This window comes from Musca domestica, unplaced genomic scaffold, assembly GCF_030504385.1.
Source record: "Musca domestica strain aabys unplaced genomic scaffold, Musca_domestica.polishedcontigs.V.1.1 14, whole genome shotgun sequence".
NCBI classification, from domain to species: Eukaryota; Metazoa; Arthropoda; class Insecta; order Diptera; family Muscidae; genus Musca; species Musca domestica.
Window position 1 is genome coordinate 9,570,214 of NW_026712192.1, and position 72,089 is coordinate 9,642,302.

Here is a 72,089-nt window from a genome sequence, read left to right on the forward strand (position 1 = left end):
TCATGCTTAAAAAAGTGATCACAAATAATAGCTAGAAACGCCGAAAACTCAATATTTAAGGAGTTATGGCCATTTTAAAGTTTTCGATAATTCATGCTTAAAAAAGTGATCACAAATAATAGCTAAAAACGCCGAAAACTCAATATTTAAGGAGTTATGGCCATTTTAAAGTTTTCGATAATTCATGCTTAAAAAAGTGATCACAAATAATAGCTAAAAACGCGGAAAACTCAATATTTAAGGAGTTATGGCCATTTTAAAGTTTTCGATAATTCATGCTTAAAAAGAGATCACAAATAATAGCTAAAAACGCCGAAAACTCAATATTTAAGGAGTTATGGCCATTTTAAAGTTTTCGATAATTCATGCTTAAAAAAGTGATCACAAATAATAGCTAAAAACGCCGAAAACTCAATATTTAAGGAGTTATGGCCATTTTAAAGTTTTCGATAATTCATGCTTAAAAAGTGATCACAAATAATAGCTAAAAACGCCCGAAAACTCAATATTTAAGGAGTTATGGCCATTTTAAAGTTTTCGATAATTCATGCTTAAAAAAGTGATCACAAATAATAGCTAGAAACGCCGAAAACTCAATATTTAAGGAGTTATGGCCATTTTAAAGTTTTAGATAATAAGGAGTTATGGCCATTTTAAAGTTTTCGATAATTCATGCTTAAAAAAGTGATCACAAATAATAGCTAAAACGCCGAAAACTCAATATTTAAGGAGTTATGGCCATTTTAAAGTTTTCGATAATTCATGCTTAAAAAAGTGATCACAAATAATAGCTAAAAACGCCGAAAACTCAATATTTAAGGAGTTATGGCCATTTTAAAGTTTCGATAATTCATGCTTAAAAAGTGATCACAAATAATAGCTAGAAACGCCGAAAACTCAATATTTAAGGAGTTATGGCCATTTTAAAGTTTTCGATAATTCATGCTTAAAAAAGTGATCACAAATAATAGCTAGAAACGCCGAAAACTCAATATTTAAGGAGTTATGGCCATTTTAAAGTTTTCGATAATGCATGTCCAAATAACTGATCACAAATAATAGCTAGAAACGCCGAAAACTCAATATTTAAGGAGTTATGGCCATTTTAAAGTTTTCGATAATTCATGCTTAAAAAAGTGATCACAAATAATAGCTAAAACGCCGAAAACTCAATATTTAAGGAGTTATGGCCATTTTAAAGTTTTCGATAATTCATGCTTAAAAAGTGATCACAAATAATAGCTAAAAACGCCGAAAACTCAATATTTAAGGAGTTATGGCCATTTTAAAGTTTTCGATAATTCATGCTTAAAAAAGTGATCACAAATAATAGCTAGAAACGCCGAAAACTCAATATTTAAGGAGTTATGGCCATTTTAAGTTTTCGATAATTCATGCTTAAAAAAGTGATCACAAATAATAGCTAAAAACGCCGAAAACTCAATATTTAAGGAGTTATGGCCATTTTAAAGTTTTCGATAATTCATGCTTAAAAAAGTGATCACAAATAATAGCTAGAAGCGCCGAAAACTCAATATTTAAGGAGTTATGGCCATTTTAAAGTTTTCGATAATTCATGCTTAAAAAAGTGATCACAAATAATAGCTAGAAACGCCGAAAACTCAATATTTAAGGAGTTATGGCCATTTTAAAGTTTTCGATAATTCATGCTTAAAAAGTGATCACAAATAATAGCTAGAAACGCCGAAAACTCAATATTTAAGGAGTTATGGCCATTTTAAGTTTTCGATAATTCATGCTTAAAAAAGTGATCACAAATAATAGCTAAAACGCCGAAAACTCAATATTTAAGGAGTTATGGCCATTTTAAAGTTTTCGATAATTCATGCTTAAAAAGTGATCACAAATAATAGCTAGAAGCGCCGAAAACTCAATATTTAAGGAGTTATGGCCATTTTAAAGTTTTCGATAATTCATGCTTAAAAAAGTGATCACAAATAATAGCTAGAAAGCGCCGAAAACTCAATATTTAAGAAGTTATGACCATATTTAAAGTTTTCGAATAATTCATGCTTAAAAAGTGATCACAAATAATAGCTAAAAACGCCGAAAACTCAATATTTAAGGAGTTATGGCCATTTTAAAGTTTTCGATAATTCATGCTTAAAAAGGTGATCACAAATAATAGCTAAAACGCCTGAAAACTCAATATTTAAGGAGTGATGGCCATTTTAAAGTTTTCGATAATTCATGCTTAAAAAGTGATCACAAATAATAGCTAAAACGGCCGAAAACTCAATATTTAAGGAGTTATGGCCATTTTAAAGTTTTCGATAATTCATGCTTAAAAAGTAATCACAAATAATAGCTAAAAACGCCGAAAACTCAATATTTAAGGAGTTATGGCCATTTTAAAGTTTTCGATAATTCATGCTTAAAAAAGTGATCACAAATAATAGCTAAAAACGCCGAAAACTCAATATTTAAGGAGTTATGGCCATTTTAAAGTTTTCGATAATTCATGCTTAAAAAGTGATCACAAATAATAGCTAAAAACGCGGAAAACTCAATATTTAAGGAGTTATGACCATTTTAAAGTTTTCGATAATTCATGCTTAAAAAGTGATCACAAATAATGGCTAAAACCGCCGAAAACTCAATATTTAAGGAGTTATGACCATTTTAAAGTTTTCGATAATTCATGCTTAAAAAAGTGATCACAAATAATAGCTAAAAACGCCGAAAACTCAATATTTAAGGAGTTATGGCCATTTTAAAGTTTTCGATAATTCATGTCCTAATAACTGATCACAAATAAACTAAAAACGCCGAAAACTCAACATTTAAGGAGTTATTACCATTTTAAAGTTTGCAATGATTCATGCTTAAAAAGTGATCACAAATAATAGCTAAAAACGCCGAAAACTCAATATTTAAGGAGTTATGGCCATTTTAAAGTTTTCGATAATTTATACTTAAAAAAGTGATCACAAATAATAGCTAAAAACGCCGAAAACTCAATATTTAAGGAGTTATGGCCATTGTAAAGTTTTCGACAATTCATGCTTAAAAAATGATCACAAATAATAGCTAAAAACGCCGGAAACTCAATATTTAAGGAGTTATGGCCATTTTAAAGTTTTCGATAATTCATGCTTAAAAAAGTGATCACAAATACTAGCGAAAAACGGCGAAAACTCAATATTTAAGGAGTTATGACCATTTTAAAGTTTTCGATAATTCATGCTTAAAAAAGTGATCACAAATAATAGCTAAAACGCCGAAAACTCATTATTTAAGGAGTTATGACCATTTTAAAGTTTGCAATAATTCATGCTTAAAAAAGTGATCACAAATAATAGCTAAAAACGCCGAAAACTCAATATTTAAGGAGTTATGGCCATTTTAAAGTTTTCGATAATTTATGCTTAAAAAAGTGATCACAAATAATAGCTAAAAACGCCGAAAACTCAATACTTAAGGAGTGATGGCCATTTTAAAGTTTTCGATAATTTATGCTTAAAAAAGTGATCACAAATAATAGCTAAAAACGCCGAAAACTCAATATTTAAGGAGTGATGGCCATTTTAAAGTTTTCGATAATTCATGCTTAAAAAAGTGATCACAAATAATAGCTAAAAACGCCAAAAACTCAATATTTAAGGAGTTATGACCATTTTAAAGTTTTCGATAATTCATGTCCTAATAACTGATCACAAATAAAACTAAAAACGCCGAAAACTCAACATTTAAGGAGTTATTACCATTTTAAAGTTTGCAATGATTCATGCTTAAAAAAGTGATCACAAATAATAGCTAAAAACGCCGAAAACTCAATATTTAAGGAGTTATGGCCATTTTAAAGTTTTCGATAATTTATACTTAAAAAAGTGATCACAAATAATAGCTAAAAACGCCGAAAACTCAATATTTAAGGAGATATGGCCATTGTAAAGTTTTCGACAATTCATGCTTAAAAAATGATCACAAATAATAGCTAAAAACGCCGGAAACTCAATATTTAAGGAGTTATGGCCATTTTAAAGTTTTCGATAATTCGTGCTTAAAAAAGTGATCACAAATAATAGCTAAAAACGCCGAAAACTCAATATTTAAGGAGTTGTGACCATTTTAAAGTTTTCGATTATTCATGCTTAAAAAAGTGATCACAAATAATAGCTAAAAACGCCAAAAACTCAATATTTAAGGAGTTATGGCCATTTTAAAGTTTTCGATAATTCATGCTTAAAAAAGTGATCACAAATAATAGCTAAAAACGCCGAAAACTCAATATTTAAGGAGTTATGACCATTTTAAATTTTCGATAATTCATGCTTAAAAAAGTGATCACAAATAATAGCTAAAAACGCCGAAAAGTCAATATTTAAGGAGTTATGACCATATTAAAGTTTGCAATAATTCATGCTTAAAAAGTGATCACAAATAATAGCTAAAAACGCCGAAAACTCAATATTTAAGGAGTTATGGTCATTTTAAAGTTTTCGATAATCCATGTCCAAATAACTGATCACAAATAATAGCTAAAAACGCCGAAAACTCAATATTAAGGAGTTATGGCCATTTTAAAGTTTTCGATAATTCGTGCTTAAAAAGTGATCACAAATAATAGCTAAAAACGCCGAAAACTCAATATTTAAGGAGTTATGGCCATTTTAAAGTTTTCGATAATTCATGCTTAAAAAGTGATCACAAATAATAGCTAAAAACGCCAAAAACTCAATATTTAAGGAGTTATGGCCATTTTAAAGTTTTCGATAATTCATGCTTAAAAAAGTGATCACAAATAATAGCTAAAAACGCCGAAAACTCAATATTTAAGTAGTGATGGCCATTTTAAAGTTTTCGATAATTCATGCTTAAAAAAGTGATCACAAATAATAGCTAGAAACGCCGAAAACTCAATATTTAAGGAGTTATGGCCATTTTAAAGTTTCCGATATTAAAAAAGTGATCACAAATAATAGCTAGAAACGCCGAAAACTCAATATTTAAGGAGTTATGGCCATTTTAAAGTTTTCGATAATTCGTGCTTAAAAAAGTGATCACAAATAATAGCTAAAAACGCCGAAAACTCAATATTTAAGGAGTTGTGACCATTTTAAAGTTTTCGATTATTCATGCTTAAAAAGTGATCACAAATAATAGCTAAAAACGCCAAAAACTCAATATTTAAGGAGTTATGGCCATTTTAAAGTTTTCGATAATTCATGCTTAAAAAAGTGATCACAAATAATAGCTAAAAACGCCGAAAACTCAATATTTAAGGAGTTATGACCATTTTAAATTTTCGATAATTCATGCTTAAAAAAGTGATCACAAATAATAGCTAAAAACGCCGAAAAGTCAATATTTAAGGAGTTATGACCATATTAAAGTTTGCAATAATTCATGCTTAAAAAGTGATCACAAATAATAGCTAAAAACGCCGAAAACTCAATATTTAAGGAGTTATGGTCATTTTAAAGTTTTCGATAATCCATGTCCAAATAACTGATCACAAATAATAGCTAAAAACGCCGAAAACTCAATATTAAGGAGTTATGGCCATTTTAAAGTTTTCGATAATTCGTGCTTAAAAAAGTGATCACAAATAATAGCTAAAACGCCGAAAACTCAATATTTAAGGAGTTATGGCCATTTTAAAGTTTTCGATAATTCATGCTTAAAAAGTGATCACAAATAATAGCTAAAAACGCCAAAAACTCAATATTTAAGGAGTTATGGCCATTTTAAAGTTTTCGATAATTCATGCTTAAAAAAGTGATCACAAATAATAGCTAAAAACGCCAAAAACTCAATATTTAAGGAGTTATGGCCATTTTAAAGTTTTCGATAATTCATGCTTAAAAAAGTGATCACAAATAATAGCTTAAAACGCCGAAAACTCAATATTTAAGGAGTTATAGTCATTTTAAAGTGATCACAAATAATAGCTAAAAACGCCGAAAACTCAATATTTAAGGAGTTATGGTCATTTTAAAGTTTTCGATAATCCATGTCCAAATAACTGATCACAAATAATAGCAAAAAAACGCCGGAAACTCAATATTTAAGGAGTTATGGCCATTTTAAAGTTTTCGATAATTCGTGCTTAAAAAAGTGATCACAAATAATAGCTAAAAACGCCGAAAACTCAATATTTAAGGAGTTATGGCCATATTAAAGTTTTCGTTATTTCATGCATAAAAAAGTGATCACAAATAATAGCTAAAAACGCCGAAAACTCAATATTTAAGGAGTTATGACCATTTTAAAGTTTGCAATGATTCATGCTTAAAAAAGTGATCACAAATAATAGCTAAAAACGCCGAAAACTCAATATTTAAGGAGTTGTGACCATTTTAAAGTTTTCGATTATTCATGCTTAAAAAAGTGATCACAAATAATAGCTAAAAACGCCAAAAACTCAATATTTAAGGAGTTATGGTCATTTTAAAGTTTTCGATAATCCATGTCCAAATAACTGATCACAAATAATAGCAAAAAACGCCGGAAACTCAATATTTAAGGAGTTATGGCCATTTTAAAGTTTTCGATAATTCGTGCTTAAAAAAGTGATCACAAATAATAGCTAAAAACGCCGAAAACTCAATATTTAAGGAGTTATGGCCATATTAAAGTTTTCGTTATTTCATGCATAAAAAAGTGATCACAAATAATAGCTAGAAACGCCGAAAACTCAATATTTAAGGAGTTATGGCCATTTTAAAGTTTTCGATAATTCGTGCTTAAAAAAGTGATCACAAATAATAGCTAAAAACGCCGAAAACTCAATATTTAAGGAGTTGTGACCATTTTAAAGTTTTCGATTATTCATGCTTAAAAAAGTGATCACAAATAATAGCTAAAAACGCCAAAAACTCAATATTTAAGGAGTTATGGCCATTTTAAAGTTTTCGATAATTCATGCTTAAAAAAGTGATCACAAATAATAGCTAAAAACGCCGAAAACTCAATATTTAAGGAGTTATGACCATTTTAAATTTTCGATAATTCATGCTTAAAAAAGTGATCACAAATAATAGCTAAAAACGCCGAAAAGTCAATATTTAAGGAGTTATGACCATATTAAAGTTTGCAATAATTCATGCTTAAAAAAGTGATCACAAATAATAGCTAAAAACGCCGAAAACTCAATATTTAAGGAGTTATGGTCATTTTAAAGTTTTCGATAATCCATGTCCAAATAACTGATCACAAATAATAGCTAAAAACGCCGAAAACTCAATATTAAGGAGTTATGGCCATTTTAAAGTTTTCGATAATTCGTGCTTAAAAAAGTGATCACAAATAATAGCTAAAAACGCCGAAAACTCAATATTTAAGGAGTTATGGCCATTTTAAAGTTTTCGATAATTCATGCTTAAAAAGTGATCACAAATAATAGCTAAAACGCCAAAAACTCAATATTTAAGGAGTTATGGCCATTTTAAAGTTTTCGATAATTCATGCTTAAAAAAGTGATCACAAATAATAGCTAAAAACGCCAAAAACTCAATATTTAAGGAGTTATGGCCATTTTAAAGTTTTCGATAATTCATGCTTAAAAAAGTGATCACAAATAATAGCTTAAAACGCCGAAAACTCAATATTTAAGGAGTTATAGTCATTTTAAAGTGATCACAAATAATAGCTAAAAACGCCGAAAACTCAATATTTAAGGAGTTATGGTCATTTTAAAGTTTTCGATAATCCATGTCCAAATAACTGATCACAAATAATAGCAAAAAACGCCGGAAACTCAATATTTAAGGAGTTATGGCCATTTTAAAGTTTTCGATAATTCGTGCTTAAAAAAGTGATCACAAATAATAGCTAAAAACGCCGAAAACTCAATATTTAAGGAGTTATGGCCATATTAAAGTTTTCGTTATTTCATGCATAAAAAAGTGATCACAAATAATAGCTAAAAACGCCGAAAACTCAATATTTAAGGAGTTATGACCATTTTAAAGTTTGCAATGATTCATGCTTAAAAAAGTGATCACAAATAATAGCTAAAAACGCCGAAAACTCAATATTTAAGCAGTTATAGTCATTTTAAAGTTTTCGATAATTCATGCCCAAATAACTGATCACAAATAATAGCTAAAAACGCCGAAAACTCAATATTTAAGGAGTTATGGTCATTTTAAAGTTTTCGATAATTCATGCTTAAAAAAGTGATCACAAATAATGGCTAAAACCGCCGAAAACTCAATATTTAAGGAGTTATGGCCATTTTAAAGTTTTCGGAAATTCATGCTTAAAAAAGTGATCACAAATAATAGCTAAATACACCGAAAACTCAATATTTAAGGAGTTATGGCCATTTTAAAGTTTTCGATAATTCATGCCCAAATAACTGATCACAAATAATAGCTAAAAACGCCGAAGACTCAATATTTAAGGAGTTATGGTCATTTTAAAGTTTTCGATAATTCATGCTTAAAAAAGTGATCACAAATAATAGCTAAAAACGCCGGAAACTCAATATTTAAGGAGTTATGACCATTTTAAAGTTTTCAATAATTCATGCTTAAAAAAGTGATCACAAATAATAGCTAAAAACGCCGAAAACTCAATATTTAAGGAGTTATGACCATTTTAAAGTTTCATGCTTAAAAAAGTGATCACAAATAATGGCTAAAACCGCCGAAAACTCAATATTTAAGGAGTTATGGCCATTTTAAAGTTTTCGGAAATTCATGCTTAAAAAGTGATCACAAATAATAGCTAAATACACCGAAAACTCAATATTTAAGGAGTTATGGCCATTTTAAAGTTTTCGATAATTCATGCCCAAATAACTGATCACAAATAATAGCTAAAAACGCCGGAAACTCAATATTTAAGGAGTTATGACCATTTTAAAGTTTTCAATAATTCATGCTTAAAAAAGTGATCACAAATAATAGCTAAAAACGCCGGAAACTCAATATTTAAGGAGTTATGACCATTTTAAAGTTTTCAATAATTCATGCTTAAAAAAGTGATCACAAATAATAGCTAAAAACGCCGAAAACTCAATATTTAAGGAGTTATGGCCATTTTAAAGTTTTCGATAATTCATGCTTAAAAAAGTGATCACAAATAATACCTAAAAAAGCCGAAAACTCAATATTTAAGGAGTTATAGTCATTTTAAAGTTTTCGATAATTCATGCCCAAATAACTGATCACTGAACTGATGATTTCAATAATTCATGTCCTAATAACTGATCACAAATAATAGATAAATACGCCGAAAACTCAATATTTAAGGATTTATGGTCATTTTAAAGTTTTCGATAATCCATGTCCAAATAACTGATCACAAATAATAGCTAAAAACGCCGAAAACTCAATATTTAAGGAGTTATGGCGAAAACTCAATATTTAAGGAGTTATGGCCATTTTAAAGTTTTCGGTAATTCATGCTTAAAAAAGTGATCACAAATAATACCTAAAAAAGCCGATAACTCAATATTTAAGGAGTTATAGTCATTTTAAAGTTTTCGATAATTCATGCCCAAATAACTGATCACTGAACTGATGATTTCAATAATTCATGTCCTAATAACTGATCACAAATAATAGATAAATACGCCGAAAACTCAATATTTAAGGATTTATGGTCATTTTAAAGTTTTCGATAATCCATGTCCAAATAACTGATCACAAATAATAGCTAAAAACGCCGAAAACTCAATATTTAAGGAGTTATAGTCATTTTAAAGTTTTCGATAATTCATGCTTAAAAAAGTGATCACAAATAATGGCTAAAGCCGCCGAAAACTCAATATTTAAGGAGTTATGGCCATTTTAAAGTTTTCGAAAATTCATGCTTAAAAAAGTGATCACAAATAATAGCTAAATACACCGAAAACTCAATATTTAAGGAGTTATGACCATATTAAAGTTTGCAATAATTCATGCTTAAAAAAGTGATCACAAATAATAGCTAAAAACGCCGGAAACTCAATATTTAAGGAGTTATGACCATTTTAAAGTTTTCAATAATTCATGCTTAAAAAAGTGATCACAAATAATAGCTAAAAACGCCGAAAACTCAATATTTAAGGAGTTAGGGCCATTTTAAAGTTTTCGATAATTCATGCTTAAAAAAGTAATGACAAATAATAGCTAAAAACGCCGAAAACTCAATATTTAAGGAGTTATGGCCATTTTAAAGTTTTCGATAATTCATGCTTAAAAAAGTGATCACAAATGTCCAAATAACTGATCACAAATAATAGCTAAAAACGCCGAAAACTCAATATTTAAGGAGTTATGGTCATTTTAAAGTTTTCGATAATTCATGCTTAAAAAAGTGATTACAAATAATAGCTAAATACGCCGAAAACTCAATATTTAAGGAGTTATAGTCATTTTAAAGTTTTCGGTAATTCATGCTTAAAAAAGTGATCACAAATAATAGCTAAAAACGCCGAAAACTCAATATTTAAGGAGTTATGGCCATATTAAAGTTTTCGATAATTCATGCTTAAAAAAGTGATCACAAATAATGGCTAAAACCGCCGAAAACTCAATATTTAAGGAGTTATGGTCATTTTAAAGTTTTCGATAATTCATCCTTAAAAAAGTGATTACAAATAATAGCTAAAAACGCCGAAAACTCAATATTTAAGGAGTTATAGTCATTTTAAAGTTTTCGATAATTCATGCCCAAATAACTGATCACAAATAATAGCTAAAAACGCCGAAAACTCAATATTTAAGGAGTTATGGTCATTTTAAAGTTTTCGATAATTCATGCTTAAAAAAGTGATCACAAATAATGGCTAAAACCGCCGAAAACTCATATTTAAGGAGTTATGACCATATTAAAAGTTGCAATAATTCATGCTTAAAAAAGTTCATGCTCAATATTTAAGGAGTTATGGCCATTTTAAAGTTTTCGGTAATTCATGCTTAAAAAGTGATCACAAATAATACCTAAAAAAAGCCGAAAACTCAATATTTAAGGAGTTATAGTCATTTTAAAGTTTTCGATAATTCATGCCCAAATAACTGATCACTGAACTGATGATTTCAATAATTCATGTCCTAATAACTGATCACAAATAATAGATAAATACGCCGAAAACTCAATATTTAAGGATTTATGGTCATTTTAAAGTTTTCGATAATCCATGTCCAAATAACTGATCACAAATAAAAGCTAAAAACGCCGAAAACTCAATATTTAAGGAGTTATGGTCATTTTAAAGTTTTCGATAATTCATGCTTAAAAAAGTGATTACAAATAATAGCTAAAAACGCCGAAAACTCAATATTTAAGGAGTTATGGCCATATTAAAGTTTTCGATAATTCATGCTTAAAAAAGTGATCACAAATAATGGCTAAAACCGCCGAAAACTCAATATTTAAGGAGTTATAGTCATTTTAAAGTTTTCGATAATTCATGCCCAAATAACTGATCACAAATAATAGCTAAAAACGCCAAAAACTCAATATTTAAGGAGTTATGACCATTTTAAAGTTTTCGATAATTCATGCTTAAAAAAGTGATCACAAATAATAGCTAAAAACGCCGAAAACTCAATATTTAAGGAGTTATGGCCATTTTAAAGTTTTCGATAATTAATGCTTAAAAAAGTGATCACAAATAATAGCTAAAAACGACGAAAACTCAATATTAAAGGAGTTATGACCATTTTAAAGTTTTCGATAATTCATGCTTAAAAAAGTCATCACAAATAATAGCTAAAAACGCCGAAAACTCAATATTTAAGGAGTTATGACCATTTTAGAGTTTTCGATAATTCATGCTTAAAAAAGTGATCACAAATAATAGCTAAAAGCCCCGAAAACTCAATATTTAAGGAGTTATGGCCATTTTAAAATTTTCGATAATTCATGCTTAAAAAAGTGATCACAAATAATAGCTAAAAACGACGAAAACTCAATATTAAAGGAGTTATGACCATTTTAAAGTTTTCGATAATTCATGCTTAAAAAAGTCATCACAAATAATAGCTAAAAACGACGAAAATTCAATATTTAAGGAGTTATGACCATTTCAAAGTTTTCGATAATTCATGCTTAAAAAAGTGATCACAAATAATAGCTAAAAAAGCCGAAAACTCAATATTTAAGGAGTTATGGCCATTTTAAAGTTTTCGATAATTCATGCTTAAAAAAGTGATCACAAATAATAGCTAAAAAAGCCGAAAACTCAATATTTAAGTAGTTGTAGTCAGTTTAAAGTTTTCGATAATTCATGCCCAAATAACTGATCACTGAACTGATGAATAATTCATGTCCTAATAACTGATCACAAATAATAGATAAATACGCCGAAAACTCAATATTTAAGGATTTATGGTCATTTTAAAGTTTTCGATAATCCATGTCCAAATAACTGATCACAAATAATAGCTAAAAACGCCGAAAACTCAATATTTAAGGAGTTATGGTCATTTTAAAGTTTTCGATAATTCATGTCCAAATAACTGATCTCAAATAATAGCTAAAAACGCCGAAAACTCAATATTTAAGGAGTTATGACCATTTTAAAGTTTACGATAATTCATGCTTAAAAAAGTGATCACAAATAATAGCTAAAAACGGCGAAAACTCAATATTTAAGGAGTTATGGTCATTTTAAAGTTTTCGATAATTCATGCTTAAAAAAGTGATCACAAATAATAGCTAAAAACGCCGAAAACTCAATATTTAAGGAGTTATGGTCATTTTAAAGTTTTCGATAATTCATGTCCAAATAACTGATCTCAAATAATAGCTAAAAACGCCGAAAACTCAATATTTAAGTAGTTATGACCATTTTAAAGTTTACGATAATTCATGCTTAAAAAAGTGATCACAAATAACAGCTAAAAACGGCGAAAACTCAATATTTAAGGAGTTATGGTCATTTTAGAGTTTTCGATAATTCATGTCCAAATAACTGATCTCAAATAATAGCTAAAAACGCAGAAAACTCAATATTTAAGGAGTTATGACCATTTTAAAGTTTTCGATAATTCATGCTTAAAAAAGTGATCACAAATAATAGCTAAGAACGCCGAAAACTCAATATTTAAGGAGTTATGGTCATTTTAAAGTTTTCGATAATTCATGCTTAAAAAAGTGATCACATATAATAGCTAAAAACGCCGAAAACTCAATATTTAAGAAGTTATGGCCATTTTAAAGTTTTCGATAATTCACGCTTAAAAAGGTGATCACAAATAATTGCTAAAAACGCCGAAAACTCAATATTTAAGGAGTTATGGTCATTTTAATTTAAGGAGTTATGGTTAAAAACGGCGAAAACTCAATATTTAAGGAGTTATGGCCATTTTAAAGTTTTCGATAATTCATGCTTAAAAAAGTGATCACAAATAATAGCTAAAAACGCCGAAAACTCAATATTTAAGGAGTTATGGCCATTTTAAAGTTTTCAATAATGTCCAAATAACTGATCACAAATAATAGCTAAAAACGCCGAAAACTCAATATTTAAGGAGTGATGGCCATTTTAAAGTTTTCGATAATTCATGCTTAAAAACGTGATCACAAATAATAGCTAAAAACGCCGAAAACTCAATATTTAAGGAGTTATAGTCATTTTAAAGTTTTCGATAATTCATGGCCAAATAACTGATCACAAATAATAGCTAAAAACGCCGAAAACTCAATATTTAAGGAGTTATGGTCATTTTAAATTTTTCGATAATTCATGCTTAAAAAAGTGATCACAAATAATGGCTAAAACCGCCGAAAACACAATATTTAAGGAGTTATGGCCATTTTAAAGTTTTCGAAAATTCATGCTTAAAAAAGTGATCACAAATAATAGCTAAATACGCCGAAAACTCAATATTTAAGGAGTTATAGTCATTTTAAAGTTTTCGGTAATTCATGCTTAAAAAAGTGATCACAAATAATAGCTAAAAACGCCGAAAACTCAATATTTAAGGAGTTATGGCCATATTAAAGTTTTCGATAATTCATGCTTAAAAAAGTGATCACAAATAATGGCTAAAACCGCCGAAAACTCAATATTTAAGGATAATTCATGCTTAAAAAAGTGATCACAAATAATAGCTAAAAACGACGAAAACTCAATATTTAAGGAGTTATGACCATTTTAAAGTTTTCGATAATTCATGCTTAAACAAGTGATCACAAATAATAGCTAAAAACGCCGAAAACTCAATATTTAAGGATAATTCATGCTTAAAAAAGTGATCACAAATAATAGCTAAAAACGACGAAAACTCAATATTTAAGAGTTATGACCATTTTAAAGTTTTCGATAATTCATGCTTAAAAAAGTGATCACAAATAATAGCTAAAAACAACGAAAACTCAATATTTAAGGAGTTATGACCATTTCAAAGTTTTCGATAATTTGTGCTTAAAAAAGTGATCACAATTAATAGCTAAAAACAACGAAAACTCAATAGTTAAGGAGTTATGACCATTTTAAAGTTTTCAATAATTCATGTCCAAATAACTGATCACAAATAATAGCTAAAAACGCCGAAAACTCAATATTTAAGGAGTTATGGTCATTTTGAGGTTTTCGATAATTCGTGCTTAAAAAAGTGATCACAAATAATAGCTAAAAACGCCGAAAACTCAATATTTAAGGAGTTATGGCCATTTTAAAGTTTTCGATAATTCGTGCTTAAAAAAGTGATCACAAATAATAGCTAAAAACAACGAAAACTCAATATTTAAGGAGTTATGACCATTTTAAAGTTTTCGATAATTCATGCTTAAAAAAGTGATCACAAATAATAGCTAAAAACAACAAAAACTCAATATTTAAGGAGTTATATCCATTTTCAAGTTTTCGATAATTCATGCTTAAAAAAGTGATCACAAATAATAGCTAAAAACGACGAAAACTCAATATTAAAGGAGTTATGACCATTTTAAAGTTTTCGATAATTCATGCTTAAAAAAGTCATCACAAATAATAGCTAAAAGCCCCGAAAACTCAATATTTAAGGAGTTATGGCCATTTTAAAATTTTCGATAATTCATGCTTAAAAAAGTGATCACAAATAATAGCTAAAAACGCCGAAAACTCAATATTTAAGCATAATTCATGCTTAAAAAAGTGATCACAAATAATAGCTAAAAACGACGAAAACTCAATATTTAAGAGTTATGACCATTTTAAAGTTTTCGATAATTCATGCTTAAAAAAGTGATCACAAATAATAGCTAAAAACAACGAAAACTCAATAGTTAAGGAGTTATGACCATTTTAAAGTTTTCGATAATCCATGTCCAAATAACTGATCACAAATAATAGCTAAAAACACCGAAAACTCAGTATTTAAGGAGTTATGACCATTTTAAAGTTTTCAATAATTCATGTCCAAATAACTGATCACAAATAATAGCTAAATACGCCGAAAATTCAATATTTCAGGAGTTATGACCATTTTAAAGTTTTCGATAATTCATGCTTAAATAAGTGATCACAAATAATAGCTAAAAACGACGAAAACTCAATATTTAAGGAGTTATGGTCATTTTACAGTTTTCGATAATTCATGCTTAAAAAGTAATCACAAATAATAGCTAAAAACGCGGAAAACTCAATATTTAAGGAGTTATGGCCATTTTGAAGTTTTCGATAATTCATGCCCAAATAACTAATCACAAATAGAAGCTTAGAACGCCGAAAACTCAATATTTAAGGAGTTATGGCCATTTTAAAGTTTTCGATAATTCATGCTTAAAAAAGTGATAACAAATAGTAGCTAAAAACTGATCACAAATAATAGCTGATGGGCACAACTTCCTGCCGAGCATCACGACACACGTAGATGTATTGAAAGCTAGAGGGATTGGAACTGGTAAAGCATCAACAGTTTCTATCGTATGGAATCTATCGTAAAGAATGTCATCAAAAGCTTCAAACCGGTTAAGGCAGCGAGATCCTTATTGAAAAACGGAGAAGTCATAAGCCGCAATACTAAAAAAACAGTAAGAAATGCTCAAAAGTCGGGCGGCGCCGACTATATGATACCATACACCACTATGCATATTTAGTAGAGCTCTCGTAAAAGAAAGGTTTATAATGGGAATTTCTGAGCTCTATGAGATATCTGGTACAAAATATGATTTTGATAGAGTGCATATTCTGAAAGTTAGAGACTTAAACCAAATCGGATGAAATATATATATAGAGCTACAGCTATATCTGTGCTGATTTTCACCAAGTTTTAAATGTTAACTTCTAGAATGGATTCGCTCGGAAGTGCAACTTTTCACTCACTTTGGACTGAAATTAGTCATTTGGTGCACAAGAATCCGAAAATCGGACGAAGATATATAGGGAAGCTATATCCAAATCTGATCCGATCTTGATAGAATTTGAATCATGTATTGCTAGGCTGAATCTAATATCTGGTACCAAATATCAACTTTATTGCGTGTATATTACGAATATAAGGGACTTAAACACCAAAATCGGATGAAACTTATATATGGAAGCTATAGCTATATCTGAACCGATTTCCAACAAATTTGAAGTACTTTTTTCTGTACTAAATTTGGTCGGAAGTGCCAAAATTCTCACCATTTGTACTGATATTAGCCATTTGGTGCACAAGAAACCTCAAGTCGCATGAAGATATATATGGGAGCTATATTCAAATCTGAACCGAACTTGATAAAATATGATCTATAAATTGCTAGGCTGTATCTGATATCTGGTGCTTAATAAATGGGACCTATACCAATATCTGAACCGATTTTCACCAAATTTGAAGCAAATGCTTTTAGGCTGAATTCGGTCGGATGTAGCAAAATTCACTCCATTTGGACTTATATAAGCCATTTGGTGCAAAGGAAACCTAAAATCGGATAAAGATATATATGGGAGCTATACTAAATTTGGACAGATTTTCACCAATTTCAATAGGGTTCGTCCTTGGGCCAAACAAATGTTGTTTGGAAAATTTCATCTAAATCGGATAATAAATGCGACCTGCATTTTGTTTACAAAAATACACGGACAGACGAACGGTCGTACGGACATGCATAAATCGACTCAAAATGTGATCCTATGCTTATCACAAAAAGGAACTATGGGTCTATCTCGATTCCTTTCCCATGTTACAAACAAATGCACAAAGACATAATACCCTTACCACTATGTGGTGTAGGGTATAAAAACGTTTTAATCAATGAAATCCGGTAATGTGTGAATGAAATCCGACAAGATATTTATACCCTACATCACAAGGTGGTAAGGGTATTATGTCTTTGTGCATTTGTTTGTAACAGGCAAAAGGATCCGTCCGTCTGTCCGTCCGTCCGTCTATCCATGTGTTGTGGTAAACAAATCATAGTTCCATTTATTGCCCTATCCAGATGAAAATTTGCACAAATCATTTGTTTGGCCCAAGGACGAACCCTAGTGAAATCGGTCAAAATTTAGATATAGCTCCCATATATATTGTTCATCCGATTTGTTATTTTTGTCCTCCGCAGCCGTAATATGCACTCTGTAACAACAATATTTGGGGAAATATAGCAAATACAGCTCAGAAATACACTTGCTAAATTTTATCGAGATCGGTTCAGATTTGGATATAGTTCCCACATATAACTTCGTCCGATTTACCTTTTATTGTGCACCAAATGGGATGAAATTTGGCACTTACGACCGAATTGAGTATAGAAGCTAGTATGTCAAATTTGGTGAAGATCGGTTCAGATATAGCTCCCATATATATTGTTAATCCGATTTGTTGTATTTGTTACCCACAGCCGTAATATGCACTCCGTTACAACGATATTCAATGAAATATATCAAATACAGCTCAGAAATATCTTTGGAAAATTTTACCGAGATCGGTTCGGTTGTGGATATAGCTACCATATATATATATTTATCCGATTTCAAATTAATTGTGCACCAAATGTGCAATACAGGTTCGAATTTAAAAGATACAAATGCATCGGCATCTTTTGTCCTTTGAACTTAAAATTATAATCATAGCGTGTATAATTGAATTCTCCCATAAAAACTTTGAATTGTTATGTGGAGCTCTACTAAATTAGCAAAGTGGTGTAGGGTATCATAAAGTCGGCCCCACCCGACTTTAAGACTTTATTTACTGTTTTGATTCGATGTTATTTTAGCAAAGTAGAATATTATATTAAAATGTTCATATCTGAAAGGGATTTGGTCTGCGATAAATAAGTGGCCATAATAATGGTGTAGGGTATCTCATGGTCGACTCCATCTGTCTGTAGCCCTTAATTATTTGTCTATCATTCAGTTAAGTTCAATAAATGCTATTCATTTAAATAAACAAATAATTGGTTCCAATTTTCCAGTATTGCGAACTAACCAAATACTCAATGTTCGGCCCTCTTACGAAAGGGCAATTCATTTTGAGTTTCGATTGTCTCTTGCTCATTCCCAAACCGTGAAAGAGAGATAACAGACGACACTTACTCGGCTTTGAATTTCATTGTATTAGTTTAGTTGTTACTCAACTATCGACGAGAACAGATCGTTTAAATAAATTGTCGGAAATTGTTTTCTCTGCCAGAATAAATAAATTGATATATTGTGCGCGGAAATGATGCTCCTAATAAGTCTATGGCTGATGGCAGCCGTTTGTGGTTTATTTTACATGTTTTTACGATGGAATTTCAACTATTGGCGGTATTCCGGTGTCAATGGGCCAAAGCCTGAAATCTACTTTGGAAACTTGCCCAGTGCTGTAACGAAAAAACGTCATGTTGTCTACGATATGTGTGATATTTATAAGTATGTCTGACAATGGAAAAGGGTGAATCAATTGCTATAGCAAACAAATAGTGATGACATACATATGAAGTGTGTTTTAGTGAGAACAGACATCGCCAATCAAAGAGATAGCGTTGAAAGACACCAAAGATAACTAAAATCAATAAATTTCACTTTCAATGTAGATTTTAATTAAGATTTATTCAAAGAACGTATTCTGACCAAGTCCCACCTTATCATTTTGAAATGATATCAACTGAAATATGTTTGATTGTTGAGATTTTGGCATTTGACTGACAAAATGATTTGAATCAAGTAACAATGCCTTTTTATTTGGCCGGGACGAACTTCTATACCATCCACCCCGTGAAAGAATAAAATAATTTTCAATTTTTTAAATTTTATAATATTGGAAAATTTTATTTTTGTTTTGGATAATATTCTGCATATCATCTCATTTTGTGTCGCTGATAAATGTCTTTAATTGGCGCTTGGAGCCCCTGTACGTATATTACATTAAATAGCTATACTAATAGGGTTCAATTGACACCATCAATTTTTTCAATTAACTATTTGTTTGTGTGTGTGAGTGTCTATAAAAAGGAATAGCGGTTGAATTAAGTTAACGCTTTAAACAATGTTCATTTAACATATTCCCAAAAAAACTCCCAAGGAATTTGTATACCCTACGTGGTGTAGGTAAGGGTATTATGTCTTTGTGCATAAATACTTTTGAGAATCTTCATAGAATTACTTTCTGAGTCGATTTATGCATGTCAGTCCGTGCCCATATATTTTTGTGAACAAAATGCAGGTCATAATTATTATCCGACTGAGATGAAATTTTCCAAAAAATATTTGTTTAGCCCAAGGACGAACCCTACTGAAAACGGTGAGAATCGGTTCTGATTTAGAGGTAGCTCCCATTTATATATTCAACCGATTTCGGGTTAATTGTGCACCAAATGGTCAATATCAGTCCAAATTTTGGAATATCCGACCAAATCCAGACTAGAAGCAAGTACATCAAATTTGGAGAAAATCGGTTCAGATATAGCTATAGCTCACATGTTTCATCCGATTGCTATTAAGTCCCGCCCATTCGTAATAAGCACTCCACAAGAATGATATTTGGTATCAAATATCAGATGCAGCTCAGAAAAAAAGTGCCTAAAATTTCGTCAAGATCGGTTCAGATTTGGATATAGTTCCCATATATATATTTAACCCATTTCACGTTAATTGTGCACCAAATGGCCAATATCAGTACAAATAATCTGAATTTTGGCACATCCGAACGAATTTAGTTTACAAAGAAGTCCGTCAAAGTTTGAGAAAATCGGTTCAGAAATAGCTATAGCTCTCATATATATCTTTCATACGATTTGGAGTTTTAAGTCCCTCACATGCGTAATATGAGGAGCGCATATAATATTTGGTATCAAATATCAGATGCAGCTCAGAAATAAGAGCCTAAAATTTAGTCCAGATCGGTTTAGATTTGCATATACCTTCGATATATATTTACCCAATTTCAGATTTATGGTGCACCAAATGGCTGAATTCATCCTTGAAATAAGTACTTCAAATTTTGGTGAAAATCGGTGCAGATATAGTTATAGATCCCATATATATGTTTCATCCGATTCGGTGTTATAGTCCCTCGCATGCGTAATATGCACTCCACAACAAGAATATTTGATACGGGACATCAGTTACTGCTCGAAAATAACTCTGCCAAATGTTATCGAGGTCGGGTCAGATTGTTATATACCTTCGATATACATTTTCATCCGATTTTACGGTTATTGTCCACAATATATGTCATATCAGCCCAAATTGGACAGATTTTTTAAGATTCAGCAAAAATTTTCAATTTAGTAAAACTCGGTGCGGTATATCTATTGCTTCAGTAAATATTTTTTTAAATGTAATTCTTATCGAAGTCATATCATGCACTATACAGTAATGCTATTTGGATATAGTTCAGATTTGGATATGGTTCCCAAATTTATCTTAAGCATTCAAATAAGGTTAATAGTTGCCATAACCTATTTTACATAAATTCCCACTATAAACTGTTTTTGTTACGGGAGCTCTCCTTAATACGCATAGGGGTGTAGGGTATAATATAGTCGGCCCGCTCGACTTTTGACCTTTCCTTACTGGACTTAATTGCTCTTTTTTATTTATACCATCGAACCGTTGCTCATTCTTTTCTGAAGTTGTGTGTTCAGTTTCTCTAATGGCTTTGGTTATTTTATACCCTCCACCCTTCTATGGAGGGTATATTAACTTTGTCATTCCGTTTCTAGCATCCCTATATATTCGCCGTAGACACCATAAAGTATATATATTCATAATTAGCATAAAATTCTAAGTCGATTTAACGATATTTGTCTGTCTATCCGTCCGCCTGTCTTTTGAAATCACGATACAGCCCACATTACTTGACATAGAGCTTCAAAATTTGACAGAACAAGTTGTATTGTGTCTAGGATGGTTGGTATTGAAAATGAAATATATCGTTCCACGTTTTGGTACAACCGCCATGTAAAGGTACATCCCGATATTCGGCATTTTGATGATTTTCGCCACATTTTGTTTACGGATTTGTCTAAAAATTGGTATTTGTAAGTCCACGTTTTTGTATTACCCCCATACAACGTTACCTCACGATATTAGATGTTTTGATGATTCTTGCCACATTTTTTCACGGATTTGTCTAAAAATTGGTACTTGTAGTTCGTAATGGGTTCTAACTCTGATGGAGCAACATTGTATGTATAGGTCCACTTTTGGTATAGCCGCCATATAACGGTACCTAAAAATTGGTATTTGTAGTTCATAATGGATTCTAGCCCAGTGGCCTAACATTGAATATTTGGTTCCACGTTTTTTTATAGCGTACATGTAACAATTCGGTATTTTGATAATCCACATTTGCCCACGAAATTTTTTCAAATTTTGCATTTTAGAAGATTTGGTAGATGACATTTCTTGAAATATAAAATTGTTTATAGAGGTTCCCGTTTTGGTAAGGCCCCATATAACGGCCCCTTTTTTTTGATAATTTTAACTGCACTATCCAAACGGTTTTACTGGTATATGAAGTTTCCCTCAGGATATCCACCATTTCAATGAAATTATTCAATTATTTATGTCAAATCTTGTATTAAACTTTAAAATGGTAGCTAATTGTGAATAAGGTTTTCCCATACCTCTCATATAGTGGTATCTCAAAATATTTGTAATTTTATTATTTAGGCCATATTTCTTACCGGAATTATTTAAAATATTGAATTTTTATTACTTCTTTATTTTCATATTTTTAAAAAAATCAAATTTTTCCTCTTTCCAGTACTTATAAATACTCGGACGATTTCGTTGGTATATTCAAAAATCGTACGCCACAATTATTTATATTAAATCCGGAGCTTGCAAGGCGAATTTATGTTCAAGATTTCAAGAATTTTCATGACAATGAAAGTTTTAATATGGTGAGTAGACTACAATTGCATAAGTTTATATAAAATGGTTTTTCACAAAAGCTCCTTTCGAACTGAGTCGATTTTGAAACTGTTACTTAACTCAATTTGACTCAGTACCTTTTTTCTTGGATATTTCTTTTAGATCGATGAGAAAACTGACTTTCTGTTTGCCAATAATCCATTCGTAACTGGTGGTGAAAAATGGAAACAACGTCGATCGGAAATAATTCCTGGTTTGACTTTAAGCCGAGTAAATATACATTGCGATGTTAAATGCAATGAAATACTTTAACAAATTTGTTTTGCAGATTAAATCAATGTTTCCAATAACTTTGGAAATATGCAAACGTATGACCAGCTACATAGAGCAGGAAATTAAACTTCCATCTGAAAATGGCATGGATGCAAAAGATGTAAGTAATGCGAATATTTTTAAAGTTTAGGAGATAATTTCTAAAGTTACATGGTTGTCATTCTGGGGGCTTTAGTAATTTGCATATGCTTCTTGTTACCTCAATGGAACTGGGATGTGAAATTACAAGGACATTTGTAGCAAATTCCGGCAATGTGCTAAATTTTTCGAAATTGAAGAGGGATTTTATACCCTCACCCATATGAATACACAGGCTATGTGATTTGATACGGCAAAAACGTGCCCCAACGAAGTAAAGGGTTTTGACACTAGGTCTCTTTGGACCTAGGTACAGAACATTTGTAGATGGTGTTCGTCCCACCATAACTCTCGAAGGGAGCATCTGATTTCACTCAATATTGGAAATATTATTATCAAAGTTAGTTTGAGTTCGGAGATGGACCATAACAGCCCACTCTTTCTGATACTTCCCTCACAACGGGTCAACATTTTGATCCGAAATGAGCATCCGATTCTTTTCAAACTTCACACATTGAAATACAATCGATATATTTTTATCAGACTTATAAATGGACATAGGCTGGGATTATAAATCTTTCGACAAAACCCGGATTTTTAACTTCTTTTTAAAGCAACATTGATGGCAGTTGTTATGGATCATAATGAAATTTGGTCTAGAGTATTTATACCCTACACCACAAGTGGTAAGAATATTCTGTCTATGTGCATTTGTTTGTACCAGGGAGAAGGAACCGAGATAGACCCATAAATACTTTTGAGAATCTTCAAAGAATCACTTTCTGAGTCGATTTATCCATGTCAGTCCGTCTGTCCACGTATTTTAGTGAACAAAATGCAGGTGGAATTTATTATCCGATTGAGATGAATTGCTTGGCCCAACAAGAAACCTATTGAAATTGGTGAGAATATGTTCAAATTTATATATAGCTCCCATATATATCTTCAACCGATTTGGGGTTAATTGTGCACCAAATGGCCAATATCAGCCCAAATGACCTGAATTTTGGCACATCCCCCCAAATTTAATCTAGAAGCAAGTACATCGAATTTAGTGAAAATCGGTTCCGATATAGCTATAGTTTCCATATATATGTTTCACCTGATTTGGTGTTCAAGTCCCTCACATGCGTAATAAGAACTTCACAACAATGATATTTGGTACCAGATATCAGATACAGCGCAAATACTTCTGCCAATATTTTTTTCAAGATCGGTTAGATTTGGATATAGGTCCCATATATATCTTCAACGGATTTCGGGTAAATAGTGCACCAAATGGCCAATATCAGTCCAAAATACCTGGATATTGTTACATCCGACCGAATTCAACCGACCGACAAATTATGAAAAGAGTAGGTAGCTATAGCTTCCGTATATAGTTTTCATCCGATTTGATGTTTAATTCCCTCAAATTCGTAATATCTATTCGACAACAATGATATTTGGCACCAGATATCTTATAGAGCTCGGAAATACCTTTGCCAAATTTTATCGAGATCGGCTAAGATTTGGACATAGCTCCTAAATATTCCTAACCCGATTTCAGATTTATTATTAAAATAATGGATTTATTGTTAATAGAGGGATAGGAACAAGGAGGGGCAGAGAAAGAGGGTGAGTCAGAGAGGGAGAGAGAGAAAAGGTCAATGAACCCTTGACATGGGGTCAATGACCTCTTGACCTGGGGTCACCTGGGGAAGGAAGTAGAGAGAGAAGGAGGAAGAGGGAGAGAGCGAGAGAAAAGGTCAAAGACCCCTTGACATATGGTCAATGACCTCTTGTCCTGGGGTCAATGACCTCTTGACCTGGGGAAAAAAGTAGATAGAGAGGAAGAAGAAGGGACAGAGAAAGATAGGTAGATGGAGAATGAGAGATGAAGATGGAGAGTGAGAGAAGAAGAGAGAGGGAGAGAGAGAAAAGGTCAATGACCTCTTCACCTGGGGTCAAAGACCTCTTGACCTGGGGTCAATGATCTCCTGAGGAAGAAGGAGCGACTGAGAAAGAGAGGAAGATGGATGGTAAGAGGGGAAGGGGGAGAGAGAGAGAGGGAGAAAATGTCAATGACCTCTTGAACTGGGGTCAATGACCTCTTGACCTGGGGTCATTGACCTTTTCTCACTCTTCCCCTCACTCTCTCTCCTCCTCTCTCTCAATGACCTGGGGTCAATGATCTCTTGAGGAAGAAGGAGGGACAGAGGAAGAGGGAGAGAAGAAGATAAAGGGAAGGGGGAGGGAGAGAAGATAGAGAGGGGGAGAGAGGAAAGAGAGAGAGAAAGAGAGAAAAGGTCAATGACCTCTTGACTTGGGGTCAATGACCTCTTGAAAGAGGGAGAGAGAGGAAGAAGAGAGAGAGGAAGAAGAGAAGGATAGAGAGAGGAAAAGGGAGAGAGGAAGAGGGAGAGAGGGAGAGATAGGAAGAGGGAGAGAGAGGAAGAGAGAGAGAAAAGGTCAATGACCCCAGGTCACGAGGTCATTGACCCCAGGTCAATGAGAGAGGGAAGAGGGAGAGAGAGGAAGAAGAAGAAGAGAGAGGTAGAGGGAGAGTGAGAGAGGAAGAGGGAGAGTGAGAGAGGAAGAGGGAGAGTGAGAGAGGAAGAGGGAGAGTGAGAGAGGAAGAGGCGGGGGGGGAGAAGAAGAGAGAGGGAGCGAGAGGAAGAAGAGAGGGAGCGAGAGGAAGAAGAGAGGGAGCGAGAGGAAGAAGAGAGGGAGCGAGAGGAAGAAGAGAGGGAGCGAGAGGAAGAAGAGAGGGAGCGAGAGGAAGAAGAGAGGGAGCGAGAGGAAGAAGAGAGGGAGCGAGAGGAAGAAGAGAGGGAGCGAGAGGAAGAAGAGAGGGAGCGAGAGGAAGAAGAGAGGGAGCGAGAGGAAGAAGAGAGGGATAGAGACGGGCAGAGAGAAAGGAAGAGAGAGAGAGGAAGAGGGAGAGAGAGAGAGAGGAAGAGGGAGAGAGAGAGAGAGGAAGAGGGAGAGAGAGAGAGAGGAAGAGGGAGAGAGAGAGAGGAAGAGGGAGAAAGAGAGAAAAGGTCAATGACCTCTTGACCTGGGGTCATTGACCTTTTCTCTCTTTCTCCCTCTTCCTCTCTCTCTCTGCCTCTCTTTCTCTCTCTGTCTATCTTCCTCTTCCTCTCTCTCTCTCTCTCGCTCTCTTCCTCTTCCTCTCTCTCTCGACCTCTTGACCTGGGGTCAATGACTTCTTGATCTGGCGTCATTGACCTTTTCTCTCTCTCTCTCTCTCTCTCTTCCTTTCTCTCTCTCTGCCTCTCTTTCTCTCTCTCTCTGTCTCTCTTCCTCTCTCTCTCTCTCTCTCTCTCTCTTCACTCTCTCATTGACCTGGGGTCAATGACCTCGTGACCTGGGGTCGTTGACTTTTTCTCTCTCTCTCTATTTCACTCTCTCTTCGTCTCTGTCTCTTCCCCTCTCTCTCTCTCTCTCTCTCTTCATTGACCTTTTCTCTCTCTCTTTCTCTCTCCACCCCTTCCTCTCTCTCTCTCTTCTTCTCTACCTCCCTCCCTCCCTCTATCTTCTTCTCTCCCTCTCTTTTCTTCTCTCCCTCTTCCTCTGTCCCTCTTTCTTAATCAAAGGGGTCATTGACCCCATGTCAAGAGGTCATTGACCTTTTTTCTCTCTCTCTCCCTCTTCCTCTCTCTCAATGACCTGGGTTCAATGACCTCGTAACCTGGGGTCATTGACCTTTTCTCTCTCTCTCTTCCTCTCTCTTTCGTCCTCTCACTCTCTCTCTTCCTTTCTCTCAATGACCTCTTGACCCGGGGTCAATGACCTCTTGAACTGGGATCAATGACCCTTTGATTTGGGTTCATTCACCTTTTCTCACTCTTCCCCTCACTCTCTCTCTTTCCTCCTCTTTCTCAATGACCCCTTGGCATGGGGTCAATGACCTCATAACCTGGGGTCACCTGGGGAAAGAAGTAGCGAGGGAGCAAGAAGAAGGGGCAGAGAAAGAGAGGAAGATGGAGAGTTAAAGAAGCAGAGAGAGGGAGAGAGAGAAAATGTCAATGACCTATTGACCTGGGGTCAATGACCTCTTGGCTTGGGGTCAATAACTTCTTGAGGAAGGGTGAGGGAGAGAGAGGAAGAAGAGAGAGAGAGGAAGAGGGAGAGAGAAAAGGTCAATGACCTCTTGACCTGAGGTCAACGACCTCTTGACCTGAGGTCAACGACCTCTTGACCTGGGGTCAATGACCTCTTGATGGAGAGAGCGGTAGAAGGGAGAGGTAGAGGGAGAGTGAGAGAGGAAGAGGGAGAGGGAGAGAAGAAGAGGGAGGGATAGAGAGAGGAAGAAGGGAGAGAGAGAGGAAGAGGAGAGAGAGAGAGGAAGAGGAAAGAGAGAGAGAGAGAGAGGAAGAGGGAGAGAGAGAGGGGGAGAGAAAGAGAGAATAGGTCAATGACCTCTTGACCTGGGGTCAATGACAATGAAAGAGGAAGAGGAAAGAAGGAGAGAGAGAGAGGAAGAAGATAGAGAGAGAAGAAGAAGAGAGAGAGGAAGAAGAGAGAGAGAAGAAGAAGAGAGAGAGGAAGAAGAGAGAGAGAAGAAGAAGAGAGAGAAGAAGAAGAGAGAGAAGAAGAAGAGAGAGAGAGAGGAAGAAGAGAGAGAGAGAGGAAGAGGGAGAGTGAGGAAGAAGGAGAGAGAGAGGAAGAGTGAGAGGGAGAGAGAGAGAAAAGGTCAATGACCTTTTGAACCGGGGTCAATGACCTCTTGACCTGGGGTCATTGACCTTTTCTCTCTCTCTGATATATGTTTCACCTGATTTGGTGTTCAAGTCCCTCACATGCGTAATAAGAACTTCACAACAATGATATTTGGTACCAGATATCAGATACAGCGCAAATACTTCTGCCAATTTTTTTTCAAGATCGGTTATATTTGGATATAGGTCCCATATATATCTTCAACGGATTTCGGGCCTCACCTGGGGTCAAAGACCTCTTGACCTGGGGTCAATGATCTCCTGAGGAAGAAGGAGCGACTGAGAAAGAGAGGAAGATGGATGGTAAGAGGGGAAGGGGGAGAGAGAGAGAGGGAGAAAATGTCAATGACCTCTTGAACTGGGGTCAATGACCTCTTGACCTGGGGTCATTGACCTTTTCTCACTCTTCCCCTCACTCTCTCTCCTCCTCTCTCTCAATGACCTGGGGTCAATGATCTCTTGAGGAAGAAGGAGGGACAGAGGAAGAGGGAGAGAAGAAGATAAAGGGAAGGGGGAGGGAGAGAAGATAGAGAGGGGGAGAGAGGAAAGAGAGAGAGAAAGAGAGAAAAGGTCAATGACCTCTTGACTTGGGGTCAATGACCTCTTGAAAGAGGGAGAGAGAGGAAGAAGAGAGAGGTAGAGGGAGAGGGAGAGAAGAAGAGAGCGGGAGCGAGAGGAAGAAGAGAGGGAGCGAGAGGAAGAAGAGAGGGAGCGAGAGGAAGAACAGAGGGAGCGAGAGGAAGAACAGAGGGAGCGAGAGGAAGAAGAGAGGGAGCGAGAGGAAGAAGAGAGAGAGAGAGAGGGAGAGAGAGAGAGAGGAAGAGGGAGAAAGAGAGAAAAGGTCAATGACCTCTTGACCTGGGGTCATTGACCTTTTCTCTCTCTCTCTCTCTTCCTCTCTCTCTCTGCCTCTCTTTCTCTCTCTCTTCTTCCTCTCGCTCCCTCTCTTCTTCCTCTCGCTCTCTTCCTCTTCCTCTCTCTCTCGACCTCTTGACCTGGGGTCAATGACCTCTTGATCTGGCGTCATTGACCTTTTCTCTCTCTCTCTCTCTCTCTTCCTTTCTCTCTCTCTCTCTGCCTCTCTTTCTCTCTCTCTCTCTCTCTCTCTCTTCCCTCTCTCATTGACCTGGGGTCGTTGACTTTTTCTCTCTCTCTCTCTTTTTCACTCTCTCTTCGTCTCTGTCTCTTCCCCTCTCTCTCTCTCTCTCTCTTCATTGACCTTTTCTCTCTCTCTTTCTCTCTCCACCCCTTCCTCTCTCTCTCTCTTCTTCTCTACCTCCCTCCCTCCCTCTATCTTCTTCTCTCCCTCTCTTTTCTACTCTCCCTCTTCCTCTGTCCCTCTTTCTTAATCAAAGGGGTCATTGACCCCATGTCAAGAGGTCATTGACCTTTTTTCTCTCTCTCTCCCTCTTCCTCTCTCTCTCTTCCTCTCTCTCAATGACCTGGGTTCAATGACCTCGTGACCTGGGGTCAATGACCTCATAACCTGGGGTCACCTGGGGAAAGAAGTAGCGAGGGAGCAAGAAGAAGGAGCAGAGAAAGAGAGGAAGATGGAGAGTTAAAGAAGCAGAGAGAGGGAGAGAGAGAAAATGTCAATGACCTATTGACCTGGGGTCAATGACCTCTTGGCTTGGGGTCAATAACTTCTTGAGGAAGGGTGAGGGAGAGAGAGGAAGAAGAGAGAGAGAGGAAGAGGGAGAGAGAAAAGGTCAATGACCTCTTGACCTGAGGTCAACGACCTCTTGACCTGGGGTCAATGACCTCTTGATGGAGAGAGCGGTAGAAGGGAGAGGTAGAGGGAGAGTGAGAGAGGAAGAGGGAGAGAAGAAGAGGGAGGGACAGAGAGAGGAAGAAGGGAGAGAGAGAGGAAGAGGAGAGAGAGAGAGGAAGAGGAAAGAGAGAGAGAGAGAGGAAGAGGGAGAGAGAGAGGGGGGAGAGAAAGAGAGAAAAGGTCAATGACCTCTTGGCCTGGGGGTCAATGACCTCTTGACCTGAGGTCAATGACCTCATGAAAGAGGAAGAGGAAGGAAGAAGAGAGAGAGAGAGAGGAAGAAGATAGAGAGAGAAGAAGAAGAGAGAGAGGAAGAAGAGAGAGAGGAAGAAGAGAGAGAGAGGAAGAAGAGAGAGAGAGGAAGAAGAGAGAGAGAGGAAGAGGGAGAGTGAGGAAGAAGGAGAGAGAGAGGAAGAGGGAGAGAGAGAGAAAAGGTCAATGACCTTTTGAACCGGGGTCAATGACCTCTTGACCTGGGGTCGTTGACCTTTTCTCTCTCTTCCTCTCTCTCTCCTCCCATATCTCTCTTCCTCTCTCTCTCTCTCCGCCTCTCTTCCTCTTTCTCTCGCTCTCTTCCTCTCTCTTCCTTCCTCTCTCTCTCTCGACCTCTTGACCTGGGGTCAATGACCTCATGCACTGGGGTCAATGACCTCGTGACCTAGGGTCATTGAACTTTTCTCTCTCTCTTCCTCTCTCTCTCTCCCTCTCGCTCTCTTCCTCTTCCTCTCTCTCTCTCTTCCCTCTCTCATTGACCTGGGGTCAATGACCTCGTGACCTGGGGTCTCTCTCTTTTTCACTCTCTCTATCCCTCATCCTCTCTCTCCCTCTTTCTCTCTCTCTCTCTTCCTCTCTCTCAATGACACCTTGACCTAAGGTCAATGACCTCGTGACCTGGGGTCATTGACCTTTTCTCACTCTTCCCCACACACTCTCTCTCTCTCTCTCTCTCCTCCTCTCGCTCAATGACCCCTTGGCATGGGGTCAATGACCTCTTGACCTGGGGTCTCCTGGGGAAAGAAGTAGCGAGAGAGGAAAAAGAAGGGGCAGAGAAAGAGAGGAAGATGGAGAGTTAAAGAAGAAGGGAGAGAGAAAATGTCAATGACCTCTTGTCCTGGGGTCTGTGACCTCTAGAGGAAGAAAGATGGACAGATAAAGAAAGGAAATGGAGAGTGAGATAGGAAGAGGGAGATAAGAAGAGAGAGAGGAAGGAGAGAGAGGAAGAGGAAGAGAGAGGATGAGGGATAGAGAGAGAGAAAAGGTCAAGGACCTCTTGACCTGGGGTCAATGACCTCGTGACCTGGGGTCAATGACCTCTTGACCTGGGGTCAATGACCTCTTGACCTGGGGTCAATGACCTCTTGAGGAAGAAGGAGGGACAGAGAAAGAGGGAGAGAAGATGATAGAGGGAGGGAGGTGGAGAAGAAGAGAGAGTGGGAGAGAGGAAAAAGAGAGAGAGAGGAAGGGGGTGAGAGAGGAAGGGGGAGAGAGAGAAAGAGAGGAAAAGAGAAAAGGTCAATGACCACTTGACCTGGGGTCAATAACCTCTTGAAGGAGAGAGAGGGAGGGAGAGAGAGGTAGAAGGAGAGTGAGAGTGAGAGAGGAAGAAGAGAGAGAGGAAGAAGAGAGAGAGAAAGAGAGAAAAGGTCAATGACCTCTTAATGGAGAGAGAGAGGTAGAGGGAGAGTGAGAGAAGAAGAGAGAGGGAGAAAGAGAGAGGAAGAGGGAGAGAGAGAAAGAGAGAAAAGGTCAATGACTTCTTGACCTGGGGTCAATGACCTCTTGACCTGGGGTCAATGACCTCTTGAAAGAGGGGGAGAGGAAGAAGAGAGAGATAGAGGGAGCGTGAGAGAGGAAGAGGGAGAGAAGAAGAGAGAGGTAGAGGGAGCGCGAGAGAGGTAGAGGGATCACGAGAGAGGAAGAAGGAGAGAAGAAGAGAGAGGTAGAGGGAGCGCGAGAGAGGAAGAGGGAGAGAGGGGGAGAGAGAGGAAGAGAGAAGGAAGAGGGAGAGAGAGATGGGAAGAGGGAGAGAAGAAGAGAGAGGGGGAGAGAGAGGAAGAGAGAAGGAAGAGGGAGAGAGAGATGGGAAGAGGGAGAGAGAGAGAGAGAGAGAGAGAGAGAGGGGAAGAAAGAGAAGAGGGAAGAGGGAGAGAGAGGAAGAGGCAGAGAGAGGAAGAGGGAGAGAGAGGAAGAGGGACAGAAAAGGTCAATGACCCCAGGTCAAGAGGTCATTGACCTTTCCTCTCTCTCTCTCTCTCTCTCTTCCTCTCTCTCTCTCTCTTCCTCTCTCTCTCTCTCTTCCTCTCTCTCTCTCTCTCTCTCTTCCTCTCTCTCAATGACACCTTGACCTGGGGTCAATGACCTCTTGACCTGGGGTCAATGACCTCTTGACCTGGGGTCATTGTCCTTTCCTCTCTCTTCCTCTCTCGCTCTCATCCTCTCTATACCTCATCCTCTCTCTCTCTCTTCTTCCTCTCTCTCTTCTTCTCTCCCTCTTCCTATCTCACTCTCCATTTTCCTCTCTTTATCTGTCCATCCTTCTTCCTCTAGAGGTCACTGACCCCAGGTCAAGAGGTGATTGACCTTTTCTCTCTCTCTCTGTACCTCTCTCTCTGTACCTCTCTCTTCTTCTTTCACTCTCCATCTTCCTCTCTTTCTCTGTCCCTCCTTCTTCCTCTCTCGCTACTTCTTTCCCCCGGTGACCCCAGGTCATGAGGTCATTGACCATATTTCAAGGGGTCATTGAGAGATGATGATTTTTATGATTTTTGCCACATTTTTCACGGATTTGTCTAAAAATTGGTATATGTTGGTCATAATGGATTCGAGCTCCGGTGGCGAAACATTGTATGTATAGGCTCACATTTTAGTATAACTCCGATATAAAGGTACCTCCAGATATTGGGTATTTTGATGATATTTGCCACATGTTTTCACGGATTTGTCTAAAAATTGGTATGTGTTGGTCATAATGGGTTCTAGATCCGGTGTCGAAACATTGTATGTAAAGGTTCACGTTTTGGTATAACTCCCATATAACGGGACCTCCCGATATATGGTATTTTGATGATTTTTGGAACATTTTCCCATTAATATGTCTAAAAAGTGGTATTTGTGGGTCATAATGGGTTCTAATGTTTCCTTTACCCTAAGGTGGATGGTATTTAAAGTTCGGCTCGGCCGTTTTTATACCCTACAACACTATGTGTTGGGGGTATTATAAGTTTGATTGGGCCAGAATTTATGTAACACCTCGAAATATTGGTTTCCCATATAGGAAAGTATATATGGATCTTCCTAGCTCGCCGAGCTGAGACGATCTAGCTATATATGTCCGTCCGTCCGTCTGTCCGTCCGTCTGTCCGTCTGTCCATGTTAATTTGTAATCACTCTACAGGTCGCAATTATGGCCCGATCTTCACGAAATTTATAATGGAGGTGGGTCTTAGGTCAGAATAGAACCCTATTTCTTTTGGAGATGATCGCATAATATTTAGGGGTTGAAATGGACCAAATACTGAAAAAATGTCGGATTTTGCAGTAGCTATACAGGTCGCAATTATAGACCAATCGACGCGGAATTTCGCATATAGCTAGAGTTTACCAATTTGGGTGGTCATCGGATAATATTTAGCGGGTAAAATATACCATATCTTTTGTGTTGAAAAAATTCAAAATTTTTCATTAAACCGCGAATATTTTAAATACCGGCGAAATCACAAAGCCATGACAAGGTTACTTCTGACCTTTACATTGATGTTAACATCCAATAAATCGGATATATAGCGAAATATGTGCGATATATATGTCTATCAAAGAAGATATGCTTGAAAGATCTCTTATATGTCGAGAACGGCTGAACTGATTTCGACAGTTCTCATTAATTCAGAATGACCTCTTGGCAGGAAAGAAACAACGTCTAAAAAATCGCATAAAAATATCTCTATGAAGATGAAAATATTGATTTTTTAAAATTTTCTCATATTTTTTCAATTTTGTCATATTTTTGGCATATTTTCATTTTAAATTAAACATTTGGTAATATTTCTACAGCTAACAAAACTAAGTACTTAGGATATCAGGATATCATATACAGATCGCATTTATGGCCCGATCCTTACGAAATTTTGCATGGGGATAAGATGTGGGTCAGAATAGAAGCCTACTCTTTTTGGAGATGATCGCCATATATTTAGGGGTTGAAATGGACCAAAAAACTGCAAAATTGTCAGCAGGTCGTAATTATCAACCGATCCTCACGCACATTTGAATGGGGGTTACCGGACATTGCAAAAGCCAAATTGGAAATGAGCAAATTAGTTTAAGTTGCTATTATTCGAAAATTAGAGAACGAAACCTGATGGTTTTCTTTATTATTTGGCACAATATCTTGTGGAATTCTTTCGAGTATCTCGCCTATATAAATTGTATCATTTATTATAGTGTTGTAGGGTATTCAACGGTCGGCCCCGCTCTACTGTAGCCTTTGCTTACTTGTTTTACTTGTTTTTAACTTGTTTTTAACTTTTTTTGTGCGACACAACTTTTTATTATTTGAGCAAGTATTTAACTGTTTGCAGTCCCACACCGGAATCCATACCTATACGGCTTCCTCGCAGTTTCCGCAGTAATCTTCCTATTCTTCATAATCGAATCTGCACCTCTTAAACTTTACTATACCCGAATTTTTTTTATTGATTTCAGATAACGTCTCGATTTATGGCCGATGTCATTGCCGATTGTGTAATGGGTTTGCAGAGCGACAGCTTCAAAGATGTTAACTCACCATTGCTGGTCAAACGACATGAAATGTTTCGATTTCATCCAGTCTACATGATCCTTACCGGTCTACTGCCAAGTATTGCAAAGATTAAAAAAGTTCGATCGATAAGTAAGGAATTCGAGGAGTATTTTGTCGATTTAATGGGCAAAACAATGGAAATGCGAAAATCTCATCTAGCAGCACAAGAAAGAGTCGATTTCCTTAATTACCTCTTGCAATTGCAAGAAAAGAAGAATTTAACCCATATGGAATTGTGTGCTCACGCAATGACTTTCATATTGGATGGATTCGAAACAGTGTCATCGATTCTGGCTCATACATTGTTACTGGTAAATATAGTAGTACAGGTATGTACTACAGCTTAATATTTGCTATTCATTTATTTTTCAGTTGGCTCGTCATCCAGAGAAACAAGAAAAATTGCGACTGGAAATTCAAGAAAATTTATCTTCAAATCGAGATTTTAATGCCATTCATGAATTGCCCTATCTTAATTCGTGTATCCTTGGTAAGAGTTTCCACAAAGGTCTTTAGTATCGGAGAGTTTCATTAGTGTTTATCTCTCAAACATTTTGTTTCAGAATCTCTACGTTTGTTTCCGGTGGATTTGTTTTCTCGTAAAATTTGCACCGAACCCATCGAATTGACAAATAAAAATGGCAAAACCTTCAAAGTTCCCCGTGGTATGTTGGTCATTATTCCCAAATATCCGATTATGATGGACGATGATTATTACCCGGATGCTTTGGAATTCCTTCCGGAAAGATTTTTAGAAGAAAGCGGTGGCGTTAAGAAATATCTCTCCAAAGGCGTCTATTGGTGTTATGGCGATGGTCCAAGAATTTGTCTAGGTATGGAAATCAATAAATGTATGCCTACAATTTCACACTGACTTTAAATCTTCCTTCAGGTGTAACTTTTGGTTTTGTCCAAATTAAGGCCGCCTTGGTGGAAATTTTAACATCATTCCGTGTTAAGCCAAATCCCAAAACTCGCACTGATTATGACTTGGATCCTACATATTTCTTGGCCCGTCTTGATGGTGGAATATATTTAGATTTTGAATTACTCTAAACTTGATCTCTTTGTCTTGATATGGAATACATAAATTATATTAACTGAATGAAAAAGTTAAGTAATAAAATATCTTGATTAAGCTAGTAATATTACAAGCTATGTTTGTGTCAAGTCTGTAGAGGGAAGAATAATGGAGAACAAAATAACAGGCCGGGCCGAACCATTTGGAACGAATTTGGCAATTCTCAGAAACAATAAAATCCGTTAAAAATTCTGTCAAAATATTAAAAATACCGAATGTAGCTGTTATATTAAGGTCCATAAGATGACATGGACCGGCATAGGTAACTTTTGCCATAAACCATTACAATATTCAAATACCAAATTTGAAACAATTACCGTGAGTAATGTCGCTAAATTCATCAAAATAGCGAATAACGGGAGGTTATATGGGGTCTATACGAAGAGGTGGATCTGCTCAGACGATTTTTTGTCTTATGATGTAGTATCCATTACGAACTTCAAATACCAAATTATAAACAATTCCGGTGAATAATGTCTCTAAAATCATCAAATTACCGAATATCGGGAGATACCGTTATATGGGGGCTATACGAAGACGTGTACCTGCACAGATAATCTCCTCTCATAGGCTGTAGCATCAATTACAAACATCAAATACCAAATTTGAAACAATTCCGGTGAATAATGTCGCTACAATCATCAAATACCGAATATCGGGAGGTGTTTTTATAAGGGGGCAATACGAAGACGTGGACCTGCACAGATAATCTCCTCTCATAGGCTGTAGCATCAATTACAAACATCAAATACCAAAATTGAAACAATTCCGGTGAATAATGTCGCTAAACTCATCAAAATACCGAATATCGGGAGGTACCGTTATATGGGGGCTATACGAAGACGTAGACCTGCAATGACAATTTTCTGTCTTAGACTGTAGTATCCATTGCGAACTTAAAATACCAAATTTGAAACAATTCCGGTGAATAATGTCGCAAAAATCATCAAAATACCGAATATCGGGAGGTACCATTATATGGGGGCTATACGAAGACGTGGACCTGCACAGACAATTTTATGTCTTAGACTGTAGTATCCATTGCGAACTTAAAATACCAAATTTGAAAGAATTCCGGTGAATAATGTCGCTAAAATCATCAAAATACCGAATAACGGGAGGTACCGTTATATGGGGGCTATACCAAAACGTGGACCTACATGACCCGTTTTCAATACTAAAAGTCCTGTAGAAATTACTATACATTTGAGTAAAATTTTATCACTCTACTTCAATTCGTTTGAAAGCTAGAGTGATTTCCACAGACGGACGGACGGATAAATCGACATAGAATTTTATGCTGATCAAGAATATATATACTTTGTGGGATCTAAAATGTATATTTCGATACGATACCTCCATACTATGGTGGAGGGTATAAAAATCGAATGAAGCTGTGTTTAGGACATTGTTCAGATTAGCAGATCTTTTGAAGTCATTCAGACCTACAACTTCAGTAATACAGCCATTAAAAAATACCTATGTCGTTTCGGGCTGCCAAGATACTTGAACAGATTAAAGAATAAAAGGTATTTGTGTCTGAAGCGATATTCGTAAAAATCCATGAGATGATATTGCACTTTAAGGCACAATAAACTTGTAATCGGAAGAAGATTTAAATGGGAGCTGTATCCAAATCTGAACTGATCTCGGTAGAATTTGGCAGGGGCATTTCTATGCTGTATCTGATAGTTGGTATTAAATATTGTTGTTGTGGGGAGTATTTTACGGGCATAAAAAATCGGAAGAAACATATATATGGGACGTATAGCTATATATTAACTGATTTTCAAATTTGATACATCCTGAGTCCTAATTCGTTCGTATGTGCCAAAATCTATTCAATTCGGGCTTATATCAACCAATTGGTACACAATAAACTTGTATATGTAAGGGCTCCCTTTCCAAATCTGAACCGATCTCGATAAAATTTGGCAAAAATATTTCTGAGCTGTATTTGATATATTTCTCCAAATATCGTTGTTAAGTATTGCATATTACGGATGTGGAGGAAAAAAATAACAAATCGGTTGAACAATATACATGGGAGGTATATCTGAACCGATTTTCACCAAATTAAAGACACTTATTTCTAGGCTCAAATTGGTTATGTGCCAAATTCTATCCTATTCGGACTAATGTTACACATTTGGTGTAGAATAAAAGGCAAATAGGACAAAAATATTTGTGGGAGCCATATCAAAATGTTGAGCGATTATCTCCAATTTAAATAGGGTTCGTCCTTGGACCAAACAAATATTTAGTGCAAAGTTTCATCTTGATCGGACAATAAATGCGACCTGTACTTTATTTACAAAAAATGCATGGAAATCGGTTCAAATATAGCTATAGCTCCCATATATATTGTTCATCCGATTTGTTATTTTTGTCTTTCGCAGCCGTAATATGCACTCTGTAACAACAATATTTGAGGAAATATATCAAACACAGCTCATATAATACCTTTGCTAAATTTTATCGAGATCGGGTCAGATTGGGATATAGCTGCCATATATAATTTCGTCCGATTTGCCTTTTATTGTGCATCAAAAGTATAATATTAGCCCAAATGGGATGGAATTTTGTGAAGATCGGTTCAGATATAGCTCCCATATATATTGTTCATCCAACTTGTTATATTTGTTCCCCGCAGCCGTAACATTCACTCCGTAAAAACGATGTTCAGGAAATCTATAAAATACAGCTTAGAAATACTTTGCCAAATTTTATCGAGATCCGCTCAGATTTTCAGATCACAAATTCCCATAAAAAAATTTTATTTGTTATGTGAAGCTCCACTAAAAATTCAAAGCGGTGTAGGATATCATAAAGTCTGCCCCGCCGAACAAAGTCACAAAAAATTAAAAAGAAAAACTGATAAAAGCAATATAATCTACCGAATTACCACGAAAAATAAATTAAAAACAAAAATATCAGGACAAAAATCTGACATTAAAATGAGATACCAAAATGACAAGCCGAAAACAGAACTCGTAAATCACTGTACCACAACACAACTAACCACCCACACTTTGATGGAGATGTTACTGCATTCTCAATGTGCCAAAGACAAAACGAATGAATTGAAAAACAGATATCGGCAGCAGTGCTTTAAGCCATAGAGGACCAGTAGGCAGGAGCATAGAAAGATTATATTAGCACAGAAAACAGTAGTGCACTGTTTACATCACATGACGATGGTAGATCTTCTACCTTAGTTGTTAATTTTAAATTTAGGAATTTTAGAAAAATTAAAACAAATTAATGCACATTCCAATAAAAACTAAACTTTTTATTTAATTGTTTTAAACTCCAGCCAAATGTCACCTTCTAGTTGTGACTGCAAATGAATGGGATTGTATTCATTGTTACTTCGCGTCTTCGGATTAATTATGACTTCAAAGTTGCGAATAATTTCCACCAGAGCTGCTTTTATTTGAATCAATGAAAAGTTCATACCTAAAAATACAAAAACGATAAAATTAGGATTAGCTATTGGTCTCTTCCAGAACTGCAAGAATGTAAAAGTTTCACTGAATTTCCCCTTATGATATCGAAAAAATTGGAGAACTAGTAGATACTTGCAGGTTCTGGAACGGAACTTATGTTAAATTGTGCACTTACCCAAACACGACCTCGGTCCATTACTAAATGCTAAGTAAAGTCCCTTATCCTTGCATCTCTTTAAATTTCCATGTAGAAATCGTTCAGGAATGAAATTTCCAGGTTGAGTGTATAATGCAGAATCATTTAAAATCGCATGAATTGGCAGCAAAATTGCAGTTCCTTGAGCTATTTTCAACACCTCATCTTTCTTATTTTTCAATTCAGCAGGCTTAGTGCAGACTTTAACCATAAACGTGAGTGGCGGGAAGATTCGTATGGTTTCTGCAGAAAAAAATAACAATGTATTGAATAATAACAATGTATTAAAGCATTAGAATCGACCAATTTTTATACCCTACAACACTATGTGTTGGGGGTATTATAAGTTTGATTGGGACAAAAATTATGTAACACTTCGAAATATTGGTTTCCCACATAGGAAAGTATATATGGATCTTCCTATCTCGCCGTGCTGAGTCAATCTAGCTATGTATGTCCGCCCGTCTGTCCATGTTAATTTGTAATCACTCTACAGGTCGCAATTATGGCCCGAACTTCGCATAATATTTAGGGGTTGAAATGGACCAAAACCCTATTTTGCAGTTACTCTACAGGTCGTAATTATAGACCAATTGAAGCGGAAGTTAGCGTGGGGCTAGAGCTTAGGTCTGGGCACCACCAATTTTGGTGGTCATAGTGGGTGAAATAGACCATAACATTTGTGTTTAATTAAAGTCAAATTTTCCACTAAAGCGCGAATATTTTTAATCCCGGCGTAATCACAAATAGACGAACAGGTCAATTCTGAAAGTTACGTAGATGCCGATAGTAAATATATCGGATATATATATAGCGAAATATATAAAATGTATATTTGCAAAGGAAGGGGATGGGCTTAACTCTAGTTTAGTAAAAACTCTTCAATTTTTTCGAAAATTTTTTCAGTGGTAGGTATTTTAACCATGATCCCGGGAAACTATTTTTTTCTTGGGGGACGGACCTGGGACCCCAGATTTTTGACCCGAAAGTCCGGGTTCAAGACCCCGACTAGACCCGGATCCACTTACCCGATATAGACAATCTCCTCTTTCTTCCATCTTCCTCTTTTTCTCTGTCCCTCCTTCTTCCTCTCTCGCTACTTCTTTCCCCCGGTGACCCCAGGTCATGAGGTCATTGACCATATTTCAAGGGGTCATTGAGAGATGATGATTTTTATGATTTTTGCCACATTTTTCACGGATTTGTCTAAAAATTGGTATATGTTGGTCATAATGGATTCGAGCTCCGGTGGCGAAACATTGTATGTATAGGCTCACATTTTAGTATAACTCCGATATAAAGGTACCTCCAGATATTGGGTATTTTGATGATATTTGCCACATGTTTTCACGGATTTGTCTAAAAATTGGTATGTGTTGGTCATAATGGGTTCTAGATCCGGTGTCGAAACATTGTATGTAAAGGTTCACGTTTTGGTATAACTCCCATATAACGGGACCTCCCGATATATGGTATTTTGATGATTTTTGGAACATTTTCCCATTAATATGTCTAAAAAGTGGTATTTGTGGGTCATAATGGGTTCTAATGTTTCCTTTACCCTAAGGTGGATGGTATTTAAAGTTCGGCTCGGCCGTTTTTATACCCTATGTATGTCCGTCCGTCCGTCTGTCCGTCCGTCTGTCCGTCTGTCCATGTTAATTTGTAATCACTCTACAGGTCGCAATTATGGCCCGATCTTCACGAAATTTATAATGGAGGTGGGTCTTAGGTCAGAATAGAACCCTATTTCTTTTGGAGATGATCGCATAATATTTAGGGGTTGAAATGGACCAAATACTGAAAAAATGTCGGATTTTGCAGTAGCTATACAGGTCGCAATTATAGACCAATCGACGCGGAATTTCGCATGTAGCTAGAGTTTACCAATTTGGGTGGTCATCGGATAATATTTAGCGGGTAAAATATACCATATCTTTTGTGTTGAAAAAATTCAAAATTTTTCATTAAACCGCGAATATTTTAAATACCGGCGAAATCACAAAGCCATGACAAGGTTACTTCTGACCTTTACATTGATGTTAACATCCAATAAATCGGATATATAGCGAAATATGTGCGATATATATGTCTATCAAAGAAGATATGCTTGAAAGATCTCTTATATGTCGAGAACGGCTGAACTGATTTCGACAGTTCTCATTAATTCAGAATGGCCTCTTGGCAGGAAAGAAACAACGTCTAAAAAATCGCATAAAAATATCTCTATGAAGATGAAAATATTGATTTTTTAAAATTTTCTCATATTTTTTCAATTTTGTCATATTTTTGGCATATTTTCATTTTAAATTAAACATTTGGTAATATTTCTACAGCTAACAAAACTAAGTACTTAGGATATCAGGATATCATATACAGATCGCATTTATGGCCCGATCCTTACGAAATTTTGCATGGGGATAAGATGTGGGTCAGAATAGAAGCCTACTCTTTTTGGAGATGATCGCCATATATTTAGGGGTTGAAATGGACCAAAAAACTGCAAAATTGTCAGCAGGTCGTAATTATCAACCGATTCTCACGCACATTTGAATGGGGGTTACCGGACATTGCAAAAGCCAAATTGGAAATGAGCAAATTAGTTTAAGTTGCTATTATTCGAAAATTAGAGAACGAAACCTGATGGTTTTCTTTATTATTTGGCACAATATCTTGTGGAATTCTTTCGAGTATCTCGCCTATATAAATTGTATCATTTATTATAGTGTTGTAGGGTATTCAACGGTCGGCCCCGCTCTACTGTAGCCTTTGCTTACTTGTTTTACTTGTTTTTAACTTGTTTTTAACTTTTTTTGTGCGACACAACTTTTTATTATTTGAGCAAGTATTTAACTGTTTGCAGTCCCACACCGGAATCCATACCTATACGGCTTCCTCGCAGTTTCCGCAGTAATCTTCCTATTCTTCATAATCGAATCTGCACCTCTTAAACTTTACTATACCCGAATTTTTTTTATTGATTTCAGATAACGTCTCGATTTATGGCCGATGTCATTGCCGATTGTGTAATGGGTTTGCAGAGCGACAGCTTCAAAGATGTTAACTCACCATTGCTGGTCAAACGACATGAAATGTTTCGATTTCATCCAGTCTACATGATCCTTACCGGTCTACTGCCAAGTATTGCAAAGATTAAAAAAGTTCGATCGATAAGTAAGGAATTCGAAGAGTATTTTGTCGATTTAATGGGCAAAACAATGGAAATGCGAAAATCTCATCTAGCAGCACAAGAAAGAGTCGATTTCCTTAATTACCTCTTGCAATTGCAAGAAAAGAAGAATTTAACCCATATGGAATTGTGTGCTCACGCAATGACTTTCATATTGGATGGATTCGAAACAGTGTCATCGATTCTGGCTCATACATTGTTACTGGTAAATATAGTAGTACAGGTATGTACTACAGCTTAATATTTGCTATTCATTTATTTTTCAGTTGGCTCGTCATCCAGAGAAACAAGAAAAATTGCGACTGGAAATTCAAGAAAATTTATCTTCAAATCGAGATTTTAATGCCATTCATGAATTGCCCTATCTTAATTCGTGTATCCTTGGTAAGAGTTTCCACAAAGGTCTTTAGTATCGGAGAGTTTCATTAGTGTTTATCTCTCAAACATTTTGTTTCAGAATCTCTACGTTTGTTTCCGGTGGATTTGTTTTCTCGTAAAATTTGCACCGAACCCATCGAATTGACAAATAAAAATGGCAAAACCTTCAAAGTTCCCCGTGGTATGTTGGTCATTATTCCCAAATATCCGATTATGATGGACGATGATTATTACCCGGATGCTTTGGAATTCCTTCCGGAAAGATTTTTAGAAGAAAGCGGTGGCGTTAAGAAATATCTCTCCAAAGGCGTCTATTGGTGTTATGGCGATGGTCCAAGAATTTGTCTAGGTATGGAAATCAATAAATGTATGCCTACAATTTCACACTGACTTTAAATCTTCCTTCAGGTGTAACTTTTGGTTTTGTCCAAATTAAGGCCGCCTTGGTGGAAATTTTAACATCATTCCGTGTTAAGCCAAATCCCAAAACTCGCACTGATTATGACTTGGATCCTACATATTTCTTGGCCCGTCTTGATGGTGGAATATATTTAGATTTTGAATTACTCTAAACTTGATCTCGTTGTCTTGATATGGAATACATAAATTATATTAACTGAATGAAAAAGTTAAGTAATAAAATATCTTGATTAAGCTAGTAATATTACAAGCTATGTTTGTGTCAAGTCTGTAGAGGGAAGAATAATGGAGAACAAAATAACAGGCCGGGCCGAACCATTTGGAACGAATTTGGCAATTCTCAGAAACAATAAAATCCGTTAAAAATTCTGTCAAAATATTAAAAATACCGAATGTAGCTGTTATATTAAGGTCCATAAGATGACATGGACCGGCATAGGTAACTTTTGCCATAAACCATTACAATATTCAAATACCAAATTTGAAACAATTACCGTGAGTAATGTCGCTAAATTCATCAAAATAGCGAATAACGGGAGGTTATATGGGGTCTATACGAAGAGGTGGATCTGCTCAGACGATTTTTTGTCTTATGATGTAGTATCCATTACGAACTTCAAATACCAAATTATAAACAATTCCGGTGAATAATGTCTCTAAAATCATCAAATTACCGAATATCGGGAGATACCGTTATATGGGGGCTATACGAAGACGTGTACCTGCACAGATAATCTCCTCTCATAGGCTGTAGCATCAATTACAAACATCAAATACCAAATTTGAAACAATTCCGGTGAATAATGTCGCTACAATCATCAAATACCGAATATCGGGAGGTGTTTTTATAAGGGGGCAATACGAAGACGTGGACCTGCACAGATAATCTCCTCTCATAGGCTGTAGCATCAATTACAAACATCAAATACCAAAATTGAAACAATTCCGGTGAATAATGTCGCTAAACTCATCAAAATACCGAATATCGGGAGGTACCATTATATGGGGGCTATACGAAGACGTGGACCTGCACAGACAATTTTCTGTCATAGGCTGTAGCATCCATTACAAACATCAAATACCAAATTTGAAACAATTCCGGTGAATAATGTCGCAAAAATCATCAAAATACCGAATATCGGGAGGTACCATTATATGGGGGCTATACGAAGACGTGGACCTGCACAGACAATTTTATGTCTTAGACTGTAGTATCCATTGCGAACTTAAAATACCAAATTTGAAAGAATTCCGGTGAATAATGTCGCTAAAATCATCAAAATACCGAATAACGGGAGGTACCGTTATATGGGGGCTATACCAAAACGTGGACCTACATGACCCGTTTTCAATACTAAAAGTCCTGTAGAAATTACTATACATTTGAGTAAAATTTTATCACTCTACTTCAATTCGTTTGAAAGCTAGAGTGATTTCCACAGACGGACGGACGGATAAATCGACATAGAATTTTATGCTGATCAAGTATATATATACTTTGTGGGATCTAAAATGTATATTTCGAGGTGTTACAAATGGAATGACAAACATAATATACCCTCCATACTATGGTGGAGGGTATAAAAATCGAATGAAGCTGTGTTTAGGACATTGTTCAGATTAGCAGATCTTTTGAAGTCATTCAGACCTACAACTTCAGTAATACAGCCATTAAAAAATACCTATGTCGTTTCGGGCTGCCAAGATACTTGAACAGATTAAAGAATAAAAGGTATTTGTGTCTGAAGCGATATTCGTAAAAATCCATGAGATGATATTGCACTTTAAGGCACAATAAACTTGTAATCGGAAGAAGATTTAAATGGGAGCTGTATCCAAATCTGAACTGATCTCGGTAGAATTTGGCAGGGGCATTTCTATGCTGTATCTGATAGTTGGTATTAAATATTGTTGTTGTGGGGAGTATTTTACGGGCATAAAAAATCGGAAGAAACATATATATGGGACGTATAGCTATATATTAACTGATTTTCAAATTTGATACATCCTGAGTCCTAATTCGTTCGTATGTGCCAAAATCTATTCAATTCGGGCTTATATCAACCAATTGGTACACAATAAACTTGTATATGTAAGGGCTCCCTTTCCAAATCTGAACCGATCTCGATAAAATTTGGCAAAAATATTTCTGAGCTGTATTTGATATATTTCTCCAAATATCGTTGTTAAGTATTGCATATTACGGATGTGGAGGAAAAAAATAACAAATCGGTTGAACAATATACATGGGAGGTATATCTGAACCGATTTTCACCAAATTAAAGACACTTATTTCTAGGCTCAAATTGGTTATGTGCCAAATTCTATCCTATTCGGACTAATGTTACACATTTGGTGTAGAATAAAAGGCAAATAGGACAAAAATATTTGTGGGAGCCATATCAAAATGTTGAGCGATTATCTCCAATTTAAATAGGGTTCGTCCTTGGACCAAACAAATATTTAGTGCAAAGTTTCATCTTGATCGGACAATAAATGCGACCTGTACTTTATTTACAAAAAATGCATGGAAATCGGTTCAAATATAGCTATAGCTCCCATATATATTGTTCATCCGATTTGTTATTTTTGTCTTTCGCAGCCGTAATATGCACTCTGTAACAACAATATTTGAGGAAATATATCAAACACAGCTCATATAATACCTTTGCTAAATTTTATCGAGATCGGGTCAGATTGGGATATAGCTGCCATATATAATTTCGTCCGATTTGCCTTTTATTGTGCATCAAAAGTATAATATTAGCCCAAATGGGATGGAATTTTGTGAAGATCGGTTCAGATATAGCTCCCATATATATTGTTCATCCAACTTGTTATATTTGTTCCCCGCAGCCGTAACATTCACTCCGTAAAAACGATGTTCAGGAAATCTATAAAATACAGCTTAGAAATACTTTGCCAAATTTTATCGAGATCCGCTCAGATTTTCAGATCACAAATTCCCATAAAAAAATTTTATTTGTTATGTGAAGCTCCACTAAAAATGCAAAGCGGTGTAGGATATCATAAAGTCTGCCCCGCCGAACAAAGTCACAAAAAATTAAAAAGAAAAACTGATAAAAGCAATATAATCTACCGAATTACCACGAAAAATAAATTAAAAACAAAAATATCAGGACAAAAATCTGACATTAAAATGAGATACCAAAATGACAAGCCGAAAACAGAACTCGTAAATCACTGTACCACAACACAACTAACCACCCACACTTTGATGGAGATGTTACTGCATTCTCAATGTGCCAAAGACAAAACGAATGAATTGAAAAACAGATATCGGCAGCAGTGCTTTAAGCCATAGAGGACCAGTAGGCAGTAGCATAGAAAGATTATATTAGCACAGAAAACAGTAGTGCACTGTTTACATCACATGACGATGGTAGATCTTCTACCTTAGTTGTTAATTTTAAATTTAGGAATTTTAGAAAAATTAAAACAAATTAATGCACATTCCAATAAAAACTAAACTTTTTATTTAATTGTTTTAAACTCCAGCCAAATGTCACCTTCTAGTTGTGACTGCAAATGAATGGGATTGTATTCATTGTTACTTCGCGTCTTCGGATTAATTATGACTTCAAAGTTGCGAATAATTTCCACCAGAGCTGCTTTTATTTGAATCAATGAAAAGTTCATACCTAAAAATACAAAAACGATAAAATTAGGATTAGCTATTGGTCTCTTCCAGAACTGCAAGAATGTAAAAGTTTCACTGAATTTCCCCTTATGATATCGAAAAAATTGGAGAACTAGTAGATACTTGCAGGTTCTGGAACGGAACTTATGTTAAATTGTGCACTTACCCAAACACGACCTCGGTCCATTACTAAATGCTAAGTAAAGTCCCTTATCCTTGCATCTCTTTAAATTTCCATGTAGAAATCGTTCAGGAATGAAATTTCCAGGTTGAGTGTATAATGCAGAATCATTTAAAATCGCATGAATTGGCAGCAAAATTGCAGTTCCTTGAGCTATTTTCAACACCTCATCTTTCTTATTTTTCAATTCAGCAGGCTTAGTGCAGACTTTAACCATAAACGTGAGTGGCGGGAAGATTCGTATGGTTTCTGCAGAAAAAAATAACAATGTATTGAATAATAACAATGTATTAAAGCATTAGAATCGACCAATTTTTATACCCTACAACACTATGTGTTGGGGGTATTATAAGTTTGATTGGGACAAAAATTATGTAACACTTCGAAATATTGGTTTCCCACATAGGAAAGTATATATGGATCTTCCTATCTCGCCGTGCTGAGTCAATCTAGCTATGTATGTCCGCCCGTCTGTCCATGTTAATTTGTAATCACTCTACAGGTCGCAATTATGGCCCGAACTTCGCATAATATTTAGGGGTTGAAATGGACCAAAACCCTATTTTGCAGTTACTCTACAGGTCGTAATTATAGACCAATTGAAGCGGAAGTTAGCGTGGGGCTAGAGCTTAGGTCTGGGCACCACCAATTTTGGTGGTCATAGTGGGTGAAATAGACCATAACATTTGTGTTTAATTAAAGTCAAATTTTCCACTAAAGCGCGAATATTTTTAATCCCGGCGTAATCACAAATAGACGAACAGGTCAATTCTGAAAGTTACGTAGATGCCGATAGTAAATATATCGGATATATATATAGCGAAATATATAAAATGTATATTTGCAAAGGAAGGGGATGGGCTTAACTCTAGTTTAGTAAAAACTCTTCAATTTTTTCGAAAATTTTTTCAGTGGTAGGTATTTTAACCATGATCCCGGGAAACTATTTTTTTCTTGGGGGACGGACCAGGGACCCCAGATTTTTGACCCGAAAGTCCGGGTTCAAGACCCCGACTAGACCCGGATCCACTTACCCGATATAGACAATATGGGTATCGTTGGAAAGCTTATGAAAATACCTATCCAACAAGTCGTCACATGATGGGGTAAGATGTTACGGTGAAAACGGTCCATTATGGGGGACAATAAAATTGATGCCAAATTATAGCTGACATTTCTACCTTTCCAAAATGCTACAATTTGTGCTAATACCTTCACTGAGTTCAGAGATATGGGTCTTTCCATCCGCATAACCAGTTCATTAAAACTATGTTTTCAATAAAAAAGGTATATTTTGCGTAAGCATGAAATTCAGAAGTCTTTGGTTCGCGTTAGCCGGTGTAGGACATACCCAGAGGAGAAAATCTCAAGCCCCGGCCGAAGGCCGGCTACTTACAAAAGGTATCCAATTTAGAAAACTTTGGTTCGCGTTAGCCGGTGTGGGACATACCCAGAGGAGAAAGTATCAAGCCCCGGCCGAAGGCCGCCTATTTACAAAAGGTATCCAATTTAGAAAACTTTGGTTCGCGTTAGCCGGTGTGGGACATACCCAGAGGAGAAAGTCTCAAGCCCCGGCCGAAGGCCGGCTATTTACAAAAAGTGTCAAATTTAGAAAACTTTGGTTCGCGTTAGCCGGTGTGGGACATACCCAGGGGAGAAAATCTCAAGCCCCGGCCGAAGGCCGGCTACTTATAAAAGGTATCCAATTTACAAAACTTTGGTTCGCGTTAGCCGGTGTAGGACATACCCAGAGGAGAAAATCTCAAGCCCCGGCCGAAGGCCGGCTACTTACAAAAAGTGCCGAAATTATGAACCTTTGGTTCGCGTTAGCCGGTGTCGGACATACCCATAGGTGAAAATCTCAAGCCCCGGCCGAAGGCCGGCTATTTACAAAAAGTGCCAAATTTAGAAAACTTTTGTTATTCCGACGACTGTTAAGCGAAATAAACACTTTTTTATTGAAAACATCATTTTAATGAACTGGTTAGAATCGCGTTATGCGGATGGAAAGACCCATATCTCTGGACCCGAAAAAGGTATTAGCACAAATTGTAGCATTTTGGAAAGGTAAGAGTGTCAGCTATAATTTGGAAACAATTTTGTTGACCCCCATAATGGACCCTTTTTTGACTTTTTGGGAGATTTATAAAAAATCCGGGTCCAAAAAATCGATAATTTGACTATAACTTCCGAACCATGACAACTTACCCCTTCATGTGACCACTTGTTGGATAGGTATTTCCATAAGCTTTCAATCAATACCCTATCGGGTATATCGGGTAAGTGGATCCGGGTCCAGGTGGGGTCTTGATCCCGGACTTTCGGGTCAAAAATCTGGGGTCCCGGGTCCGTCCCCCAAGAAAAAAATAGTTTCCCGGGATCAGGGTAAAAATACCTACCTCTGGAAAAAATTTCGAAAAAATCTAAGAGTTTTTACTAAACTAGAGTTGTTCCAGGGGATGTTAGCTAGAATGCTTATATCTCAAGAATGGTTGAACCGATTTTGACAAATTTTGTCAATTCAGAATGCCCTCTTGTATAAAATCTAAAAAATATGCAAATATGCAAATAATGACGTTAATATAGATTTTGAAGTATTTTGTGATATTTTTTTTATTTTTCATATTTTTTTATCGCATGCGATTTTTTCAATTTGACTTTGATAAGTCAATATTATGAAGTGTACATTTTGTTATATTTTTTCACCATACAACACAGGTTGGGGTTATTATATACAGATTTCAATTATCGTCCGATCCTTTGGATGACCATTGGACTATATTAAGCTGTAAAATGGACCACAATAACTAAGAGCACGAGGAAATGCGTAAATATTGGGCAAAAGTCCCTGGTCAAAATGCTAAAGGTAATAACTGGGCAGTGCTCCGTGACATAATTTCGAAAGCGATATCTTCCAAAATTGATTTGGACATAAAAGGAATTCTAACATATTGTAGTGTTGTAGGGTATCACATGGTCGGCCCCGCACGACTATAGCTTTTGCTTACTTGTTCATATTCCATTTGAAATTTTAATTTTTTCCGCATTTTTGATATGGCCAAAATGACTTATTGTTTGTAATTGTAATAATCCTAATAATCCAAACTTAGATCGAGCTTAATATTCAAATGATTTTTACGTCAAAAAAAAAAAAAAAAATAAATAAATAAATTAGATGAAATCGGTTCAATTCTTAGGGGACCTTCGCCAAAAAAGCTTAAATTTTTAACTGTTTTTATTTTTTACTTTGTCATACCGTTTGTAACACCTCGAATATACATTTTAGAACCCACACAGTATATATATTCTATATCAGCATAAAATTCTATGTCGATTTAGCGATGTCCGTCCGTCTATCCATCAGTCCGAACGAAATGAAGTAGATTGATAAAATTTAACTTAAATGTATATTATGTCTGCAGAACATTTGGTATTGAAAATGGGCCATGTAGATCCAGGTTTTGGTATAGCCCACATATAACGGTACCTCCCGATATTCGGTATTTTGATGATTTTAGCGTCATTATTTACCGGAATTGTTTCAACTGTGATATTTCCACGTATTCGTATAGCCCCCATATAACGGTACCTCTCGATATTCGGCACTTTGATGATATTAGCGACATTATTCACTCGAATTGTTTCAAATTTGGTATTTGCAGTTCGTAATGAATGCTACAGCTTCAGGCAGAAAATTGTCTGTGCAGGTCCGCATTTTGGTATAGCCCCCATATAATAGTACCTCCCTATATTGATGATTTTAGCTACATCATTCACCGATTTTTTTTTTTCAAGTTTCGCATTTGATATTGTTATAGCTTATGACAAAAGTTGCATATGCAGGTCCACGTCGCCGTTTGAGCCCTACATTTGAGCGGCTACATTTGGTATTTTTAAGATTTTAAGAAACGAATTTTATTTTATTTATTTATTTTATTTGAAAATTAGTAAATTCGTTCTAAATTGTGGAGAGTATTCAAAGTTCGACACGGCCAAACTTACAACTTTTTTACTTTTTTTTTTTTTTTTTTGAAATTTTACAATGTTTGGCAACACTTATTGGCATCTGTACCTGAAACAGGAGAATTCCTTTTCTTTGCTATTGTGCGTATACGTGGGGACAATAGCACTTGCCCTTTTGAGGCAAGATTTAAGTGTGTGTTTTATTAAATTATTAACACTTTTATTAATTTATGAAACACTTAAAAATGTGCTAAAGGAAAGAAGGGTAATTAGCTTGAAATTAAAATTGGACTAATAAAAAGTTTTAAATCTGAAAAAATGGTTGCTAATATAGCGAATCCTTATATAAAGGCAGTCCTATTTATTATACCCTACATCACAAGGTGGTGGGGCTATTATGTTTGTAACAGCCAAAAGGAAACGAAATAGACCAATAGTTCCTTTAGATTATCTGCATGGAATTACATTCTGGATCGATTTTTGCATATACGTCCGTCTGTTTGTTCATATATTTTTGTAAACAAAGTACAGGTCGTATTTATTGCCCGATCCAGATGAAATTTTACACAAGTCATTTGTTTGACCCAAGGACGTTCCGTATTGAAATTGGAGATAATCCGGCAAAATTTAAATATAGCTCATGTCTTCGTCCGATTTTCCCAAACGTGTAATTACGACCAAATGAAGAAATAAGTATACCAAATTTGATCGAAATTGTTTCAGATATAGATATAGCTCCCATATATATTGTTCATTCGATTTGTTATTTTTGTCCTCCGCAGTATCAAATACAACTCAGAAATAGCTGCTTAATTTTATACCGACTTTAAGACTTGTTTTACTGGTTTAGCCTCGATTGGGAAATCTGACCAAAGCCTTTGCAAAAAATACAAGTGAAAAAGTAGCTAAGTACGGCCGGCCATAACTCCTTTGAAATGCTACATTTTCCAAGGTTTTCTGCAAACTTTTCCCGCTGCATTATTTTTACAAGACGAAAACATTAAATAGCACGTAGGTCTAATCTTTATGGTATGTCCCTCAAAAAATGATGCATAGAAATAATTATTCAAATTTAAAGGTTTTTTCTGAGTATGAACACCGACTGACGCTTTCTAACTCATTATTATAGAAACAAACTCTTCAAACAGATAGAGAACGACTACCAATTTTCTCAAATATTTTCAAAAATGTTAAAAATTTAAAATTCTTGCTGGTCCTGAAATAGAGCTTAAAGTCCTCCCCGTTGTAATGGATGTTTGTTGCGGTTAAAAGCATTTCGTAAAGTAAAGTCTTGGCACTGGTGTTACTTTAACGCAACATCACCGCGGTGCAAATGACTCTGCCATGCCTTAGAATTATCAATCCATTTTCAAACTTACCATGTATGCATGCATTCAAGTATTCCAAATTCGAAACGGTCTCAAAATCGCTGCCTTCGCCCAGCTTTTCAATTATTTCCTTGAACAACATTCTTTGGCGTGCCGGATCTCGCGCTAGCTAAACAAATTAACACAATTTAAATACTATTATTAAAATAATTTCCAAATTGATTTCCCAATACCAACCAGCAGCAAACAGTGCGATATAACTTGAGATATTGTCACATAACCATCTAAAAGTACACTCAAGGCGTGTCCCGTCAATTCTTCCACCTTTAGTCGCTTACTTTCGTGTAACTGTAGTAAATAGTTGAGGAAATCGGAACGATTTCTTTGCTCCTTATGTTGTTGCCTCTTTTTGAATGAATTGTGAATGAAGCGAATAAAAAATTTCTCTATTGGCTTTCTTACGAAACGCAATTTTTTGTATTTCTTGAGAGCCGGGACCAGGCCCGTAAGTACCATGTAGATAATGTGTATGAATGATTGTTCTGAATACGATTTGATGTGATCCACCATTGCTGGGGGTTTATTGTTGGAAAATGCATCAGCTTTTTGGCCCAAGATACTGTCGGTAACAATTTCGCAGGACAAACGTAACGTGAGCTGTAAGGAAGAAAAACACAAATTGTCTTTCCCTACATTCCTTGCAAAGACTTTCTAAATACTTACATCATTAATATCAAATATTGTCATAGATCCTGTCTTCTTATTTTCTCTCTCAATGTAGCTCACTAATTTTTTGCAGATTTTTGATGTTACCGAGAAACCCGACTTCAACTGGAACGTTATATATGAGAGTTCAAAGAGATTGACACATCGATCTATATTTCATATTATTTACCCTCGGCACTGCCAATCCAGGTACAATTTCAGCTCGTCGTTCAACCCATTCATCTCCTTTCATGGCTGTTGGATTATTAGCCAAAGTAAAATCAGAATTTTCATCAACCTGAAAAATATAACGTTTGCTTTTAACGCTTCATGTTAAAAACTGTATCAAATTTGAATACTTTTTTGAGAATTTTTTTCTTTTGTCAATACCCTACCCTATTGAATTTGGGGATTTTTTATACTCTCCACCATATATTAAATATATCCATACATTAGAGTATATAAAAATATATAAATATGGAGGTAGATTTGGTAGTGTGTATTCATGTATACGAAAAGTACAAAACTAATTTAGTACAAGTTGAATTTGGAGGAACGGATGAAACTGGAATCCATTACTGGCGGAGAGTAGGAATGGGATATGAAGGTAGTTTTCGAAATTTGCATTTCTGTAATAACGGTACTAAATTTGGTAAAATCTCGATTTTTGGTGAACCGATGGAGCTGACACGCTGAAATTTGAAAATAGGATTACTATCACATTGTAGGATTGGGGTATTGGTTAGGAACTTGGGAAAGTCTTACTTATATGTGCACACATTCTCAGATGAAAAAACTGCAACCAACTTCAAACTGCTGTCATTTCTAACCCAGTCGTCTGACAGCTGTAAAAATTATTCCAGTAACAGCTCATCATATTATTTGCAATCGTAGAAAAGCATTTTTCCAAAAAAAAGTTATACGTGATGGAATTCAAGCATGATAGTGTGATATCTTTTTATACCCTTCACCATACTATGGAGGGTATATTAACTTTGTCATTCCGTTTGTAACTCCTCGAAATACTCATGTCAGATTCAACAAAGTATATATATTCTCGATCAGAGTAAAATGTAAGTTCGTAAATTGACCATGTAGGTCCACATCTTCATATAACCTCCATATAACGGTACCTCCCGATATTCGGTATTTTGATGATTTTAGCGATATTATTCACCGGAATTTTTTCAAATTTGGTATTTGAAGTTCGAAATGGATACTACAGCCTAAGACAGAAAATTATCTGTGCAGGTTCACGTCTTCGTATAGCCCCCATATAACGGTACGTCCCGATATTCGGTAGTTTGATGATTTTAGCGACATTATTCACAGGAATTGTTTCAAATTTGGTATTTGAAGTTCGTAATGGGAACTACAGTCTGTGGCAGAAAATTGTCTATGCAGGTCCAGGTCTTCGTATAGGCCCCATACATCAGTACCTCCCTATATTCGGTATTTTGACGAGTTTAGGTACAAAACCCACCGAAATTGTTTGGGATGTCTTATTTGAAGTTCGTTATGAATGCTACAGCCTGTGACAGAAAATTTTCTATGCTGATCCAAGTCTTCACACAGCTCCGATATAAAGGTACCTCCCTATATACGATATTTTGATGATCTTAGCTACATTATTCACCGTTTATTTCCAGTTTCGAATTTGAAAATGGTAATGGCAATCAATTCCTATGTAAGTCCACGTCGTATAGACCCCAATATAACGGCTATATTTGGTATTTTTGAAACTTTAATAGAATTTTTTAAGGATTTTATTTTTTGATAATTTTTTAAATTCGTTCGAAATGGTGGAGTGTATTCAGAGTTCGGCCCGCCCGAACTTACTGCTTCTTAACTTGTTATTTGACTGGAAACCCACAACTGACTATCGTTAGGACACTCCAGCATTTAAATGTGAATAACTCTTTTGTGTCTAGTAGCATCGCTCGCTACCGTGATACTGGCAGCGTAGCTCAACGTCAAATGGCTCGTGAGCTGAACGTATCGCAATATTTTATTCGGAACGGAACTTACACCGTAATAGAAAGAAAATAGACTCAAAAGAGCTAACGAGTTGCTTCGCTTGGCCGAAAGAGGTGAACTGCCGAATTTGGTTTTCTCCGATGAGAAAATATTCTTTGTCCAGCAGTTTGTAAACCAACAAAATGGTTACAAAATGAGTTTCCTCGCTTCATTTCCAGCGCACCATGGCCACAAAAATCTCCGGATACCAATCCCTACTATTATGTCTGGAGTATTTTGGAAAGCAAGGTTGGCAGTAAATAATACCAAAGTGTCGATCACCTCAAGCAAGCGCTTCGCCGGGAATGGGCCAAATTACCGTAGAGCAATATGCGGGCAGCGTGTGACGGTTTCATTGGCCGTTTGAAGGCCATAATTCGGTGACCAACTCGAACAAATCTAAACTTATTCTAAAATTTGATGCTCTTTTGGAAATTTTTTGCTTTCATTCAATAAAATAAAAAAAAGTAAAAAATATGCCATTTGACTTTGTTGCAGTTTTTTTTATCTCACCCTGTATATGTTTATAAATAGTACAATTAAAATTTTGGTGGAACCGGTAGAGTTAGAGTCCTGAAATTTAAAAATAAGATTTCTTTTGGATTGTATGATATGGGTAGTTATGGAAATTTGTACTTAAGTGTACTAATTGGTACAATTTGGATTTGGGTGAACCAATAGAGCTTAGAAACGTATACTACAAGTGCACGAAAAGTACCAAATAGTACTATGTTTGGTACAATTTGGCTTTGGGTGAACAGATAGTGCATAAAATGTGAAATTTATCATTAAGTTCGCTGTTCATTTGTAGTTTGGGTGAAGGGATAGAAATAAAATTGTGTATTTGGTGAAGGGGTGAGGATTGTTTTGGATATGCGTACTAAATTTGTTCCTGGGATAGAGCGGAAATTCTGAAATTTGCTATTGAGGTCACTGCTGGTTTCTTGGGTTTACATATGAAGATGTTGAAATAGTTTTGAACAGAAAAATTGGATGGTTTTACCAATATCCTGCTCGGCCAACTACAAATTGACAGATTTAAAACACTTCTTGGTGTAAGATATAAAAAAGCTCCTATTATATAAGGGAAAAAGTTGAAAACTATAGAAAACCCAGAAAGATGGAAAAATAAGTCCGATATATGAAGTTATGATTAGAAAAAGTTGTCAAAAAGAAAAAAACATATATTTTAAGTACTAAAAAGGCCTAACACGAACTCTTGGAACTAATTCAAATTTTAAGATGGACTTTTCGCTTTCGGAAATTTTCAGAAAAAAAAATCCGTTATAGATTCTGTTAAAATCTTAAAAATACCGAATATATCCGTTATATTGGGATCTATACGACGTGTACCTACATAGGCATTGTTTGTCATATTCAAATTCGAAACTTGATATAAACGATGAATAATGTAGCTAAAATCATAAAAATACGGAATATCGGGAGGTACCGTTATATGAGGGCTACACGAAGACGTGGACCTGCACAGACAATTTTCTTACGAACTACAAATACTACATCTCAAACAATTTCGGTGGGTATTGTACCTAAAATCCTCAAAATACCGAATATAGGGAGGTACTGATATATAGGACCTATACGAAGACCTCGACCTGCATCAAAAATTTTCTGTCACAGACTGTGGGAACTATAAACTCTAAATTCGTAATTTGAAACTACTCCGGTGAATAATGACGCTAAAATCTTCAAAATATCGAATATTGGGAAGTATCGTTATATGGGAGTTATACGAAGACGTGGACCTACATAGACAATTTTCTGTCATAAGCTGTAGTATCCAATACGAACTTCAAATAGGAAATTTGAAACAATTCTGGTGAATAATGACGCTAAAGTCATCAAAATACCGAATATTGGGAGGTGCCGTTATATGGGGGCTATACGATGAAGTGGACCTACATAGCCCATTTTCTCTTTTATGCTGTAGTATTTATCGCGAACTTCAAATACCAAATTTGAAACAATTCAGGTGAATAATGACGCTGAAATCATCAAAATACCGAATTTTGGAAGGTACCGTTATATGGTGGCTATACGAAGACGTGGACCTGCAGAGAAAATTTTTCGTCTTAGGCTGTAGTATCCATTTCGAACTTCAAATACCAAATGTGAAACAAAATCATCAAAATACCGAATATCGGGAGGTACCGTTATATGGAGGTTATATGAAAACGTGGACCTACATGGCCCATTTACGAGTTTAACCTGCCTACTTAATCTGCAAAATAAACATGTGTGCAAAATTTTAGCCTTCTATCTCAATTCGTTCAAAAGATAGCGTGATTACAACAGACAGACGAGCGTCGCTAAATCGACGTAAAATTTTACGCTGATCAAGAATATATATATATATACTTTGTTGGATCTGACATGAGTATGAAACGGAATGGCAAAGTTAATATACCCTCCATAGTATGGTGGAATTAGAATTAAAATTAGAATTAGTATCCAGACAAGCACATTTTCAGTACAAATTTGAAAATTCTAAGTAATTTTGTAGTCCAGTATGTATTCCGTATTCCAAAATAAATTACCTTTTCTCACCTTGTACTCACCATTGTCGACACTTCATTATCACGGAAATTTTGAAAATCTTTGACCAATATTTGTTTTATCAAATCGGTACTTGTTATCATCAACAGTGGTGTCCGGCAATTGAAAATGCCCACATAGTTATCTGTGGCTTTGTATTGTCTGCAATGTAAAAAAAAAGAGAAGAGTTCGTGATTTAATCAACTGCTCACACACTTTAAGATATCAACTTGAAACTCACTCATATATTTCTTGTATGTCGAAGGCGATATGACGTTTCTGTGTAAACACACTTGGAAAGTTGCCCACAAATGGTTTCGGTCTGGGACCGTTGACACCACGTTTTTTCCAATAGTCAAAATTCCAGACGAGAAACATATACAAGAGTATTAAATTGAAGCAGATCAACCAGAGTATTGTTGTTATCATTTTCTCTTGGCTATTTGTTGAATGTTACGCTTGCCACGATGTGCGAGACAATGTTTACCGGAACATGTATTGAATATAACTGCCGAGTGTGCGTATGGTGTCAATTTAACAATGCGTATATCTAATAATGAAGAACTATGATTTTACATATTTTATAAATTATTTTAAATTACGAACCACAATGGATTGAGTGTTGTACTGAAAATAGGGGTTCATATTTTGAGTTTATTATGAGCACATATGGAGTATGGAGAATGCATGCCCCATACAATATCTCAACCTGCATAAATGCGGCAAGTACTGAATAGTGAACTAAGTTAATTCATGAACGGCAAATATGGAATGTTTGGTTTGAAGAAATAGTTGTTTTAGGTTTTGTGGAGCTTATAATATATTTTAACACATGTTTATATATCATCGCTATACTTTTTGGACTTTATATGCAATTTAAAATATTATATACGAATATTTTGTTTTTTTTAAATAAAAGTAAAACAAACTCAAGAATTTAAAAAAGTTTTTAAATCCTCCACCTTGGAAAGGAGGGTATTCTAAATTTGTTATTCCGTTTGTAACACCTCTAAATATTCACCATGGACCCTATAAAGTGTATATATTCATAATCAGCATAAAATTCTAAGTCGACCTAATGATGTTCGTAGAGCTTTAAAGTTTGGCACAGTAGTTTGTATTGTGACTAGAATGGTTGGTATAGAAAATGAGGAAAATGATAACTCCCGATACTCGGTATTTTATTGGCTTAAGCTACATTTTCTAGAGATTTGTCTAAGAATTGGTACTTTGTAGTTCTTTATAGGTTCTATCTCCAATGGCGGAACATTGTATATATAGGTCGACGTTTTCGTATATAGCACACATATAACGGTTCCTTCAGATATTCGGTATTTTGACGACGATTTACGATTGATTGACGATTTAGTATTTTATAACAGGTTCTACAACCTGTGTCAAAACATTGTCCATATTGGCCAACGCTTTTCATTCAAAGCAATATGGGGTCAATAATGGGCCTTTTGAGTCAAAAATTCACAGGGATGAGGTATCCTTCCAAAGTTTGTTTTTATGTGCTGATTATGAAGAGAAAAGGATTTATCATATTTGTTCCGAATCGGCAAGAATAAAGATATAAATGCCACCATATAAGTTTCATTTTCGAGAAATATTTCATAAATATATCTGTAATTTCTCGTATACTAAGTCGTTTTTATGATCAGGATCAGTAGTAACGGTCTATAACAGATGAAGGCCCTGAAAACCCCGTACTGATCAACAAATTGTGAGAGAAATTAAAAACAACCATTTTCGGATACGATAATACTAATTGGAATCCAGTTCAATGAAAAAGCATTTTATTCTGGGATTAATCTACGTTTAATATTTAAGACTCAGAAATGAAAAATTTTACGGTGAGAAGACAAAAAAATGAATGATTTTTTTAATGTTTTTTTTTCAGAGGGAGGTATTTGCATATATTTTTTCTTGCGGGACGGACCCGCATACCCGGATATTCAACCCAAAACCCGGGTTAGACCTACTAAATAGATATGGACAATATAGGTATTATTTGAACAATTGGTTTGATTTGTTTGAAAGGTACCACACGACTCTTTCAAAAAAAAAAATAAATAAATAAATAAATAAATAAATAAAAATAAATAAATAAATAACTAAATAAAATAAAAAATAAATAAATAATAATATTAAAAATAAAATAAAAAAATAATAAATAAATAAAATAATAGAAATCCGTTGTTAAAATAGAAGTTATGCACGTTTAAAGTTGCAAATCCAAGAAATTCGGATTTCTGTAATTGGAAATGTGTTCTATAACTGAACGAAAAGTGCTGAATAGTATTATAATTAGTATTAAGTGAAGGCTAGGGATTAAATCTTGACATTTGATATAGATGTCACTGTTCATGTCTGTTGTTAAGATATGGAGGTGGTTTTGGAAATATATACTATAATTGTTCGAAAATGGTACTAATTTTGGAACACAATTAGTATCTGGGATGGAGAGACGTGGATTATTTGGAAATTTTGTTTGGAAATTTTTGGTATGTGGTGAATTTCAAAAATTATGATTTTTTTGACGTCACTGTTGGTTTCTAAGTTTTACATACATACGTTGAGCGAGTTCTGGGCAGAAAAATTGGATATTGGTCCACAATACAATGGCTTTACTGATATCTTCCTCGGCTAATTTCAAAGTTAAAGATTTTGAGCACTTGTTGGTATAAAAGGTAAATAATTACTATCCGAAAAAGGAAAAACTTTAATTACATATAAGACCCTGAATGTATGAAAATTTCGTACAATGAAGTTTTGATTTTTTTTCAAACTGAACAAATTGTACATTTTGAGCACTAACAATTAAAAAAGGAGCAAAGTTGAACTTTTAATAACCTTCACCATTTGGAAAGAACTTGAAAAATTTCCAAAAAATAAAACTCAGTCATAAATTGCCTTTCTTCCATTAGCACAAGAACTGTTTTGAATATGAAATATATCGGACCACTTTTTCTGGTACCTCCCCCATGACGAGTCAACATTTTGAAGAATTAAAACTTTCATAATATGCCAAATAACCACCAAGTTTCGCACATCCCAATATTTCAACTAACACAATATCTAGTGTGACGATCATCACCACGTTCTGGTTCCTGACCCCAAAAGGCTTCAATTTTCAATACTCTCATAAGCAATCTTTTATAAGATACATTTAAGAAAAGGAAATTGGCTGAGGATAGACATACTCCAGACACAATAGTCCAACGGAAGGTCTGCGGCCAAAGTGTTTGCGTGCCCAAGTCTTTAACACACGCTCCAGAATATTTTCGCGATAATATTTGGCATTTATTCTGATGCCATCAGACCATCGGCTGTTATGGCGCACCGCACCATCACCATGGCCGGCGCTTGAGTTCTGGTGGCCAACGGAAGGTGTACATTTTCAGCTGACCTCTTTGGCAAGTCAACATGATCAGTTTGTTTGTTTACAAACTGCTGGACAACGAATGTTTTCTCATCGGAGAAAACCAAATTCGGCAGTTCACCACTTGCGGCCAAGCGAAGCAAGTCTTTAGATCTTTTGAGTCTATTTTATTTCTGTTGCGATGTAAGTTCTTGCACTTTTTGGAATTTCAATGGCTTTTCCCCGAGCTCATTTATTTTAATATTTGCCGAATGGAATTTTGCGATATGTTCAGCTCAAGAGACATTTTTCGCCCACTGCGACGCGGGTTTCGATCAAGTCGGTTCTTTACTTTTCGAACTATTTCTGCTGATGTTGCTGTTTTCTTTCGTCCACTTCCTTGACGTCGGGCTACACTACCAGTATCACGGTAACGAGCGATGTTACGAAACCAAAGGATTAATTCACATTTAAATGCTGGAGTGCTCTAACGATAGCCACTTGTCGTTTTCCAGCCGAATATAAAGAAATCACACTATCACGCTTGAATTCCATCACGAATACCTTTTTTCTTTAAAATTCTCACCAAAATGCTTTTGTAACCTTGTCACTGTCACTGAAATAATTTTATTTTGGTTTTTTGGTTGCAGGTTTTACATCTCATCCTTTATAGTGAGATTTGCGCGAAGAATATTTCTCTTTTGACACTTTTTGCTTAAAGCAAAAATGTATTTTACTTTCATGCATCAACTCGAAAAATGACGAGGAAAGTTTGATCAGAAAAACAAATAAAAATGCTGTAAGTTCGGCCGGGCCGAACTTTTAATACCCTCCACTACTTGGTACAAAATTGGCAATTTCCACCAAAAAAAAAAAAAAAAAAATAAATAAATAAAATCCGTTAAAAATTCTGTTAAAATCTTAAAAATACCGAATGCTTATACGACGACGTGGACCTGCATAGGCAACTTTTGTCATAAGTTATTACAATATTTAAATGCGAAACTTGAAGAAAAATCTGTTTATATGCACAGACAATTTTCTGGCATGGGCTGAAGTATCCATTACGAACTTCACATGCGAAATTTGAAACAATCCCGATAAATAGTGTCGCTAAAATCATCAAAATACCGAATATCGGGGGGTACGGTATATGGGGGCTATATGAAGACGTGGACCTACATGGCCCATTTTCTGTTTTATGCTGCAGTATCTATTGCAAACTTCAAATACCAAATTTGGAACAATTCCGGGGAATAATGTCGCTAAAATCATCAAAATACCGAATTTCGGGGGGTACCGTTATATGGGGACTATATGAAGACGTGGACCTACATGGCTCATTTTTTGACTTAGGATGTAGTATCCAATACGAACTTCAAATGCCAAATTTGAAACAATTCCGATGAATAATGTCGCTAAAATCATCAAAATACCGAATATCGGGAGGTACCGTTATATGGGGGCTATATGATAACTTGGACCTACATGGCCCATTTTCGAACTTAACCTGCCTATTGGCAAAATATGCATGTGTGCAAAATTTTAGCCTTCTATCTCAATTTGTTCGAAAGATAGCGCGATTACAACAGACAGACGGACAGACAGACAGACAGACACACAGACAGACAGACGGACATGGCTAAATCGTCTTAGAATTTTACGCTGATCAAGAATATATATATACTTTGTTGGGTCTGACATGAGTATTTCGAGGAGTTACAAACGGAATGACAAAATTAATATACCCTCCATAGTATGGTGGAGGCTATAATTAGGATATATTTTAGCTTTGTCCCCTTCTGCAATATAACGGATTTAGACCCGTTAGGCCGAATACGTTTCAGGTTATTTGGAGTTGATCTAGGGGTATCCGTCCATTTATCTGCCTATCTGGCTGTTGCGTACGATAATTGTCGACGGGAGTATCTGATTTGATCCTAATATGGTACAGTGTAATATTATCGTCAACCTTAGATTGAGTTCGGATATGGGAAATATCAGTGCACTCCTTCTAATACCTCCCACACACATGAGCAAATTTTTTACAGAAAATAATTTGCCTAATATAATAAGAAAATATCATCCGATTTTGTGTAATCTTTGACATCACGATATTTTTATCAATATTTTATCAAAGGCTATAGCCTTTGCTCACTTGTTTACTCTATTTTCATAATGTACGGACTTTTCCTATATTTATTTACTGTGTTGCACAGTGATATGAGCAATTCTGGCATGTGTTTTGGTTAATGCTTATTAAAAGTAGAGTAGCTTGCATCACAGTTTTAATTCTATCTACTTCGTCATTTTGTGCAGAGCGCTTTCGTGTTTTGCATATTAAATACGTTTTATAATTCATATGGCACATACAAATGGATTAATGTGGACACACCCATACTTATGGCGCGGAATACATAGAAGTATCCATATACGTTTTATTATTCTGATATTACACCTAATCTATATTTATAAAAGAGGAAAATGTTTGTATGTTTGTTTGTTTGTAAATTATGAACTCGAAAACCGCTAAACAGATTTTCCTGAAAATTTCCAAGTATACTGCAACGTCGCCTGAAAGTAACAAAGGCTATATAAATTTATGAAATTCCACTTGGGTCTGGGGATATAGCATCAGAATCGGAGGTACCTCCCAAAAATTTAGATTTTATATGCACATATCAATTGATAGGTTACAGATACAGTCTCCAAATTTGGAATGCGTAACGGAATTTGAAACAAAAATAAATTTGCCAAATTTTATTGAAATCGGTTCAGATTTGAATATAGCTCTTACATATATTTTCATCCGATTTCATGTATTTGATGCATTAAACACGATGTATACGCCACATTTCAATGACGTTTGAAGGCGTGATAGAATTTGTCTAGAAAATTATTTTGCCAAATTATATTGAAATCGGTTCAGATTTGGATGTAGCTCCCATATAATTTTCTACCGATTTCGTTTATATGATGCACCAAACACGATATGTATGTTCGATTGCAATGAAATTTGGAATGTGTGACGGGATTTTGATCCAAAAATAAATAAGTTAAATTATATTGAAATCAGTAAAGATTTGGATATGGCTCCCATATATATTTTCTGCGATTTTACATATTTGGTGCACCCAACGCGATGTTTTTGTCCGATTCCAAAGAAATTCGGACAGAGAGACGAAATCAGGTACCAAAAAATTTTTTTCAAATTATATTGAAATCGGTTGAGGTTTCGGTATAGCTCCCATATACCGTGCCTTGTCTATTAATAGAACAGTGTTGGCTTGTTTGTTCGGGATACCGTAGTATTTTGTTGTTGCAAAATGGTCAGGCTTTATCCCTTTATTGTTGTTTTTATAAAACGACGTTTGTTTATTAGTGGAGAACGATGGTAATGTTTACCAGGGGGTAAGGCAGGGAATACCTAGGTTTCGGAAAGAGCCACCAATCCTCATCAGTTCCCCTGTTTTTTTGTCTGGGTTATTCTCCCCAGAAGTTATCTTTAAAATAACTTCTATGACAAAAAACATTTTTTACCCAAGTGACAAGATCGTAAGCCCAATAGAAGAGGAACTAAAGAATAATAAAATAAAACTAAAATTCTTTTGGAAAGTCTTCGTAATCTTACAACCGCACTTATAAACATTTACATCTTTCTCCACTTGTTATGCTTTCGTTCAACCTGAACGAAGTAGCATATGTTTTTTGTCATAGAAGTTATTTTAAAAATAACTTCTGGGGAGAATTTCCCAGACAAAAAACAAGGGAACTGATGAGGATTAGTGGCTCTTTCCGAAACCTAGGTATTCCCTGCCTTACCCCCTGGTAAACATTACCATCGTTCTCCACTAATAACAAACGTTGTTTCATAAAAACAACAATAAAGGGATAAAGCCTGACCATTTTGCAACAACAAAGCTCCCATATACATATTTCTGCCGATTTCATGTATGTTATGCACCAAACACGATATATACATATATAACCGATTCCAATGAAATTCAGAATGTGTGGCGGAATTTGGTAACAATAATAAATTTGACAAATTAATTGGAAATCGGTTATGACTTGGATATATAGCTCCCATATATATTTTCGGTCGATTTCACGTATATATTGAAATCGGTTCAGATTGGGGTATGATTTTATTAAGAAATATTGACTCCAAACGCCTTTGCTATAGTATTAGACTTAAATTAAAAAAAAAACTACACGCCAATTTAATTGAGGATACGATTATAACGGGGAAGTACGTTTCTACCTTGAATTCTCTAATTCCTACAGAAATGCCACTCAACTTCTAAAGATTGCAGTTTCTTGCACGCCTGGCATTTGCTATGAAATTAATAAATACGAAGGATAGACCGTGGTATTTGTTTATTTACGCAATAAGGTATTACAACAGTATAATAATATACAGTAAATACAGTAGAATATTACAGTATAATTACTAGTTTAAATTTTGAAAAAAACAAAAAGTTAATTCTCTCCCAATCTTCAGCTAAAGCAGTGGCATCAAATCCGGTTTTAAATGCAATTTTATAAATCGCCCTAATATTTATTGCTATGACGAAATAATATTGTTGCACTTCCAAAAAGTCCTTAATTAATGCTATCAAACTCCAACCAAATACCGCCATCGAGACGCATCAAAGAATATGTAGGATCAAATCGATTGTCAGTGCGTGTTTTTGAATTAACGCGAATTTCAAAATTCCTTACAATTTCGACCAGAGCTCCTTTGATTTGGGTCAGAGCGAAACGCATACCTGAAAACATGTGATTTTTAATTTTCTCTGTGGACTAAAATACGCACATGACATACCTAAACAAATGCGTGGTCCATCACCGAAGGCCAGATATAAACCTTGATCCCTGTATTTCTTTAAACCACCATCCAGAAAACGTTCCGGTTCAAACGATGAGGCATTCTCATAATGTTCCTCATCTGCCATCAGAGCGTGTATGGGCAGTACAACAGTTGTACCTTCGTTTATTTTTAGGGTTTTGCCATTTCTATTTTCGAATTCAATGGATTCCGTGCAAAGTTTTGTTGAGAATGCACCAGGTGGGAATAGCCGTAGAGTTTCTAGATAAAGAAAATGCTAATTAATTACACTGTACGAAAAAATTATTATTATTATTTTTTTTTCATAATTGCATTAGAACCCCTATGGATTACGGAAGTAAAATTAACAAGTAAAAAAGCTGTAAGTTCGGCCGGGCCGAACTTTTAATACCCTCCACCATTTGGAACAAATTTGGCAATTGCCAAAAAAATAGAATAAATAAAATAAAAAAATCCTTTAAAAATTCTATTAAAATCTTAAAAATACCGAATGTCTATACGACGACGTATACCTGCATAGGCAACTTTTGTCATAAGTTATTACAACATATAAATGCGAAACTTGAAGAAAAATTTGTTTATAATGTAGCTAAAATCATCAAAATACCGAATATAGGGGGTACCGTTATATGGGGGCTATACGAAGACGTGGACCTGCACAGACAATTTTCTGGCATGGGCTGAAGTATCCATTACGAACATCAAATGCGAAATTTGAAACAATCCCGGTAAATAATGTCGCTAAAATCATCAAAATACCGAATATCGGGGGGTACGGTATATGGGGCCTATACGAAGACGTGGACCTACATGGTCCATTTTCTGTTTTCTGCTGCAGTATCTATTACGAACTTCAAATACCAAATTTGGAACGGTTCCGTTAAATAATGTCGCTAAAATCATCAAAACTCCGAATATCGGGGGGTACCGTTATATGGGGGCTATACGAAGACGTGGACCTGCACAGATAATTTTCTGTCTTAGGCTGTAGTATCCATTACGAACTTCAAAAGCCAAATTTGAAACAATTCCGGTGAATAATGTCGCTAAAATCATCAAAATACCGAATATCGAGAGGTACCGTTATATGGGGGCTATATGAAAACTTGGACCTACATGACCCATTTACGAACTTAACCTGCCTACTGGCAAAATATACATGTGTGCCAAATTTTAGCCTTCTATCTCAATTTGTTCGAAAGATAGCGTGATTACAACAGACAGACAGACAGACAGACGGACATGGCTAAATTGTCTTAGAATTTTACGCTGATCAAGAATATATATACTTTGTTGGTTCTGACATGAGTATTTCGAGGAGTTACAAACGGAATGACAAAATTAATATACCCTCCATAGTATGGTGGAGGGTATAAAAATATATGACATGTGTATCGGCATTTGGAAAATTTTTATCGGCTATTAATATAAATTGACGGCAAGGTTCCCCACTCTGCCCTATTTGTTTTAAATGTTCGCATTAATGTTTCTTGAAATATTAACAGTTTCATACCCTCCACTTTACATAATATGGAGGGTATATTAGGTTCAATATTCTGTTTATAACTCATCGAAATAATAATTTTACACCTAACAGCTCTGTCCGTTCGTCCGTCTGTCCAGTTCTTGTAGTCACGCGAAAGTCAAAACTAATTTAGATAGGAAGCTAAGATTTTATACAGATCAATCTTTTGTCTGCAGGCAAGTCAAGTTCGAAGATAAGCTACATTGGTCCACGATTTCGCATAGCCCCCACATAACGTTTCCCCGCATATTCGCTATTTGAATGATTTTAGCGACATTTTTACCGGAATTGTTTCAAATTTCGTATTTAAAGTTCGTAATGGGTACTACAGCTTATAACAAAAAATTGTATATGCAGGACAACGTGTTCGTATAGCTTCCAAACAAAACTTCATGCATCCTTCTTATTCTTCAGCTACACCAGTTCAATAACTTATTATTAATATTCAAGTCTCTTTTTTAATCGAATTAATCGAATTAATTAAAAATGAATAATTTTTGCACCAAAAAATATGTTCAAAATCTTTTGTTTTGAAGTTTACCGGAGAGCATATTTAATTAACTCTTGTCCCACATTCAATATTCGTATTCATAAAAAATTTTGCCAACGCCATATCTAAATCATAGAAACCAACAGTGACCTCAATATCCGTGGCCTCCATATCATCAAACCATCAGAATTTTAGCTCTGCCTTAAGACTCAATTCCATATTAAATACAGTTATGCAATGCATTTTCAAAACAATCTCCATATCTCCACACTAGACATCAACAGTGTCCTCGATACCAAATTTTAATTCCCTTCTATCACAGTACCCAATGACACATTTTGTGGCATTTAGCACTTTTAGCTACATTCATGGTAGGCATTTTCAAAACTACGTCCTTCTCTCAACTTCAGACACCAATAGTGGCCTCCATAAGAAATGTCCAGAATTGAGCTCTATCCTTTCACTCAATACCAAAGTTATTAACATTCATTTCTTCTCGTACAGTCAAGTACGCATTTCAAAACAATCTCCATTTCTCAACCTCAACAACAGTGGCCCCAATATCAAATTTTAGGATTTCCACTCCGAAATTTCTCCAATTACCAAATTTAGTACAATTTGGTACAATTATAGATCGCATTTTCAATAGAGAACTCAATATCAAATTTGAGGATTCCAAACCTATCTCTCCACCCAATACCAAACTTAGTACCTTTTAGTACTGTTCGTACAATTATTTTTCACATTTCCAAAACCACCTCCTTCTCTGTGTTCTAGATACCAACAGAGCCCTCAATGTCACATTTGAGGATTCCATACCTATGCTTTCACACAATACCAAATTTAGTACCAATTAGTGCTATTCGTACAGTAATGCTTTCCAAAACCACCTCCTTCTCTGTATTCCAGATACCAACATAGACCTCAATGTCAAATTTGAGGATTCCAGTCCTATCCCTTCACACAAAACAAAATTTGGTACCATTTACTGCTTTTCGTACAATTATAGTACACATTTAGTACACCTCCGTACATCAATTCCAGATATCAATAGTGACATTCATATCAAATTTCACAATTCCAGTTCTATCCCTTCACCCACTACCAAATTTAATACCATCTAGAACTTTAAGTACGAATATAGGTCGTATTTCTTAACCACCGGCAAATCTCAAACAGAGATGTATAAATATCACATTTCAGCATTTTATCTCCAACCCTTCAACTAATACCATATACCATATATTATTCAGAATTGTTCATATACACTGAACGACGACTCTAATACCAAATTTTAGATTTCAAGCCCTATCTGTTCACCCGATACCAAATTGTACTAATCATAGTATTATTTAGTACTTTTCGTGCACTTGTAGAACACATTTCCAAAACCACCTCTTTATCACAACCTAACAACCACTACTAGAGACCCCAATACATTTTTTATACCCTCCACCATAGTATGGAGGGTGGTCCACGTTTTGGTAACGGTTCCTCCCGATATTCGGTATTATGATGATTTAACCGATTTCTGTGCAGGTCCACGTGTTCGTATAGCCCCATATAACGGTACCCCCGATATTCGGTATTTTGATGATCTTGGCGATATTTTTCACCGGAATTGATTCAAATTTGATATTTGAAGTTCGTAATGGATACTACAGCCTATGACAGAAAATTGTCTGTGCAGGCCCACGTCTTCGTATAGCCCCCTTATAACGTTACCTCCCGATATTCGGTATATTTATGATTTGAGCCACATTATTCACCGGAGTTGTTTCAAATTTGGTATTTAAAGTTCGTAATGAATACTACAGTCAAAGGCAGAAAATTATCTGTGCTGGTCCACATCTTCGTATAGCCCTCATATAACGGTACCTCCCGAAATTCGGTATTTTGATGATTTTAGCTATATTATTCACCGATTTTTTGGTAAGTTTCGCATTTGAATCTTTTAATGGCTTATGACAAAAGTTACCTATGCAGGTCCATGTCGTCGTATAGACCCTAATGTAACAGCTATATTCGCTATATTTTTATAAAAACAACAATAAAGGGATAAAGCCTGACCATTTTGCAACAACAAAATACTACGGTATCCCGAACAAACAAGCCACACTCTCCTATTAATAGATAAGGCACGATCGACGAAGGAGTTTTTGTTGTAACAGAAAACCAACTTACATGGTTGTGCTACATCGTTCAGGCTGAACGAAAGCATAACAAGTGTAGAAAGATGAAAATGTTTATAAGTGCGGTGTAAGATTTAGAAGACTTTCCAAAAGAATTTTAGTTTTATTTAATTCTTTGGTTCCTCTTCTATTGAGCTTACGATCTCGTCACTTGGGTAAAAAAATATTTTTGTCATAGAAGTTATTTTTTTAAAATAACTTCTGGGGAGAATATCCCAGACAAGAAACAAGGGAACTGATGAGGATTGGTGGCTCTTTCCGAAACCTAGGTATTCCCTGCCTTACCCCCTGGTAAACATTACCATCGTTCTCCACTCATAAACAAACGTTGTTTTTATAAAAACAACAATAAAGGGATAAAGCCTGACCATTTTGCAACAACAAAATACTACGGTATCCCGAACAAACAAGCCACACTGTTCTATATTCGGTATTTTTAAGATTTTAACAGAATTTTTAACGGATTTTATTGTTTTTGAGAATTGCCAAATTCGTTCCAAAAGGTGGAGGGTATTCCGAACTTACAGCTTTTTTACTTGTTCAAAATTATATCAGTTGACACCGAACCCAACTGTTCCAAACTACGTACCATTTATTACAGTTGCCTCACTTAGTACATGTTTCCGAAACCATCTTCATATATTAAACTTACTTTCCGTCTTTAATTCCCGTACAAAAATTAAACTTTTTAGCTTTATCCGGTCACATAATACCAAATGGTACCATTGTAGTTTAGTAACATTTTAGAACTTTTCCTAAATTTAAATTTGGTATTGGGTGAAGGAATAGAGCTACAGTCCCTAAATCTGTTATTTAGGTCTCTCTTGGTGTCTGCTGTTGAGATATAAAGGTGGTTTTTGGAAATACATCCTATATTTTTTCAAAAAAAAAAAAAAAAAAAAAAAAAAAATACTGTCTGATACTAAATTTGGTATCAGAGTAAATTATACTGAGTTTGGTATTGGACAAAATAATTAGGCTGAAATCCAGAAATTTTGTTATTTAGGTCTTTGTTGGTGTCTGGGGTAGAGATATGAAGGTGGTTTTGGAAATGCGTCCTATATTTGTACAAAAAATGTTGAAAGATACTAAATTTGGTATTTGGTGAAGGAATAAGGCTGGAATCCGGAAATCTGTTTTTAGGTCTATTTAGTGTCTGTGGTTAAGATATGGAGGTGTTTTTGGAAATGCGTCCTATATTTGTGGAAAACTAAATTTCCTAAATTTAAAGTCCATCCTACACTTCATCAGAAATTATGATTCCAATTTTTAGAATTCCAGCTCCATCGGTTCATCACAATTCCAATTCGTACCAAATTCGGTACCATTTAGCCACGTTAGTTCGGATTTCAAAGCTCCTACATATCCAAATTTAAGGATTCCACCCCTGTGGGTTCGCCCAAATACAAATTGTACTCTATTTATTACATTTTTGTACATATAAATACAAATTTCCAAAACCCAAATCCAAATTGTACCAAATTTAATACCATTTTGTACACTTAAGTACAAATTTTCATTACTACCTACATCATTCAGTCTAATAGAAATTTTATTTCCAAATTTCAGGATTCCACCTCAACCGGTTCACCCAAACTTTAAATTACCTGCATTCCTTGGTGCAATAGTAATCTTGTTTCTAAATTTCAGAACTCCAACTCTATTAGTTCTCCCAAAATTTAAATTGTACCAAATTTAGTACGCATAAGTACGAATTTCCAAAACTACCTACAATCCTAGAAAACAATAGTAATTTTATGTCTAAATTTCAGAATTCCAGCTCAATCGGTTCACCCAAATCGGAATTGCACCAAATTTAGTACCTATTTAGTATTTTTCCTGCAAATAAGTACAAATTTTGAAAACTTCCTCCATGTCCCAATCCTGCACTTGGCAAGCAATGTTAATTTCAAATTTCGGTATTCCAGTTCCATCCATTCCTCCAAATTCCAATTGTATTAAATTTAGTACGGTTTAGTACTTTTTATACATGAATGCATACTTCCTAAACACCTCCTTACGTCGACTCGACTCCTCAATTTTGATTCCCATTCCAAATTTCAAGTTTTTAGCTCCGGTCGTTCAAATGATATGAAATCGTACCAAATACGAAATGGTACCAAATGTAGTAAATTTTAGTACTTTTCCTACACTTATTTTGCGAATTTCGAGAAACCCTTTGGTACATCTATCATACAATCCATCAGTTACCTCATTCCAAATTTAAAAGTTCAAGCTCTACTGCTTCCTCAAATACAAAGGGTACCATATTGGGAACCTTTTAATACTTTTCATACCGTTCTAGCACATATTTCCCAAAACCCTCCCTTATCTGACCCCTTCTGACGAAGAGCGGCCCTGACCCGAAATTTCAAGATCATATAATTACCATGAATACAAGCATCCAAATAAGGCAAATCCATGATAGTATCAAAATCATCGGTGGAATCCAATTTTGCAAGGATTTCATTGCGAAGTATTTGCTGGCGATTAGGATCACGTCCCAACTGAAATTCAAAATTAAACATAAATTACCAGATTTGTTTTCAAAACATTTTCCAAACTTACCAACAAAAGACAATGGGACAAAACATTGGCCGTCGTTTCAAAACCATCCAATAGGAAAGTCATTGTGTGAGCTGTCAGTTCTGGTATTTGGAGATTCTTCTTTTCCTGTAGGTGAAGCAT

General features: G+C 35.4%; 5 protein-coding genes across 5 annotated transcripts in view; 2 read left to right on the forward strand and 3 right to left on the reverse strand.

Annotated features, from left to right (window-relative positions):
• Positions 1-18,420: 18,420 nt before the first annotated feature.
• On the forward strand, positions 18,421-34,968 carry LOC101900938 (probable cytochrome P450 28a5). The gene is made up of 8 exons (XM_059119170.1): positions 18,421-18,721; positions 22,062-22,200; positions 22,334-22,441; positions 22,500-22,604; positions 33,761-34,168; positions 34,230-34,347; positions 34,421-34,690; positions 34,750-34,968. Exons 1-8 carry the CDS (start codon positions 18,531-18,533, stop codon positions 34,911-34,913), a joined length of 1,503 nt encoding a protein of 500 aa, XP_058975153.1. The 5' UTR covers positions 18,421-18,530; the 3' UTR covers positions 34,914-34,968.
• A 3,251-nt stretch (positions 34,969-38,219) lies between these two features.
• On the reverse strand, positions 38,220-38,821 carry LOC131801059 (probable cytochrome P450 28d1). The gene is made up of 2 exons (XM_059119026.1): positions 38,563-38,821; positions 38,220-38,397 (listed from the first exon to the last, which is right to left on the reverse strand). The coding sequence occupies exons 1-2, from the start codon at positions 38,792-38,794 to the stop codon at positions 38,231-38,233; spliced, it is 399 nt and encodes a 132-aa protein (XP_058975009.1). The 5' UTR covers positions 38,795-38,821; the 3' UTR covers positions 38,220-38,230.
• A 2,736-nt stretch (positions 38,822-41,557) lies between these two features.
• LOC101891587 (probable cytochrome P450 28d1) lies at positions 41,558-42,821 on the forward strand. The gene is made up of 4 exons (XM_005184259.4): positions 41,558-41,978; positions 42,040-42,157; positions 42,231-42,500; positions 42,560-42,821. The coding sequence occupies exons 1-4, from the start codon at positions 41,586-41,588 to the stop codon at positions 42,721-42,723; spliced, it is 945 nt and encodes a 314-aa protein (XP_005184316.2). The 5' UTR covers positions 41,558-41,585; the 3' UTR covers positions 42,724-42,821.
• A 3,234-nt stretch (positions 42,822-46,055) lies between these two features.
• Positions 46,056-57,418, reverse strand: LOC101891407 (probable cytochrome P450 28d1). Its single transcript, XM_020037000.1, has 8 exons — positions 57,220-57,418; positions 57,002-57,140; positions 52,600-52,707; positions 52,428-52,535; positions 51,942-52,361; positions 51,756-51,873; positions 46,399-46,662; positions 46,056-46,233 (listed from the first exon to the last, which is right to left on the reverse strand). The coding sequence occupies exons 1-8, from the start codon at positions 57,405-57,407 to the stop codon at positions 46,067-46,069; spliced, it is 1,512 nt and encodes a 503-aa protein (XP_019892559.1). The 5' UTR covers positions 57,408-57,418; the 3' UTR covers positions 46,056-46,066.
• A 7,287-nt stretch (positions 57,419-64,705) lies between these two features.
• The window catches only part of LOC101890714 (probable cytochrome P450 28a5), a 13,631-nt gene continuing 6,247 nt past the window's right edge, over positions 64,706-72,089 (reverse strand). The window contains exons 5-8 of the mRNA XM_005184255.3: positions 71,970-72,089; positions 71,791-71,908; positions 65,171-65,434; positions 64,706-65,114 (exon numbers count right to left, since the gene is read on the reverse strand). The exon at positions 71,970-72,089 is cut by the window's right edge and continues 306 nt beyond it. Coding sequence (XP_005184312.1) covers positions 64,948-65,114; positions 65,171-65,434; positions 71,791-71,908; positions 71,970-72,089 — 669 coding nt within the window. The 3' untranslated portion in view covers positions 64,706-64,947. The remainder of the gene's footprint in view (positions 65,115-65,170; positions 65,435-71,790; positions 71,909-71,969) is intronic.

What these genes read in the sequence shown, in the direction of transcription:
- LOC101891407 (XM_020037000.1), bottom strand. Translation starts at nt 57,407, where the DNA reads ATGATAACAACAATACTCTGGTTGATCTGCTTCAATTTAATACTCTTG. An exon ending in CTGGATTGGCAGTGCCGAGG is followed by an intron (nt 52,536 to 52,599) that starts GTAAATAATATG and finishes ATAACGTTCCAG; the next exon opens with TTGAAGTCGGGTTTCTCGGT. An exon ending in CTTGAATGCATGCATACATG is followed by an intron (nt 46,663 to 51,755) that starts GTAAGTTTGAAA and finishes TTTTTTCTGCAG; the next exon opens with AAACCATACGAATCTTCCCG.
- LOC131801059 (XM_059119026.1), bottom strand. Translation starts at nt 38,794, where the DNA reads ATGGTTAAAGTCTGCACTAAGCCTGCTGAATTGAAAAATAAGAAAGAT. An exon ending in TGGACCGAGGTCGTGTTTGG is followed by an intron (nt 38,398 to 38,562) that starts GTAAGTGCACAA and finishes TTGTATTTTTAG; the next exon opens with GTATGAACTTTTCATTGATT.
- LOC101891587 (XM_005184259.4), top strand. Translation starts at nt 41,586, where the DNA reads ATGGCCGATGTCATTGCCGATTGTGTAATGGGTTTGCAGAGCGACAGC. An exon ending in TGGCTCATACATTGTTACTG is followed by an intron (nt 41,979 to 42,039) that starts GTAAATATAGTA and finishes TTTATTTTTCAG; the next exon opens with TTGGCTCGTCATCCAGAGAA. An exon ending in TCTTAATTCGTGTATCCTTG is followed by an intron (nt 42,158 to 42,230) that starts GTAAGAGTTTCC and finishes ATTTTGTTTCAG; the next exon opens with AATCTCTACGTTTGTTTCCG.
- LOC101900938 (XM_059119170.1), top strand. Translation starts at nt 18,531, where the DNA reads ATGATGCTCCTAATAAGTCTATGGCTGATGGCAGCCGTTTGTGGTTTA. An exon ending in GATATGTGTGATATTTATAA is followed by an intron (nt 18,722 to 22,061) that starts GTATGTCTGACA and finishes TCCTCTTTCCAG; the next exon opens with TACTTATAAATACTCGGACG. An exon ending in ATGGCATGGATGCAAAAGAT is followed by an intron (nt 22,605 to 33,760) that starts GTAAGTAATGCG and finishes TATTGATTTCAG; the next exon opens with ATAACGTCTCGATTTATGGC.